This window comes from Dendrobates tinctorius, unplaced genomic scaffold (genome assembly GCF_039654945.1).
Source record: "Dendrobates tinctorius isolate UK_male_01 unplaced genomic scaffold, ASM3965494v1 ptg000103l, whole genome shotgun sequence".
In the NCBI taxonomy this organism is placed as follows: domain Eukaryota; kingdom Metazoa; phylum Chordata; class Amphibia; order Anura; family Dendrobatidae; genus Dendrobates; species Dendrobates tinctorius.
In genome coordinates this window covers 36,539,639-36,611,727 of record NW_027361771.1, presented here as the reverse complement: position 1 = coordinate 36,611,727, position 72,089 = coordinate 36,539,639, and the positions used below count along the sequence as shown (strand labels likewise).

Genomic DNA, 72,089 nt, shown 5'->3' with positions numbered 1-72,089 from the left:
TTTTCCCAAGGGTAACAGGAGAAATTGGACCCCAAAAGCTGTTGTCCAATTTGTCATGAGTACGCTGACGCCCCATATGTGGGAGAAAACTACTGTATGGACACACGTCGGGGCTCGGAAGGGAAGCAGTGACATTTTGGAATGCAGACTTTGATGGAATGGTCTGCGGGTGTCATGTGCGTTTGGAGAGCCCCTGATGTACCTAAACTATTGAAACTCCCCACAAGTGACCCCATTTTCGACACTAGGCCCCCCACGGAACTTATCTAGATGTGTGGTGAGCACTTTGAACCCCCAAGTGCTTCACAGAAGTTTATAACGCTCGGGCGTGAAAATAAAAGAATCATTTTTTTCCACAAAAATGATATTTTTGCCCCCAATTTTTTATTTTCCTAAGGGTAACAGGAGAAATTGGACCCCAAAAATTGTTTTGCAATTTGACCTGAGTAGGCTGATACCCTACATGTGGGGGTAAAACACTGTTTGGGCGCATGGCAGAGCTTGGAAGGGAAGGAGCACCATTTGACTTTTTCAACTCAGAATAGGCTGGAATTGAGATCAGACGCCATGTTGCATTTGGAGAGCCCCTGATGTGCCCAAACAGTGGAAACCCCCAATTCTAACTCCAACCCGAACCCCAACACACCCCTAACCCTAATCTCAGCCCTAACCCTAACCCTAGCCCTAACCCTAGCCCTAACCCTAGCCCTAACCCTAATGTAAAAATGGAAATAAATATATTTTTTTTATTTTATTATTTTTCCCTAACTAAGGGGGTGATAACAGGGGGGTTTGATTTACTATTTATGGCGGTTTTTATGTTTGGCGGCTGTCACACGCTAAAAGAAGCTTTTTATTGAAATAGTTTTTGCATCACCACATATTGAGAGCTCTAATTTTTCCGTATTTTGACCCACCAAGTCATGTGAGGTCTTATTTTTTGCGGAACGAGTTGACGTTTTTATTGGTACCATTTTCGGGCACGTGACATTTTTTGATCGCTTTTTATTCTGATTTTTGGGACGCAGAATGAACAAAAACCAGCGTTTCATGAATTTCTTTTGGGGGGGTGCGTTTACACCGTTCCGCGTGCGATAAAATTGATAAAGCGGTTTTATTCTTCGGGTCAGTACGCTTACAGAGATACCTTATTTAGGTTGTTTTTTATGTTTTGTCGGTTTTATGCAATGAAAACTATTTTATATAAAAAATAATTATTTTTGCATCGCTTTATTCTGCGAGCTATAACTTTTTTATTTTTTTGCGGATGATGCTGTGTGGCGGCTCGTTTTTTGCGGGACAAGATGACGTTTTCAGCGGTACCATGGATATTTATATGCGTCTTTTTGATCGCGCGTTATTACACTTTTTGTTTGGCGGTATGATAATAAATCATTATTTTTTGCTTCGTTTTTTATTTTATTTTTTAAGGGGTTCGCTAAAGGGGTTAACTAATGGGACAGTTTTATAGGGCGGGTTGTTACGGACGCGGCGATACCTAATATGTGTACTTTTATTGTTTTCGGTTTTTTTATTTCTAAAAAATGGGATTTATTTGGGGGAATATTTTTTTTTTTTTTCTAATTTATTTGGCGATTTTTTTAAATTTATTTTAACACTTTTTTTTATTTTTTTTTTTACTTTATTAAATAGTCCCAGGTGGGACATCACTGTCCTGTGACAGATCGCTGATCTGTCACATCACAGATCACTGTAACAGATCAGCAATCTGTCACAGGCACTGTAGAAGGCTTCTTCATGCCTGCGCTTTGCAGGCACTGAGGAAGCCAGCTTCCTGCAGGCCCCCGAAGGCCCCCGTCGCCATCTTGGATTCGGGGGCCTGCAGGAAAGGAGCCCCCGGCAGCAGCGCTGCACATTGCGCTGCCGTGGGGGGCTCAGGGAAGCACGGAGGGGGCCCCCTCCCTGCCGATGCTTCCCTTTACCCCCGGTACACCGCGATCATGTTTGATCGCGGTGTGCAAGGGGTTAACGTGTCGGGGGCGGTCCGTGAACGCCCCTGACACATTGTGCCGGGTGTCAGCTGTGATAATCAGCTGACACCCAGCCGCGATCAGCGGCGCTCACCACGTGGGCGCCGCTGATCGCGGTAGACGTACTATCCCATCCATGGGCATAGGGGCCCGGGTCCTATGGACGGGATAGTACGTCTCATGTCAGGAAGGGGTTAAACTTAGGAGGAATTGATTTAGTCTTTTGGTCAGGATCTTTGCATAAATTTTTACGTCTGTATTGATGAGGGATATAGGTCTATAATTAAAAATTTGGCTAGTGTCAGAATTTGGTTTTGGGATTACGATAATTGTCGCTTCCAGCATCTCTTTAGGAAATTGACCTGTTTGGAAAGCTGAGTTAAATACTTTGACAAGGTGGGGGGTTAATATATTACTAAAAGATTTGAAATAATCATTACTAAACCCATCTGGGCCAGGTGAGTTGAATGTTTTAAGTATGTTTATGGTATCTAGGACTTCTTGTTCATTGAAGGGAGAAGACAAAAATTATAAGTCTTCAGGGTTAAGCTTTGGACGGTTCATGCTGGAAAGAAATGATCCAATCTCTGAGGTAGATGGCTGCATATTGTGGTTGTCTTGGTTGATATTGTACAGATTTTTGTAATAATCGGCAAAAGTTCCTACAATATCTTTAGGGTGGACCAGGGATGTACCAATAGAGGAAGTTATACTGTCAATTCTATTCTGTTTCCGAATGAGGCTTGGTCGCCTCAAAAAGACCTTTTTGAATCAGGGTTACCATCCAAGAACAATTGAAAACCAAATTACAAGAGCCACCAGATTGTCAAGGAATCACCTACTACATTACAAAGCTAAAGAAGAAAATAACCGAGTGCCTCTAGTAGTCACCTACAACCCAAATCTGGAGGTGCTAAGGGGAGCTGCACGGAAATTACAACCTTTACTACAAAAAGATGCCCGATTAAAATCCATTTTTCCAGACCCCCCACTGCTGTGTTTTAGGCAGCCCCCAAATTTAAGAAGCATCATTGTCAGAAGCTCCCTGTCCTCTCCAACAGCTGCAGGAACCTTTCCTTGCAACCAGAAAAAATGTAAAACCTGTCCATTTATAATGACCACGGACAAGATAAAGATCCCCAACTCACATCAGGACTACAAGATCCCAGGTACTTTCACCTGCATTACATCTAATGTGGTATACTTAATTATTTGTACTAAATGTCCAACTGGGGGTCTGTATGTGGGGGAGACAGGGCAAAAGCTTAGAACAAGGATGAATGCTCATCGTCACACAATAAGAGAAAAAAGAATGGATCTACCTGTGGCAAAACATTTCTGTATCCCTGATCACAGCAGCATGGATATGAAATTACTGGTATTGAAAGGTAACTTCACATCTCAGAGAGAGAGACGAGTTTGGGAGTACAAATTTATGACGAACTTTGACACTCTCAGTGCTGGAATGAATGTGTCGCATGGATTTATGTCTTTTTACATCAATTAAGGAATTTCCTTTTAAAACCTTGCGGGGCAACACAGAACTAGACCCCAATCAGAGGACCATAAAACATCCAGACTCCTTATCTATGAACTGGTCCAATGTTTATATTTATGTTTCTCCCTCTCCCATATTGATAGTTCTGCTTCATGTCACTTGTCTTATCTATTGCATTTTTTCTAGGCTGTATTGTGCATAAATATGTGACTTCAGATTTTGTATTAGTCTAGCCTGATGAAGAGACCTGAGTAGTCTCGAAAGCTTGCAATGTATTACCATCTTTTCAGTTAGCCATTAAAAGGTATCAACTACTGAGGACTCTCAATCCTGAATATTTTTCTAACACGGTACAAAGATATACATCTTTCCTGTATCATTCTGTTTCCGTATATTCTTAATTCTGTTTGACATGTATTTTGAAGGGCGATTTATAGATAAGTAATGTTTGCATTTTGCTGATCTAATAGCTGAGTTGTAAAAATTGAATATGATTTTCCTTAACTGCAACCTGAGATCAGTAAGTTCTGATAATACAGCTTGTTTGTTAGAGGAAACAGAGGATCGACATAGTTCCTCTTCTTTAGATTTAATAGACTGTTGTAGGGTAAGGATTTTATACCTATTAATTTTTTTTTGTCTGGAGGAAATTTGAATCAAGACTCCATTCAACACCGCCTTGTGAGCATTCCAATAGGTAAACGGATTGAGGAGGTTTGATTCGTTTTCACTAAAATAATTTTGTAAGGCTGAGCTGATTTCAAATTTGATGGTGGGGTTATGAAGCAGAGAGGAGTTGAATTTCCATATGAATTGGGGATGAATTGGGGACCCTATTATCAGTTCTGCAGTTACCGGGGAATGATCTGAAATAGATTTATTAAGTACTAGAGGGTCAGCCATGTCTGCAGTAATCTATTCACTTACAACAGACACTACTTGTCACCTGACTGCAAGTCTGACTGCGCTGGGACCAGCAGGGCTGAATGCTAACGGATATATATATATTTATTACACACATACAGTATATATATCTCCATCTCTTTGAAAAAAATATAAATATACTGTATATATTTTTTTTTAGAGGTGTGGGGGGCAAATATATAACTTTTGCTATGTGGTCCTGTGATTGCTATATACACCCCTGCTTGCAGGACAGTAATAATGAAGGCGATCTGGCTTGTTTCTCGGAGCCCGAGGCTCCAGTGGTCGCATTGCCAGATTGTCCTTACCATAAGCAGCGTACCGGGCTGGAAAGGGGGGGCCCAGACCCATTTCTTGCACAGGGGCACCAAGCTGTCAGTTTTCACCCCTGAATGCCACAACTATACTTTGCTCACAATATTTGAATGAGGTACTGCAGTTGGTGCCTTCAAGGTTGTATGGATGACCCTACTTTTTTGAAATAACATAATCTACATGGCTTACCACCATTAGATAAGAAGCAATTCTAACTCGGGTAATAAAACAATAAATATTTTTTATTAGATATTAACATATCACAAACCATAACATAACATGCCACAAACCAGACTACCCTGGAAGGGGCGTGACTACGGCAGCTACCTCGGTCTTCACTGGAGCCTCTGATGGTGAGGTCAGGCTTGTGCGGCAGATAGCTGTTGGGTGCCACTCCAGGGTGGTGTCTGGCTGTGCCTGCTGATCCCACTCGGGGACAAGTCACTTGGATAGAAGCTACAGACAGGCAGGCAGGTAGACATGACAGGCACGGCTGAGACACTGGGCAAGCAGGCGTGGCTTGGAGACACGGGACAAGCGGGCGTGGCTTGGAGACACAGGGCAAGCGGGCACTGCTTGGAGACACAGGACAGGCGGGCACGGCTTGAGACACAGGACAGGCGGGCATGGCTTGAGACACAGGACAGGCAGGCACGGCTTGAGACACAGGACAGGCTGGCATATGAGAAGGAACAGGTAGGGGCCTGTTCACACAGCAGGTGCAGATATGGCTGTAGGCAGGAAGGAGTGGAGTATGTTGGAACAGGTTAGGAACTGTTCACACAGGAGGTGCAGGTAAGCATACAGGCAGGAGTATGGAGTAGGCGGAGCCGCAGGAGTGCAGAGTAGGTGGAGCCTGCAAGAGTGCAAGGTAGGCGGAGCTTGCAAGAGTGCAAGGTAGGCGGAGCTTGCAAGAGTGCAAGGTACAGAGAGGGAGGACACAGGGAAAGACAAAGCAGGGAAAGGAACCACAGACAAGGAGACTGACTGAGGAAAGATGGAGTTCAGAGACAAAGTACAAGACAAGGTACAGGGACCGAAGGATACAGGGACCAGGATATTCTGCCTCCTGGAGGGCGAGCAGAGAAGTACCAGGCAAGTACTCAGACAAGGCTAGGACAAGACAGGGACCAGGATATAAGCCTCCTTTTGGGCACCCAGAGTGTACAAGACAAAGCTAGGAGTAAGCCCCTCAGAGAAGGCAAGACATAGGACAGGGCCTGGCTTCCTCAGCAGCAAGGAGCTGAGTTTGAGACATTGCACAGGCAAGGGTTAGTGGGTGTGGCGGAACTAAATAGTCAAGGGCTCAAGGTGATTGGTCAGGGACAGATTACACAGGTGCACCTTGACTGCATAAGAACCAGAGAGTTCTGGTGTCGCCCCCTATATACACATAGCTTGGAAGCATACAGGAGAGCAGAGGCACAGAGCACGGAGCACAGGGCTGGCAACAGACAGAATTCACAGCATGGCTTGAAGCAGTAAGTTGGTGTGCGGGGGATGGGAGGCCATGCAGTGATGCCAGCAGGGTTGTTACAGTGTGTTGTCCAGACTGTAATGGCAGCAGAACCCCAGTAGGCAAAAAATGTAATGCTTCACATTGAAGTTGCAGTAAAATGCTAAGAAGATGCCATGCATTGGACAGTAAAACTGATATTAACATAGTAACATAGTTATTAAGGTTGAAGGAAGACTTTAAGTCCATCTAGTTCAACCCATATCCTATCCTAACTTACCCTAACATGTTGAATATGAAATCCCCATATATGGATCCTGGGAGTGCAAATATGTGTCAGTGCAGTCACAAAAGGTTCTGCACTAGTACCACACAGACTAGGAACCCCCCCGGGAGACTCTCCATCCCCTCATGAACCAACCATCCATAAAGTACAAAGAAACCTCATGTGAATATAATGTATTACCTAATGGAGAATAGTACAGGAACATTGAGACTGTGAGGCTGCGTTCCCCTCACACTTGACGAGCGCAGTTTCGCAGATTGCTTCTTCTGGGGGCGTGACAGGTCTGGGGTGCCAGTGCATGTTAAGTAGCATTGTTCCCATGACGCTTGCTGCATCAGACTTCTGGAATCGTGCTCAGTCACCTGTAAGAGCACTTCCATAGATCGGAGGGGAGACTGCCCGGCACATGTGCAGGAAATCAAGTGAAGGAAAGAAATCCGTGCTGGCCAGGACCTAGAGATTAACAGATGGTACATCAGAGTGAATGTGAAAAGAGGTGAACTGCTATAATAGTGACATTAGTATGGTTAGTTATAGCAAATTATAATTATCCTCCATCCCATAGTCCCGTGCCCATATACCCATCATACATATCCACGATCCCATAGGCCCGTGTCCATATACCCATCATACATATCCTCCATCCCATAGCCCCATGCCCATATACCCATCATACATCCTGCATCCCATAATCCAGTGCCCATATACCCATCATACATATTCTCCATCCCATAGTCCCATGCCCATATACCCATCATACATATTCTCCATCCCATAGTCCCATGCCCATATATCCATCATACATATTCGCCATCCCATAGTCGAGTGCCCATATACCCATCACACATCCTTCATCTCATAGCCCCATGCCCATATACCCATCATACATATCCTCCATCCCATAGTCCCGTGCTCATATACCCATCATACATATCCACCATCCCATAGTCCCATGCCCATATACCCATCACACATATCCTCCATCCCATAGTCCAGTGCCCATATACCCATCACACATCCTCCATCCCATAGTCCCGTGCCCATACATATATCCGCCATCCCATAGTACCGTGCCCATATACCCATCACACATCCTCCATCCCATAGTCCCGTGCCCATATACCCATCATACATATCCACCATCCCATAGGCCCGTGCCTATACCCATCCGCCATCCCATAGCTGAGTGCCCATATACCCATCACACATCCTTCATCTCATAGTCCCATGCCCATATACCCATCATACATATCCTCCATCCCATAGTCCTGTGCCCATATACCCATCATACATATCCGCCATCCCATAGTCCCGTGCCCATATACCCGTCATACATATCCTCCATCCCATAGTCCAGTGCCCATATACCCATCCTCCATCCCATAGGCCCGTGCCAATATACCCATCATACATATCCTCCATCCCATAGTCGAGTGCCCATATACCCATCACACATCCTCCATCCCATAGTCCCATGCCCATATACCCATCACACATCCTCCATCTCATAGTCCCATGTCCATATACCCATCATATTCGCCATCCCATAGTCGAGTGCCCATATACCCATCATACATATCCGCCATCCCATAGTCCCGTGCCCATATACCCGTCATACATATCCTCCATCCCATAGTCCAGTGCCCATATACCCATCACACATCCTCCATCCCAGTCAACCATTATGACATCATAATGAGCGGCAGCAGGGCTTGCAACCTATGACATCAGCGTCGCCATGGCAACCATTGTGACATCATAATGAGGGGTGGGGCTTGATACGCACACACTGTTTCCCCAGTATGCAAATAGGGGCATTATGACATCATAATGAGGGGCAGGGCTTGACGCGCGCACTTTTTCCCCAGTATGTAGATAGGGGCAAAATTGTTTGGTGAATTGGAACGTGTGGGGTTAAAATTTCGCCTCACAACATAGCTTAGGACACTCTCGGGGTCCAGACGTGTAACTGTGCCAAATTTTGTGGCTGTAGCTGCGACGGTGCAGATGCCTATCCCGGACATACACACATGCATACATAGACACTTTGATCTTTATATATTAGATGGAGCTGGAGGAGAACCTTGGCAAGGAGAAGACATCTGTGAGTATCAGATCTATTTTAGATGCCGACTGATGGCCATCAGAAAAATGAATAAATTCTCTAGATGTGGTGTTCAAACAGTGGAATGAGTCGACTAGCTCGTGATTATAAAGCCAGCTGTTCAAGGATTGCGTTTTTGTCTGCTGGGAGAGGTGGAGTCTAGTACACCATCTGGCACTATATTAAAGTCCCCTAACAAAAGTAGGGTTCCTGATCGTAAGGTGTCTAATTTTTTCATTAGCTTATTCAGGAAGCTAATTTGTCTGATGGTGGGAACATTAGTTAATACTTTTGTGAAGGTTTGGCCATTCAATTTGCACAGGAGAATATGATAATGTCCTTTTTCGTCTTTTACTTCAGAAAGCAATTCAAAGGAAATTGAGTTACGAATCAGGGTTAAAATCCCAGCTTTCTTTCGTGGGCCGCAAGATTCAAATACAAATGGGAAAATTTTGAGATTTATAGAAGGGTGGTTGTCTTTTTTGAACTTGGTTTCTTGAAGGCATACAACCTCAGGATGCATCCCGTTAATCTCCCTACCAATGGAAAATCTCTTCCAAGGGCTATTTAGCCCCCTGACATTGTATGATACGAATTTTGTTTTCATGTCACAAGAATGGCTGGGTTCGTATGAAGTGGGGTAGAGGAAATGCAGAAACCAGAGCGCACCTACCTTTGTAGAACTTAGTTGTCCAAAAACCTCAAACTATGTACCTATTTGAAACCAAAAACAAAAGAGAGACAAAAACAATAAGAACAAAACTGTCCTTCAGGAAGAGCCGATCTGGAAGGCTTTAATTCCTTAGTGGGGAAAGTTTGTGTATGGATCCCATTGGAGGCATCCCTTGACATAACACTATTCCCAGAAGGAAAATAATGTCATGTGATCTAGGAGTCCATAAAGTAGTGGAGAACTGAGAAAACCTGTGGAAAGAAGAATAATAAGCAGTACAGTACAATATATTGACCAAATAATCAAGAAGTGTAGAGAGGCCTTATAACAAGGCGAGTAAATATGTAGGCAGGGTCTTTCCGTTGGATCATCCTGTCTCTGAAGTGGGCCTGGGGTCTTGAGAGTTAGAGTTTCTATGGCGATCGGGTATCCTGCAGTAGGACAGGAAATCTCTTCCTTCCTTAGGCGAGAATAGGACAGTCGTCTTTCCTTTGTAGAATACCAAAAGTTTAAGTGGAAAGCCCCATTTATAGGGGATATTATTTTCCCTCAAGGTGTAGGTGACTGGCTTAAAAGACTTTCTTCCTTCAATCGTTTCCTTTGAAAGATCCATGAATAGCTGAAGGTGAGCATAGGGTTCTGGAAAACCTCCTAGATCTTTAACCGAATTTTGAATTTTTTCCTTGATCTTGAGTAAGTGGACCCTTAAGATGGTATCTCTAGGTAGATCTTTATCGATATTCTGTGGTTTGGAAAGTCTGTGAATCCTATCTATGATGAGATCCTGGTCTGTAAGTGCCGGTAGTAATTTTTTGAAAATTGTCTTGACGAAGTCTTCTAGTTTATCCGGTGAGATAGATTCTTGTATTCCTCTTATTTTCAAGTTGTTTCGTCTGTTCCTGTCTTCTATATCCGCAACTTTAATTTTAAGTCTGTGAAATTTAGATTTGAGGTCATGGGTGTCTTTTGATAAATCATCAGTGTGTTCTTCCACTACAGTTAGCCGTTTTCGTGGTTGTCTAACCTGCTGCTAAATTTATCCAAGGTGGACTGTAAAATTTTATTTTGGTTTTCAAATGATTGAGACATACTGGACGTGATTTTCTGGGCGAGAGTATCCATGTAAGAGTGTATGGATATAGCATCCAGATTTTGGGAAGGAGGATTGGTGTTATCCATCTCAAATTTTGACCTTTCCGGTGAAAAGTTTGGTGAATTATCTTCAGACTCAGGACTTGAAGCGTCGGCTGGCGATGTGAATTTTTCAGAACTTTTACCAGGATTTTTCCTTTTTGATGAGAGAGATGTATCCATGACCTCTTTATGAGATCTGGCCTTAAATGGGTTAACGATATCCACTTGATCTTTAAAGTGAGGATTGTAAGAATCCTGAAATTTTTGTGCTTTTTGAGGAGTCATATTAGACACTTTCGTTGATTTGGACACTGGAGTAACCTTGTGACTCATCTTGTGCCCTTTTTTGAATCCTGCCTTGCAGGGATTATATTAGAGAGAATTGATATTATTGGTGATGTTTATACTGAATAAACGTTAAAAATCTAGAAAATTCTTGTGTCTTCCTATGCCTTTTTATAAAAGGGACCGTGAGGAATGAGATACACCACAGAATCAGAAGGCACTTTTAATATTGTATGATGCATACAGTAAAATCCCTTATTAACTGAGCGCCGATATAGACTCGCTCCGTGACATTAAATGCAGCCGTGACAGGCGGCTAGTCTTCACACAGGGCTCAGTGACGTCAGTCCCCGCTCATAAAATATGCAACAGGGGAGCCGGCAGCTGATACACGGCACTGCTGAAGAAAGGCAGATCACCCCAGTGGAGCCGCACAGGAGCAGTGGGGAGCGGAGGTAACATAGAAATATGCACAAATCACAGACTATTTTGTGTCGTTCCGCCTCACAGATCTGTTATGACAGGAAAATGGCGAACTTGAGATAGGCCGTTGCGATGAAAGAGATCCCTCCGCAGCCGTTACAGCTCCCGCAGCCTCGCGCAAAGCAGGGGAACACAGCCAAACCAGGACACCCTGGGACTTCCAAAGGGTCCCAAACAGACAAGAGGAGATTCCCAAAAAAAGTCAATGTCTTTTAATTATGCAACGAGAGAAATCCTGTCAGATTAGGCACAGGGTAGGGACTATTTTGTATCCTTCCGCCAATCAGCTGGTATATGACAGGATTTTTGTAAAAAAATATCTCCAAAAGACAATAAAAATCTTTAAAATTTGGTAGACAAGCGTGGAGATACTTTTTCTGAGGACAAGGACAGCCGGTGGGTAATGGAGGGAGCAGGGAAAGGATTTTTTCACTCACGGTTCATGGTGTCACCTTGCAGTAAAATGGCGGGAAAAGGCCTCAGATTTCAAAAATGTCTTTTTTAATGTCCAAAGCTCAGACAAGGGGTATCAGAATGTACCTCTGAGTAACGAGAAAACAATCCTTCCGTGGGTTATTGAAGAGAGCGATTTTCTTTTGCTTTATTTGTCGCTTTAGGAGATGCCTCCTCAGAGATCCTGTAGAATGAGGGAGGAACTCTGCCTTTAGCTACTCCCTCTCCATAGAATCTCATCTGTAGAAACTACCATCTCCTGTATCAGTAATGGGAAAGTATGTCTTTACCAAATATGGATTTTGCTCATAAATTGAAGATTTTGAAAATTATTAATCAGTCCTAAAGGAGAAAGCAGATTTCTCTGATAAAATATATTACAAAATGGCTTATTTTGATGTATATTATTAATTTATTAAATAAAAATTAAGCGTTAATGTAGTCCGTTCAGCGTATAGCGATCGCGTTATGTGAGCCCGCTAGAGCAGATGCTTCATCTGCGCTAGCAGTGATGGACCCCCGGACACTGCAGCCCACGTCCGAGGGTCCGTCACAGAATGACGGCACATCGCTATCGCATGCCGATTTACGGCATGCGCTAGCAATGCGCTCCTAATGGGAGTGAATGGCAGCGTTAATGGATTGCATTACATCGCGTTATGCCGCGGTGTAACACAATCTGTTAAACGGACTGCATTAACGCAGTGTGACCCCAGCCTTAGGAAAATGGTGAAAATTCTAGATAGTATCAAATTAAGACAATAACTTCCTTGATTCGGAGCTGACCTGATAAGGAAGAATTGGAACAGGTTAAACTAGAACTGTTTTTTTTAAAGGAGGTCATCTGTTGTGAATTCGCTTTCTGGCCTCCCTCTGGTTATTACTGAAGGTAGTGGAGCTGGTTAGATCGACAGAGGGGTTGCGAGTTCGCTTTCTGGGCTCCCTCTGGTGGTTATCGGAGGTAATGGAGCTAATCTGATTGACAGAGGCTTGCCACCTGATAATGATGATTGGAGATCTGGGGTTTCAGATTGGGATTTAAGACAGCTGACTCCCTCTATCCCTGCTGGTTTTTGCTTCCTGTGCCTCCTGAGGTCTGATTTCTCCAGCTCTGTCCCTGCATGTTCAGCTAAGTGGTTTATTTGCTATTCTGTTTGCATTCCATCTGGTTTTGTCTATCTCTTCTTGGTGCGGGTCAGCCTGCTCCGGCTGGGGCTGTGCTGAATCACTGCCCATATGTTACTACTTGTGCCAGTATGTTTTATCCCGTTAGATTGGTCTCTATTTGCTCTGATTTCAGAATTTACCAGAGTGCTGATATAGTGGGGGGCGAAGTCGTGTGACTTGTGTTTTTTGCATCAGACGTGTTGGACTTTTTGAGTGATTGCAGACAGTGTCTTTCCTTTCCTGTCAGTGTGGGCCCCATCGTTTGCTCAGTCTATTTTCCTGCCTGTGTTTGTGTTTTCATCTTGTCTCACCGACAATATGTTTGGGGGCTATCTATTCCTTTGGGGTCTGCTCTGTGGCAGTTTAGATTTCCCCTTTCTTGCTTTAGGCTGTTAGCTCTCCGGCTGTGCCGAGGCATCTAGGATCATCGTAGGTACGCTCCACGGCTACTGCTAGTAGTGTGGATAGGATCAGGGGTCTGCAATCTGCTTATGTACCAACCTCTCTGGTTTTCTGTGGCTTAGCCTGGACCTGCTCTCCTCGGTGACCCATTCATAACATCTATAATAATAATAATAAATTTTTTTCTATAGCGCCGACATATTCCGCAGCACTTTACATTTCAGAGGGGACTTGTACAGACAATAGACATTACAGCATAACAATAATCACATAGATTATAATAAATACCAAGAGGAATGAGGGCCCTGCTCGCAAGCTTACAATCTATGAGGAAAAAAGGCACGAAAGGTGGGTGGTAACAGTTGCCCTGATTGTATGGACCAGCCATAATGGTGTGTAACAGTACAGACACAGAGGGCTAATGGATACATAAAGCATGTGGGAACATGATGCGGGGAACCTGGTTATGGTAAAACTTTTGGCTGTGCCACACAGGGATAGATTAATGTGTTGAGGTGATAGGCCAGTCTGAATAAATGCGTTTTCAGGGCACGCTTACAATTGTAAATCTATATTTAAATACTTTCCTTATATGTATGTTTGGTTATCTTCTTGGGTTTAATTTAGATATTCTGTATTTGTTAAACCAATTAATCAATGACTATAGTATTTAGGAACAGGTACGAAAACTTAGAATGGTAATGGAAACAGAAGTCAAGTGATACAAGGAATCCGAGTCGGGTTCCGAGTGGGGAAACAGACCCAATAACTACACCTTGTCAAAATTATTTTAAAGGGGTTCTCTGAGAAATTGAATAAAATAAAAAAATGCACTACTAAATAACTTTATTCAGGAAAAATTAAGCAAAAAGATAATATGTATATAGTGCAGTTAGATTTTTAACCCCTTCATGATGAGGTATTTTTGGTTGTGCGTTTTTTTCTTCCCTTCTTCCCAGAGCCATAACTTTTTTATTTTTCCGTTAATATGGCCATGTGAGGGCTTGTTTTTTCGCGGGACGAGTTGTACTTTTGAACAACACCATTGTGTGTCCTGGAAAATAGGAAAAAATTCAAAGTGTGGTGAAATTGCAAAAAAAAGTGCAATCCCACAGTTGTTGTTTTGCTTTTTTACTAGGTTCACTAAATGTTCATACAAATAACAGAAAACTGATGGCACATCAACAACTAGTCTGAACAGGTGCATTCCAAAAAAACAGCTTACATATCAAAGTGAGGAAATGGTTGCACTCAATTGCATTAAGGCATATCAATGTGAAATACATGAAGTATGACTAGTGTAATGGCTTTTGAAATTTAGGAAAAACACATGAGATGCTTAGCACAAAATTTGGCCAAAAAATGTGAGGCTTGACCAAGTTATTAGCCAGAGGTAAGTGTTCACACTAGGCAGTTAGGTTAGGGACCCATTCGATCATGAGATTACCTTGACGTTGGTGAATGGGCTCACATTTTTTTCTGTACATGACAGTACACATGCGTCTTGAGTAATGACTACTGTTGACTAAACTGAGGAAGGGACGAGCAACCTAATACAGAGCCCAACTACGGGAGGGACATAGGGACAATCTTCACACAATCTAATTCTACCTAGCAACAACAGGGAATTTTGCTGATTGGAGGAAAAACTAACACAGAGAAATATATATTACAGGTTGTTCCCATTCGTTGGACACAACAAGGTTGGATGGTGAACTTTGGTGGACAGCCATTTTCAGGTCTCTCCAGAGCTGCTCAATTGGGTTTAGGTCAGGGCTCTGGCTGGGCCAGTCAAGAATGGTCACAGAGTTGTTCTGAAGCCACTCCTTTGTTATTTCAGCTGTGTGCTTAGGGTCATTGTCTTGTTGGAAGGAGAACCCTCGGCCAAGTCTGAGGTCCAGAGCACTCTGGAAGATTTTCATCCAGGATATCTCTGTACTTGGCCGCATTCAGGCTTCCTTCAATTGCAACCAGTCATCCTGTTCCTGTAGCTGAAAAACACGCCCATAGGATGATGCTGCCACCACCATGTTTCACTGTTGAGATTGTATTAGGCAGGTGATGAGCAGTGCCTGGTTTTCTCCACCCATACCACTTAAAATTATCACCAAAAAGTTCTATCTTCATCTCATCAGACCAGAGAATCTTATTTCTCATAGTCTGGGAGTCCTTCATGTGTTTTTTTTAGCAAACTCTATGAGGGCTTTCATATGTCTTGCACTGAGGAGAGGCTTCCGTTTTGCCACTCTGCCATAAAAGCCTGACTGATGGAGGGCTGCAGCGATAGTTGACTTGGTGGAACTTTCTCCTATCTCCCTACTGGAGCTCAGCCACAGTGATCTTGGGGTTCTTCTTTACCTCTCTCACCAAGGCTCTTCTGCCATGATTGCTCAGTTTGGCTGGACGGCCAGGTCTAGGAAGACTTCTGGTGGTCCAAAACTTCTTCCATTTAAGAATTATGGAGGCCACTGTGCTCTTAGGAACCTTGAGTACTGCACAAATTCTTTTATAACCTCTGTGCCTTACCACAATTCTGTCTCAAAGCTCCATGGCCAGTTCCTTTGACCTCATGATTCTCATTTGGTCTGACATGCAGTGAGGTCTTATATAGACAAGTGTGTGCCTTTACAAATCAAGTCATATCAGTTTAATTAAACACAGCTGGACTCCAATGAAGGAGTAGAACCATCTCAAGGAGGATCACAATGAAATGGACAGCATGTGACAAATATGAGTGTCTGAGCAAAGGGTCTGAATACTTATGACCTTGTGATATTTCACTTTTTCTTTAATAAATTTGCAAAAATTTCTACATTTCTCTTTTTTTCAGATAAGATGGGGTGCAGAGTGTACTTTAATGAGAAAAAAATGAACTTTTTTGCATTTACCAAATGGCTGCAATAAAACAAAGTGAAAATTGTAAAGGGGTCTGAATACTTTCCGTACCCACTGTATACGCCGACACCTGTATGTTACACTGTATATGCCGACACGTATATGTTATTCTGTATATCCTCGCTGTCATAATAATACCAATCATATCTTTGTGGTATTTTCCTGAAGAAGTCACATAGACTTTGAAACGCGTAGAATTAACCACCTGAGTTTTCTCCAACTATATTTGTATTTGTATTAATTATGGCAGCGCGGATATAATCCACATATCTCTACTATAACGTCTTTGATAAGGTCGCTTGCCGACTTGTGGATCTGCAGCAACTGATACGTACATGCATTCATTCTATACCATCAGGTGAGCAGTTCTTTGAAATTAATTGAAAAATCCGGGGGATTAGACCCTATTTGCGCGTTTTCTGTTTCCCAAATCTTACTAGTATTCTGTATATCCCGGCACCTGTATGAGTGAAAGCTCGTGAGGAGCTGAAAAGTTCATACACGTTCCAAGTAAAAGAATCAAGATTCACGTTATATGTGAATTCTGGAGTTCTTCACCAATTTATGATCATAGACTAGGAAGAACAACTGGACTTATGCTTTCAGTCTTAGTGCCGCAAATGTCCATCTTATTACTACAACTAAGACATAGATTGTTTACCAGTTCAAACGCTGACTAGTTTATTTTATGACTCCAGAGGAATGACTGTGCTTACAATGGTTATATTTAATTTACTGCAGTATGTACATCCAAAGTAGAAGGTACAGACTGGGAACCTGTTTTATTCATTAGCTTCCTGCAGGACTGCAAATTAGTTCCATCCTTAACTAAAAAACAGACAACCGATATCATCTGAAATTTATCCTTCACCAAACTCAGCAGCACCTGTTTTCAAGCGGAAAAAGGTTGAAGCAACACACACAAAAATCATGTTGTGAGGCAGTAGTAAAAAAAAATAAATTTTTTAAGAAAGCCATATTACCTAAAATTAATGCATATCAACCAAGGGTCACTTACAAAGAGCCAAAGGCCACATCAAGCCAAGCCATGAGGCTGCCGGTCAAAACACAAGGATGCAGGTCAGACATTAGACCTGAAGTCACAGGCTACATCAACCATGCGACTGAAGGCCCAACACCAGCCATGCCGCTGCAGGCTCATCAACCATAAGGCCACAGGCTCCACATAAACCATGAAGCTGTAGTTCAAACATTAAACATGAAGCAGCAGACTACAGGAGGCATGACATTTAGACTTCCCCAGGCTATTGTTATATTCCAGTGCCCATCTGGGCCAATGTACTCACTGTAATTCTTCCTAGAGGTTGCTATAAAACACCAAGATGGGTGCTTCATGATTCATGCCTGCGTCAGCATTGTGCTCAAGGTTCTTCTGTCTAAAGGACAGGAAACCACATTGAAGGAAAAAGTGAGATTTGCCTTGCCAAGTGTCTCAGAGAGAACACGAGATCCGATCAGTAGAACCTTGATCTGACCTTGACACTCCCAACATGGAAATAAAAATACATCCAGGATACGCTTGTGTGAACTGACAGCTTATTTGTATTTGTTTTCCTATTTTGACTTACACTTAAATAAGATTGTCCACTACAATATAATAATGCACCCATTGATTTAAACCCTATAAATAAGTATTTTTCCATATTTGCCTGTGAGCGGCGCTATCGCTGATCACTCTGTACTTATCACATGACCCCGGCTGCAGCAGACGCTGACATCTGCTGATGTTACATCAACTTCCGAACTCCCTTGCATCACCAATGAGTGACCCAGTCGCACGCACTCCGCCCAATTGACTGTGCTGTTGGCGGTGTTTCACTGCACGTCACGGCCCAGTATCCAGCGTACTTTTTCCTTCTCTCCTCTGCTTTCATTGGTCGCAAGGGTGTGCTGGATACTGGGCTGTGACACGCGGTGAAAAACTACCAACAGAACAATCAGGGGCAGTGCGTGCGACTGGTTTACGCCTCGGTGATGCAAGGAAGTCTGGGAGTTGATGTGACATCATCGGATGTCAGTGGCGGCTGCAGCCGGGGTCAAGTGATCACTACTAAGCGAGCAGCAACGGCGCCGCTCGCAGGCAAGAATGGCAAGAAGAGGTACGGTATTTACAAAAATACTTGCATAAAAGGTTTAAATCGATGGGCACATTATACATTGTAGTGAACAACCTCTTTAAGAGCCTACATTAAAAAAAGTGGATTCTTTATACAAAATTAAAAAAAAAATCAACAAAATAAAATTTATTACAAACATAGGAAAAACATAATAAATAACATTTCAGGCTTTTTATTACATAATAAAAAACCCACCCATCCCTCTCCCCTAACCCTATGGCCCTTGAACACCCAAACTAGCTCTCCCACTCGCCCTATAAAACTATTTTTTAAACTATATGCAGTATAAAAAAAAAAATGTACAGCTATTTACAAAAGCAGTCTTCAATCTCCACCCAGACCTAAAGCTGGTATCTTAATAAATTAAAAACTGGTGTACGGTGGGTTGGAATAGTCTGGTGAGGTGGAGGAACTAGTAGGCTGGCTTTCAGTGGGCCCACTGCTGGTGTAGGGAGTAGGGGGGCACTGATAAAATGTACTTAATAACTGAGAACCTGAAGTGGTCTGGGCAGGAGGGGGCTGAAGGGCAGAAAAATTAACAGGATCAGTCTGGATGGAGATAGACTTGACTCGGGGCTTTGGAAGGGAACGAGGAGGCAGTTCCCGCAGACCAGAGGCCCACCGGAGTGTATTTATTAGATCTCCAAGGTCTGGCAGGGATTCAGCAGTGTCAAAGAGTCCCGCGGCAGCATGCACAAATGACATGAAGTCATCTTGGTGCTCGGGTCGCATCTGTCGGCAATGAGATGCTAACCCGAATCCAAAAAAATCAAATCTGTCATTGCCTTCCACCCTCCGGTTAAAAGACATGGACTCAATTTCCCCTTCTAAATGCCTGTCTGTTACCCGGAGGGCTCTTCGACTCCGTCCACGGATGGAAGCTGTACGGGTTGGGAGCATGGGCCGTGTGACAGGGATGACTACTGGAATAGGTGAAACAGTAGAAATTGTGACAGCAGCTATTTTTGGGGTTGATGTCGATATCTCCTCTACCGGGGATGGTGGCGTGGCCACCCACGACGATTCCACCTGGTCTTCCAGATCCACCTCTACTCCCTGGATGGGCGCAGCAGATGTAGAAGGAGTGGGCTCGCTCTCCATCTGCTGCTGTTCATCATGTGGGGAAGGCGACTCAGCTAAGCTCTCTGTCTCCTGATAACTGCCTTGAGATCTGTTGGAAAAAACTTAAATTAAAATCAAATCTAAAGTGCACCAAACAGTGAAAATCATAACAGATGTATAAAATACTAACGTCCGAGGTTCACAGTTGGGCATGATGAACAATAGCTCATCGTAAAATGGCATCTTGCGGCGCTTTGAGGGAGAGATCCCACTTCGGATTGCCTGGCGTCTCTCCTTCAGGAAGCGGTCCCGCACCGACTTCCACCTCTGACGAACATCATCCTCTAGAATGAAAATCATGATGTAAAAATGCTTAAAAGGGACTGTCTGCACAGAATGACTGTTCCAACCAAGCACAGGCGCATGGTGCATCACGGCACAGCCAATCATAAATATACACCTTCACACCTGTTTGTTGTCCCTTTATCTCCACCCTCCCTGTGTTGACATAGTCCCTTTAAATAGCATCAAAGGTATGTATCGCTCGTCACTGCTGTGCACTATGGTGATGTCAGCTGAACCCCACGGTGTTCCATATTGAGTTTATTGATTCCATCTGCAATGTCGTGCATTAACCTCACCGATAACCCCCTGCTGTGGATGCGAGTATCCACCCCAGTCTGGGTATAGTATCTGGCATATCTCAATCCAGGCCCTGTCTCGGCGGTGGCGGTCAGTGTACCCAAAAGAGCCTTTGTCCCAAAGCAAAGGACGGGCCTGTACCTGCAAAAGATAATAAAGAAGGCCTCTTTATATATAGTTAAGTGCTTTTTAACAAACATTTTATAACAAAACATTTTATTTTAAACATACCCTAACATATTCATCAACATTTAAACACCACCATGATTCACCCCTTTTCCTAATGCACAGAATTGAAAAAAATGTCCCATTTGTAATACAGTATCCCAGAACTGAGAATAGAAAGTATGTGCCTAATGAACATTTATAAATGGTCTATAACATTGATGTGAAACATTTTGCTGGATGTGCAGTGCAGATGTTAATTTATTTTTTATATTAAGCATTGCTTATTTAGCGCTATCTTATTCCGCAACGCTTTACATACATTATCACTTCCTCAGATGGGGCTCACAATCTAAATCCCCTATGTATGTCTTTGGAATGTGGGAGGAAACCGGAGAACCCGGAGGAAACCCACAAACACGGGGAGAACATACAAACTCCTTGCAGATGTTGTCCTTGGTGGGATTTGAACCCAGGACCCCAGTGCTGCAAGGCTGTAGTGCTAACCACTGAGCCACCATGCTGACCTGTGGATAATTTGCCTGTTTTGATTTATTAGCTGGTGCTATTTTGCTGGAGAGAAAAAAAATAGGCTCCATCAAGATGACGGCCGCCTACACAGCAGCATCTATCGGAACACGGCTGGCGCCATTTTGATTAAGATAATTTTTTTTGATGACGAAATAAAAAATAAATGGTCATATTATCCAAAGTATAATGCTACAGTGCAGGCACCACTGTCGGCGCCTGCCTGATGAATGTAATTTTTTTTTTAAACAATATTATATGCAGTATGTAAAAAAGGGGACTTGTCACTGAGGGATCAGTGACCTGTCAGAAGCCATCCCTATGAAGTATGAATAGCTAATCAGAGCGCCACATGAAGACCCCCACAGACCACCCTGGAGCACAAGCAGATCATTAACACAAAACTGAAAATAAAGATTACACAACAACCACAAGACGGATTTAACCCCTTAGCGACAAAGCCAGTTTGCAGCTTAATGACCAGGCCAATTTTTACAATTCTGACCACTGTCTCTTTATGAGGTTATAACTCTGGAACGCTTTAATGGATCCCGCTGATTCTGAGATTGTTTTTTTGTGACATATTGTACTTCATGTTAGTGGTAAAATTTCTTCGATAAGTCTTGTGTTTATTTATGAAAAAAACGGAAATATGGCGAAAATTTTGCAATTTTAAAACTTTAAATTTTTATGCCTTTAAATCAGAGAGATGTGTCACACAAATTTCTTAATAAATAACATTTCCCACATGTCTACTTTATATCAGCACAATTTTGGAAGCAAAATGTTTTTTGTTAGGAAGTTATAAGGGTTAAAAGTTGACCAGCGATTTCTCATTTTTACAACAAAATTTACAAAACCATTTTTTTTTAGGGACCACATCATATTTAAAGTCATTTTGAAGGGTGTACATGACAGAAAATACCCCAAAGTGGCACCATTCTAAAAACTAGACCCCTCAAGGTGCTCAAAACCACATTCAAGAAGTTTATTAACCCTTTAAGTGCTTCACAGGAACTAAAGCAATGTGGAAGGAAAAAATTAACTTTTAACTTTTTTTTGCAAAAAACACCAAGGTTACTTACCGGTAGCCGGTTTTTCCGGAGCCCATGACGGCACACATGAGAGAGGGGATCGGCCCAGTCAGGACAGGAACCCTACTGAAGAAAAAAGGGGCGGTACCTCACCCTAGCTTCAGTTGGTTTACAGAGCATGAGAGGCCCCCCGGGTTAGTACACATGGTAAAACTATCACCACATTATATCTAACTAAAAAAAAAGCACCCAAACTATATTGCACACCAAAGGAGTGAAAAAGGGGGGGGAATATACAGGTGCCGTCATGGGCTCCGGAAAAACCGGCTACCGGTAAGTAACCTTGGTGTTTTCCCGTCTCCCATGATGGCACACATGAGAGACTTTTGTAGAATAAGACACCTTAGGAAGGGACCACCGCTTGAAGCACCCTTCTACCAAAGGTTAGGTCAGTAGAGGAAGGTAGATCAAGTCGGTAGTGCTTAAAAAAGGTTGAAGGTGAGGACCAAGTAGCGGCTTTACAAATCTGCTCAATCGATACCTCAGCCTTCTCTGCCCAGGAGGTAGCCACGGCTCTGGTGGAGTGAGCCTTGATGCCTTCTGGAACCGGAGCGCCACTTGCAGAGTAGGATAACATAATGGCCTCCCTGATCCATCTGGCAATGGTACTCTTAGCTACCCCGTGCCCTTTTCTACTACCCTGAAAGGCTACAAAAAGGGACTAATCTTCCCTCCACTGACTAGTTACTGACATATATTGTACTATGGCTCTTCTTACATCTAATGTATGGAACTTTTGCTCCCCAGGGTTTCTAGGATTGTTACAGAAAGACGGCAAGGAGATCTCCTGAGTCCTATGAAACTTTTGGACTACCTTGGGGAGATAGGCCGGGTCTGGTCTTAGAACCACTCGGTCATCCAAGATCTGTGTATATGGAGGACACATAGATAGAGCTTGTAGGTCGCTCACTCTTCGGGCTGATGTTAAGGTTACCAGTAAGACAGTTTTAAGTGTAAGTAGCTTTGGTGACAGCTCTAGTAGTGGTTCAAAGGGATCTTTGGTTAAGGCCTCTAAGACTAGGTTGAGGTCCCAGGGTGGTGTCTTTGGGATAATGACCGGCCTTGACCTGCCACAGGACTTTATGAATCGGGACACCCACCTATTGGCTGCTAAGTTGCAGTTATATAGGGCCCCCAAAGCTGAGACTTGGACTTTGAGTGTGTTAGTGGCTAACCCCAGTTGCAGCCCCGACTGTAAGAATTCTAGGATAGGTCCCACTGGCGCTCCATCCCCCAAGGGTTCCCCCAGGAAGTCTAGGAACTTTTTCCACGTTCTACCGTAGATTTGGGATGTTATAGGTTTCCTACTTTTCAACAGGGTGGAGACTAACCCTGGAGAGAATCTCTGGCGACTAAGTAGCGCCCTCTCAAATTCCAGGTTGCTAGATGGAAGCCTTTCACCTGAGAGTGGACCACTGGTCCCTGGGAAAGCAGGTCTGGAATCTCCGGTAATATCCATGGATCTGTCACCGACATGAGTCTCAGAAGGGAGAACCAAGGCCTCCTTGGCCAAAACGGAGCTATAAGAATTATTCTCGCTCGATCCTCCCCGATTTTCCTGACCACTACTGGGATCATTGTTATCGGGGGAAATGCATAGGCCAGGATGAACTTCCAGGGTATTTGTAGGGCATCTACTGCGAAGGGGTTTTCCCTTGGATTTAGTGACCAGAACTTCCTGACCTTCCGGTTGTGTGCGGTAGCGAACAGGTCTATTTCTGGTTTGCCCCAGGCCTGAACTATTTGTTGGAAGACTTGGGGGTTTAGGGACCATTCCCCTTGTCTTAGGTGCCTGCGACTCAGGAAGTCTGCCTGTATATTTTCTACCCCCTTTATGAGCAGTGCTGTGATGGACAACAGATGTTTTTCTGCTAGCTGGAAGAGTAGATCCAATATTTGCATGAGGCCCCGAGATCTCGTTCCCCCCTGGTGATTGATGTAGGCTACTACTGCCTGATTGTCCGTCATGACTCGGGTGTGGCGGCCCCGAAGTAAAGGAAGGAAATGTTTCACGGCTTTTTCCACTGCCCATAGTTCTTTTACATTTGAACCGTGATCCTTTTCTAGCGAGGACCAGGTCCCCTGTATTGAGTGGGATCTCAGGTGTGCGCCCCATCCTGTGGCACTCGCGTCTGTTGTAATGATGTCCTCGACTGGTTTTTGCCACGGGACACCAGCTGTTAGATTCTTTTCTACAGTCCACCAGAGCAGGGAATCTCTTACAGCCACTGAGAGACATAGTTTGCCTTCTAAATGTCCTTTTAATTGTTTCTGTGCTGACAGAACTTCCCACTGTACTTGCCTTAAGTGGTACTGCGCCCATGCTACTGCGGGTGTGCATGATGTCAACGAGCCTAAAAGGGACATTGCGTTCCTCAGTGTCATATTTGGTCTTTGTATTGCTGTGCGAGCTAGGCCTCTTATCTTGGTCACTTTGCTCTCTGGTAGGAGGCAGCGTTGTTGCTCGGAGTCCAATATCAACCCTAGGAAGGATTGCTCTTTTACTGGGGTTATCCTTGACTTGGGGATGTTTACTATCCATCCTAGTCCTACTAGAATTGCTATCACTTCCTTCACTTGATGTGCGCAGTGGGACTCCGACCTCCCAATTACAAGAAAGTCGTCTAGGTCTGGGACGATCACTATGTCCCAGGAACGAAGAAAAGACATTACTTCGGCCATCACTTTGGTGAATACTCTGGGGGCTGTAGACAGGCCAAACGGAAGGGCTGCGTATTGGTAGTGTTTCACCTGCCCCTGGACATAGAGCGCTACTCTCAAATATTTTTGATACTCCCGATGAATTGGGATGTGATAGTAGGCATCTTTTAAGTCTATCACTGCCATGAGGCAATGCTGGAACAGGATCTTTGTGGCCATGTTGATTGACTCCATTTTGAAGGAGCAATTGTCTACCCACTGATTGAGTCTCCTCAGGTTGACAATGGTTCTCCAAGAGCGGTCTGGTTTTTGTATTAAGAAGAGGTGGGGGGAGTAGAACCCCCTTCCTTCTTCTTGCACAGGGACTTCCTGTAGGACTTGTTTTTTCACTAGTCCCAAGACTTCCGTCTCCAGGGTCAGCTGTTGCTCTTGGGCTTTCCTTCTGGGTGTCATTATGAAGGTATGCCTGAGTGGATGGATGAATTTTATTTTTAAACCGTCCTTTATTATGTTTAGGACCCATGTACTGGAGGAGATATTTGCCCAGGCGGAAAGGAAGAGAGAAAGCCTTCCCCCTACCTCCGGCCCGATGTCATTGGGGAGATGTTTTGGAGGAAGTGGAGGGCCCTTTAAACATATAGCCCGATCCTCTTCTTTCTTTAAAGTCCCAGCTTTTTCTATCTCCCGGGGGACGACCCCTGTTAAATCTCCTCCTCCGAAAGGGCTGCTTTTTAGGTTCTCCCGGAAATCGGGGAAAAGCTTTTCTTCCTATCCCCCGCATATTCCAAAATCTCTTCTAGTTTTTTTCCGAAGAGGAATTGGCCATCGCATGGAATGGAACATAACCTATGTTTTGATGGTAAGTCTCCAGGACACCCTTTAAGTCATAGGGCTCGTCTTGCTGCATTTGACAGGCTTGCTGCTCTAGCTGTCAATCTTGCGGAATCTGCAGAGGAATCCGCTAGGAAAGCCGCTGCTCCGTGTACCAGTGTCAGATTAGACAGAATTTCGTCCCTAGGAACTCTATCCCTGATCTGGTCTTCTATTTGTTGTAGCCAGACCATGAGGGCACGAGCAGTACAGGTACCAGTTATCGCTGGCTTTAATCCACCTGCCGAAGCTTCCGATATATGTTTTAGGAAACCATCTGATTTTTATCAAGCGGGTCTTTCAACATGACCGAGTCCTCTAATGGTAGAGATACCTTTTTTGAGGATTTGGCTGTGGCCCCATCAATTCTTGGGACTTTTTCCCAGGTCTCTGAATCCTTTTGTTCAAAAGGGTACCTTCTTTTTGATGTAGAAGGCAAGCAAGCCCCCTGACCTCTCAGGTTTTTTCCATTCCCTGTCAATTAGGGCCTTTATTTTATCATTTACAGGGAAGGTGCGTTTTTTCCTTTCCTCCAATCCTCCAAACATCATATCCTCCAATGATTTAGGAGTCTTTTCCTCCTTAAGGCCCATTGTAGCCCTAATAGCTTTAACCAGCTTTTCCACATCCTCTGTTGGGAAACATGGACGGCCGCCTATATCGCTGTCCGAGGAGGATTCTGAGGACTGAGTAGAGGAAGAGGAGGTGGAGGGGGACAAGGATCTTTCCCGCCCCTTCTGCCCTGGCGAGGCCTCTGAATCAGAATCCCTTCTATGACCTCTTTTATCCTTCTTTTTAAGGGCTGCCTTTAGGGAACCTTTCACCTCATGCTGTATTAACGCCTTAAGGCTGGTTACCAAATCAGGGGTTTCCTCCTGTATAGTTTTATTTATACAGTCAGCTCAGAGGTCTTTCTGCCACGGATCTGCCAGTGGGTGTTTGCATAGGGCGCATTGTCTATTTTTGGTTTTGCTGCTGGCCTTCCTTGACCCCTAGTGATCAAACAGAGAAAAAAGGAACTCCGTTACCATAAGGGTGACATTCACGTAGATCACTCACCACCGCTGTCAATCAGGGGTAACGATCTCGGAGGCTCCTCAGATGCACTTGTGACGTTTCTTCTGGACGTCTCAGAGTCATGTCGGTCGCGTTTACGACTGCCGTTCCCACCACTCGAGCGGCTGCTCCTGGTATGCTGGCGGCCCGGCCTGGCATCTGGCGAGAGATCTTGCTGCTGTTGCTGCTGCTGTCGCTGCTGCTGATCTTGCCCCACTTCCATCATGAAGCCTTGGGCATGAGTGCATCTTCTGTGGTCATCCCCCTTATGTAAGGGAGATCCACTGCACTCTCCGCCTCCTCCGGTTACCCCCACAGCCCCTCCCCCCGCCATGCCGCCGGGATCTTATCTTGCCGGCCGGCGTTTTTCCCTATGGGAGCCGCCATCTTGGATCCTGGCGCCGCCTCCCGACGTCACGCGGGCACGCCCCTTCCCAGCGTGCCCTGCGTGTGACATCAGAGGGGCGCGACCCGGAAGCGGCCGCTCCTGACGCTGCTTTCTCCGTGCTCCAGGATGCGGCAGAGGGGGAGAGGGCGGCGCAGCAGCCACGGCAGAGCCCCAGGACGTGCTGCTTCTGCGCCCGCTAGGACACCGAGCCCCCGGGGGACCCGCGGACGGCGCTTCCCTCTGCCAACGCACAAACCTGCTCTCGTGCTGGCGTGGAGCAGGTTTGTGATCTTCAGTACACGGGTCCCTGTCAGGACAGGAAACCCAACTGAAGCGAGGGAGAGGTACCGCCCCTTTTATCTTCAGTAGGGTTCCTGTCCTGACTGGGCGGATTCCCTCTCTCATGTGTGCCGTCATGGGAGACGGGAAAATTTAATTCAGAACCAATTTTTTTTATTTTCACAAGGGTTAAAAGAGAAAATCAACCACAAAATTTGTTGTACAATTTCTCCTGAATACGCCGATACCCCATATGTGGGGGTAAACCACTTTTTCAGCACACGGCAAAGCTCGCAAGGGATGGAGCGCCGTTTGACTTTTTCAACGCAGAATTGGCTGGAATTGAGATCGGATGCCATGTTGCGTTCGGAGAGCCCTTAATATGCCTAAACAGTGGAAAACTCCAACAAGTGACCCCATTTTGGAAACTAGACCCATTAAGGAACTTATCTAGATGTGTGGTGAGCACTTTGAACCTTCAAGTGCTTCACAGAAGTTTATAACGTAGAGCCGTGAAAATAAGAAATCCATTTTTTTTCCAAAAAAATGATCTTTTCGCCCCCAAATTTTTATTTTTACAAGGGTAACAGGAGAAATTATACCGCCACAGTTATTGTGCGATTTGTCCCGAGTACGCTGGTACCCCATATGGGGGGGGGAACCACTGTTTGGGTGCATGGGAGAGCTTGGAAGGGAAGGAGTGCCATTTTGGAATGCAGACTTTGATAGAATGGTCTGCGGGCATCATGTTGCATTTGCAGAGCCCCTGATGGGCCTAAACAGTGGAAACCCCCCACAAGTGACCCCATTTTGGAAATTAACACCCTAAGGAACTTATCTAGATGTGTGGTGAGCACTTTGAACACCCAAGCGCTTCACAGAAGTTTATAAACTCAGAGCCGTGAAAATAAAGTCTTTTTTATTTCCACAAAAGTGATTTTTTTAGACCCCAATTTTTAGACCCCCAAAGTTGGTAAATAGTGGAAACCCCTCAATTCTTGCTCCAACCCTAACCCCAACAAACCCTTAACCCTAATCCTAACCCTAATTCGTCCTAACCCTAATTCTAACCCTAGCCCAACCCTAACCCTAGCCCAACCCTAACCCTAACCCTAGCCCAACCCTAACCCTAGCTCATCCCTAACCCTAGCCCTAACCCTAATGGAAAACTGAAAAAAAAAATTTCTTTATTTCATTATGTTTGCCTATATAAGGGGGTGATAAACGGGGGGGTTATGTACTATTTTTTTTATTTTGATCACTATGATCGTTTATCATAGTGATCAAAATAATGAATGGAATCTGCCAGCCGGAGCCGGCAGATTCCCGGCGGGTGCACTGCGCATGCGCCCGCCATTTTCAAGATGGCGGCGCCCATCGGAGGACGCCGGCGGGACGCGGGACCACCGGGAGGGGACAGAGGACCACGGAGAGGTACCGGGGGGGATCGGGGACCCTATTTCTCGCTCCTCTGATGTGCGATCACATCAGAGGAAAGAGAAATTTAATGCATAATCGCGGCTTTTTTTTTTTTGCGGCCACCATTATAGGGTTAATAATGGCGATCGCAAAAGAGGGGTCGGTAAAATCCGACCGATTCATGTTCTCTGGGGTCTCGGCTACCCCTGGCAGCCGAGACCCCGGAGAAAATCCGACACTGGGGGGCGCTATGTACTTCTCCACAGCGCCGTGAGTTAACGGCGCTGTGGTTTTAGTACACTCTATTACCGCCGTTAAAAGGCGTATCGGCGGTCGCTAAGGTGTTAATCTTCCAAGGTATCATTTTAATCAGTATAACGACGACAACCTGACACTGTGTGTAGGTTACTGTGCACCATCCTGCCGACAGGTTCCCTTTAAACAGAATCGGTCAGGACCCCTGACTATTCTTATAAGGCCACATTCACACACTCAGTATTTTACATCAGTATCTGTAAGCCAAAAGCAGGAGTGGGCGATAAATACAGAAGTGGTGACGTGTTTCTATGATACTTTTCCTCTAATTGTTCCACTCCTGGTTTTGGCTTTCAGATACTGATGTCAAATACTGACCAAACACTGAATGTGTGAACGTGGCCTAAGATGTAAATCTAAACCACGCTGCAGTCTTGATACAACAGTTCTGCAGGCTGTCAGTCACACACAGAGAGATATGATTAGAAGATCCAAGACACAACTAGTCCAGGGAAAGGGATGCTTCCTGCCAGATTAGTCCTGTCTTACAAATATATGCAATGCTGCAGGATCAAACTACACTCTTAACCCCTAAACGACCAAGCCATTTTGTAGGTTAAAGACCAGGCCTAAATTTTGAAATCAGATCACTGTCACTTTATTTATATGCTTATAACTCTGGAACGCTTCACCGGATCCTGTTGATTCTGAGAATGTTTTTTCGTGACATATTGTACTTCATGTTAGTGGTAAAAAAAAATTTGATATGACTTGCGTTTATTTATTGAAAATTTTTTTGCAATTTTCAAACTTTTAATTTTTATGCCCTTAAATCAGAGAGATATGTCACAAAAAATAGTTAATAAATAACATTTCCCACATGTCTACTTTACATCAGCACAATTTTGGAACCAAAATTTTTTTTATGTTAAGAAGTTATAAGGGTTAAAAGTTGACCAGCGATTTCTCATTTTTACAACAAAATTTACAAAACCATTTTTTTAGGGACCCCCTGACATTTGAAGTCACTTGGAGGGGTCAATATGACAGAAAATACCCAAAAGTGACACCATACGAAAAACTGCACCCCTCAAGGTGTTCAAAACCACATTCAAGAAGTTTATTAACCCTTTAGGTACTTCACTTTAAGCAATGTGGAAGGAAAAAATGAACATTTAACTTTTTTTCCCCAAAATTTATCTTTGGACACAATTTTTTTTTATTTTGTCAAGGGTTTCAGGAGAAAATGAAACAGAATATTTGTTGTGCAATTTCTCCTGAGTACACTGATACCCCATGTGTGAAAGAAGACCAATCTTTAGGCGCACGGCAGTGCTCAGAAGGGAAGGAGCATCATTTGAGATTTTGAATGTCAAATTGGCTGGAATCGAGAGTGGACGCCATGTCGCGTTTAGAGAGCCCCTGATGTACCTAAACAGTGGAACCCCACATAAGTGACACCATTTTGGAAAATAGAACTTATCTAAATGTGTGGTGAGCACTTTGAACTCCCTCAGTGCTTCACAGAAGGTTATAACGTAGAGCTGTAAAATTAAAAAATCATTTTTTTTCCACAAAAATGATCTTTTCCAACCCAATTTTTATTTTCCCAAGGGTAGCAGGACCCCAAAAGTTAGTTATTGTGCAATTTGTCCTGAGTACGCCGATATGTGGGGGTAAGCCACTTTTTGGGCACATGGCAGAGCTCAGAAGGGAATCAGCGCCATTTGACTTTTTTGGCTGGAATTGAGATTGGATGCCATGTCGCATTTGGAGAGCCCCTGATGTGCCTAAACAGTGGAAACCCCCCACAAGTGACCACATTTCGGAAACTAGACCCCCCAAGGAACTTATCTAGATGTGTGGTGAGAGCTCTGAATCCTCAAGGGCTTCACAGAAGTTTATAACGTAGAGCTGTGAAAATAAAATAATCATATTTTTTCCACAAAAATGATCTTCTCATCCCCAATTTTTATTTTCCCAAGGGTAAAAGGACCCCAAAAGTTGTGCAATTTGTCCTGAGTACGCAGATACCCCATATGTGGGGGTAAACTACTGTGTGGGTGCATGGCAGAGCTCAGAAGGGAAGGAACGCCGTTTTGGAATCCACACTTTGATGGAATGGTCTGTGGGCGTCATGTTGCGTTTGCAGAGCCCCTGATGTGCCTAAACTGTGGAAACTCCCCACAAGTGACACCATTTTGGAAACTAGACCCCCCCCAAGGAGCTTATCTAGATGTGTGGTGAACACTTTGAACCCCCAAGTGCTTCACAGAAGTTTATAATGTAGAGCCGTGAAAATAAAAAAATCATATTTATTTTCCACAAAAATGATCTTTTTGCCCCTAAATGTTTATTTTCACAAGGGTAACAGGAGAAATTAGACCCCCAAAGTTGTTATGCAATTTGTCCTGAGTATGCTGATACCCCATATGTGGGGTAAACCACTGTGATTGCTTTACTGCGATCCTTGGGAGGCAGAATGCACAAATCCACAGCAGGTGAAGAATTGGTTTTATTTTTTACGCCGTTCCTCGTGTGGCATTAGTGATTAGGCGACTTTATTCTTCGGGTCGGTGCGATTGCAGCGATATCAGATTTATATCCTTTTTTCATGTTTAGCTTCCGTCACACACTAAAAGACGCTTTTTTTGTAAGAATTTTTTGTAAGAAATTTTTGCATTGCCGCATTTTGAGAGCTATAATTTTTCCATATTCCGGCCGACAGGGTCATGTGCGGGCTTGTTTTTTGCGGGACGAGCTGACGTTTTTATTGGTCCCATTATCGGGCACATAACATAATTTGATCGCTTTCTATTCCGATTTTTTGTGGAGGCAGAATGAACAAAAGCTAGCAATTCAGGGTTTGCTTTTTTTTCATCGTTCTGCGTGTGGTAAAATTAGTATGGCAGCTTTATTCTTCGGGTCACTACGATTACAGCGATACCTCATTTATATTTGGTGTTTTTTACACAATATAAAAACTTTTATAGAAAAAATAATTATTTTTGCATCACTTTATTTTGCGAGCTATAACTTTTTTATTTTTCCGCTGATGACGCTGTATGGCGGCTCTTTTTTTGCGGGACAAGATGACGTTTTCAGCGGTACCATGTTTATTTATATCCGTCTTTTTGATCGCATGTTATTGCAACAAGCACTTCTCACCTACTGTGTCCCCCCATTTCCTTGTAGATTGTAAGCTTGCGAGCAGGGACCTCACTCCTAATGTCACTGTTTGAATTGTCTTAACTTGTATTGAATTTATTGTCTGTACATGTCCCCGCTTAATTGTAAAGTGCTGCGGAATATGTTGGCGCTATATAAATAAAAAAATTATTATTATTATTATTATTGCACTTTTTCCAAAGGTATAATTTGCTACTTTTTTTTACGGTGTTCACTGAAGGGGTTAACTAGGGTAGCGCTTTTATAGATGGTTTTATTACGGACACGGCGATACGAAACATGTGTATTTTTTTGTTTATTTTTCTTTCTTTTACATAAAAATGTGTATTTTTAGGGGAATTTTTAGGGGATTTCTTTAATTATTTTTCATTTTTTTTAAAAATATTTATTTTTTTTTACCTTGTCCCTTTATGGGACTTTCACTTTAGGTATAAAACGTTACAATGCTCCAGCATTGTAATGTATTATGCCTATGCTGAAAGCTGCTGTCACCATGCTGTGAGCATGGTCTAAGCAGCTTTCTGTAGGTAAATGACCCAGAGGTTGTCATGACACCTCCGGGTCATCATGGCACAGGTTGGGCCCAACGATTACATCGCGGGAACGCCGGTGTGAGGCAGAGGGAGCCCCCTACCCTCTGCCTCCCCCTCTGAACGTGGCGATTGCGCTCGATCGCAGCAGTGAGGGGGTTAACAGCAAGGGGTGGCGGGGGCGCCGCTCCTAGCTGTCAGTGCAGAAGATCAGCCACTGCAGCGCTGAGCTCCTGCACTGAGATCGGGCAGGGGAGGCTGAAATTTCAGCCTCTCCTGCCCAATCGCTGCTGTGCTTGGTCAGTCAGATTGACTGACCAATCACAGCGCTTGAGGTGCAGGGACCGACTGCAAGGGTCCCTGCACTCCTTGCCGTGCCTGTCAGCTGTCATAGACAGCTGTCGGCACTGAACTGTCCCTGCGTGTTTACATGCAGTGGCAGTTCAAAGCCATGACGTGCACAGTCCGTCCTGGTGCGGTAACTTACAACCGCCCATGACGGACTGTGCACGTCTGTGGACATTAAGGGGTTAACTGACTGAATCATTAATAAGTTACATTAAACACTTTATTGTTATAAAGAAGTAGGTGTGTAGTAGCAGTTGGAAACTGTCAGGTTCTGTAACTGTTTCCATCTAATGGGAACCTGTCACTTTTTTTTTTTTTCCAAAGATTTTATTCTTTTAAACAATGGGGAGAGGGGAAGAAGGGGGGGGAAGGGAATGGGAAGAGAAGGAAAGATAAGGGGAAGTAGGGAAATTACAAGTTGACATCATGTACAGAAAATGCAAAACATGCATTAATGATGTCATTTTACAAACGTATCTTGCCAACGCCTAAATATGTAGAATACAAGATTGTACAATAGAATAATAGCAATAAAGAACATAAAAACACACAAATGAGTATAATGAGTGTCATTACAGATCTAACCCTATGTCAAATAGTAGATACAAGATCAGTTATGTCAGAGGCAAAACTAAAACAGCTTTTCTTATATCGAGATTACTAAGTGTTAAAGGATTCATTCAAGTAATAGGAGTAGGGAAAGTTTGGTCCCATTTAGACCATTTCCTGTAGAAGTTACTGAATTGGTCATTAGCCAATGCGAAATGCAACTCATGGGATCTATGTTGTGCAATCAACTGTAAGATATCATCAACTTTGGGAAGGAAACGGTTCTTCCAATGGAATGCAATGGAATTTTTTACCACAAGACAAACATGGATGACTATATCTTTTAAGGCAGGGTCCAATTCCTCTAGATTAAGGGAAAGTAGGGCCGAGTCAGGTGTGAGGGTTGTGGTTTTGCCTGTAAGTTTGCTAATGATGCGGGAGGAGATCTGCGACCACAAGATATTAACCGTTGGGCAACTCCAGAAAACATGTAGGATGTCTCCCTTCTGACCGCAGTCCCTCCAGCATAGAGGCGAGTTCGTAGTCCCAATATGGGCAAGTCTATTGGGGGTATAGTACCAACGTGATACAACCTTAAAATGGGTCTCCTGCAATGACATGGAGAGTACGGAGTGATATGATAAAGAGAGAGAGTCCTCCCAGTCTTCTACACTGAAGGAAGAGTTTAAGTCTTTCTCCCAACTCAGCATTGAAGGGCTTTTTGTCAAGGCCGTATCTTGGTTGTAGTTATCATAAACAAAGCCATGACTCCAGAAAATACGATGACCACAATTATTTAGTATTTTTATGGATGACTCAGTGAAGTTTAGTTTCTTGTCGAGAAATATTTTTAGATTATCCTTAAGAGTAAGGTATTCGAGAAACAGGGACGAGGAGATATTATATGTAGTTTTTAGTGTTTGAAAGGATAAAAATTCCGTCCCGTTAAAAATGTCTTCTAAGTTTGATATTTTTAAATCTGCCCAGATGGGGGATAATGAATGGTTAGTCATAGAGTGGGAACCTGTCACTTTTAAAAACACTAATTACCTACAGATACAGGGTTAGTCTGCAGGTAAAATAGCATTACAGTGCTGTCTGGGTGACATAAAGTGGTATTCCCATCTCCAAGATCCTATCCCTATATGTAGTAGGTGTAATAATAATATTAGGAAATACCCACAATTAGAATTGTAGTATAGTTCTTCTGATTCGCTATGTCTCTTTCCTCATGTGCAGGCATTGCAGGACCTTAGGTATCCATGGTTACGATCACTGATATAGTGACAGCTAGTTGCTAGTGGTTGTAACCATGGATAGCTAAGGTCCTGCAATGCCTGCACATGAGAAAAGACATAGCGAATCAGAAAAACTATACTACATTTCTAATTGGAGGTATGTCCTAATATTATTACACCTACTACATATTGGAATATGATCTTGGAGATGGGAATACCCCTCTAATGAAAGTGCAGCTACTGGGTGAAAATTAACACTTACTTCAGAGATCAGTGTGCCAACATCCATATCCATCCTCCGGTAGACTTTCCTGTGTGTTGCAATCCTGCCTCTCCTTTTCCCACCATATGACTTCCGGGATGCTGCAGAGAAAGTTTCGACCTCTTTATAAAGTTGGGTTTATTTTTCTTTCTGCTTTAAAATCCCAAACTGCATGCACATTCATGCCAAAAAAGCAACCACGTGCATTTGCAGAAAATAGTTCACCTCCCATTTATTTTAATGGGAGAATTCCGAGCAGAATCCATAAGAATTCACTATCAACAATCAACTTGATACTGGTTCTCCATGCAGAACGAATTTCAAATTTAAGTGCAGAAAAATTTGCCATGTATGAACTGCGGCACAGATTCACAGTGAAAACAATGACAGAATTCAAGTGGATTTTACATGGACTGTAACAAGGAAATCCCATCAGAATCTATTTTATCTGTGTAAACATGCCCTTAGGATCATTTTAAAGAAGCATTTTATCCAAATTTGCATCCTCTTAATATATTGCATTCATCATATTATATGGCACTTTGTATTTACAATTGCTCATTTTACCTTTCTACCCAGGTAATTACTCTGTTTTCCATCAGTTCTATGGTATCACATGATTAAAACATGGATTTTTGTGATAACTCACTGTAAAATCCTTTTCTCCGAGACGCTCATTGGTGGACACAGGTACTGTGGGTGTATGCTACTGCCGCCTGAGGCTGACACTAAGTGAAAAACAGAGGTTAGCTTCTCCTCCGCTGTATACACCCTCGCCCCGATTGCGGGCGGAACCAGTTTGGTGCAAAAGCAGTAGGAGCTCAAACAAAAATCAGACAACATCAGCCTTAATGCAGGTAACAACATGTCTTGAAAAAACACCACCCTAATATCAATCAAAAAAGCATATTAATTAACCAAACAGAAGCCAACTTGGCTATCAGGGTGGGTGCTGTGTCCCCCAATGAGCGTCTCGGAGAAAAGGATTTTACGGTGAGTTATCACAAAAATCTATGTTTCTCCTTCGCCTCATCCCACAGGTACTGTGGGACGTCCCAAAGCAGTCCCTGGGTGGGATCCAAGCTACATGCACCTCCTGTCTAAAGGTGGGCCACTGCTGCTTGGAGAATCCTTCTACCCAGGCTCGCATCCGCTGAAGCCTGAGCATGGATATTGTAATGTTTGGCAAATGTGTGCAGGCTGGACCAGGTTGCTGCCTTGCAAACCTGTTCTGCCGATGCCTGGTGCCAAAGAGCCCAAGAGGCGCCCACCACCCGAGTAGAGTGTGCTCTGATCCCTGCTGGAACTGGTGCGCCTCTGATGCGGTAAGATTCTTGAATAGTCAACCGAATCCACCTGGCTAAGGTCGATTTTGAGGCAGCGAGTCCCATCCTGTGACCTTCAGGGAGCACAAACAGCACATCTGACTTACGAAAGGGTGCCGTCCGTGACACCTACCTCCTGAGTGCTCTCACCAGGTCCAACATATGAAGGGCCTTTTCCACACGGTGGACCGATGCTGGACAAAAAGAGGGCAAAACAATATCCTCATTGATGTGGAACGAGGAAACGACTTTTGGCAAAAAAGGAGGAGCTGGTCTGAGAACCACCTTATCTTTGTGGAAAGTCAGAAACGGGGCTCGACAAGATAGAGCTGCCAGCTCAGAGACCCTCCTAATCGATGTTATAGCTACGAAGAACACTACCTTCCAGGAAAGGTATGACAAAGACATCCTGTAGCGATTCAAATGGAGCTTCCTGCAGGTTAAGGTCCCAGGCGTCCATAGGCGCCTTATAGGGAGGTACCAAGCGGGAGACCCCCTGGATGAAAGTCTTTACCTGCAAATTGGTAGCAATCCTGCGCTGAAAAAGTACGGATAAAGCCAATATCTGTCTCCTGAGAGAACTGGGGACCAAGCCTGAGTCTAAGCCAGATTGGAGAAAGGCTAAGATGATAGGGATAGAGAATCTCAGAGGAGAACAACCGCAGTTCGACACCATGAAAAGAAAACCTTCCAGGTGTGGTAGTAAACTCGTGCCGAGGTAGGCTTCCGGGCGCTAATCATTGTAGCAACCACTTTGCGCCCAAACCCTGCATGAGTCAGAATCCAAGATTCAACGGCCAAGCCATCAAACACAGGGCCCGAGTTCAGGTGGCAGATCGACCCCTGCGAAAGTAGATCTGGGCGCTCAGGCAGTCGCCATGGCAAGTCGGCAAGCAGCTGCACTAGATCTAAGTACCACGCCCGACGGGGCCAGCAGAATCACTGGAACCCCTTCCGCCTTGATCTTCTTGATGACCCTCGGGAGTAGTGGCAGCGGGGGAAATTAGTACGGGAGGCAAAACTGGTTCATGGCAGAACCAGCACATCCACGGCGATTGCCTGTGGGTCCCGGGGACCGAGCGACAAACGTGGGCACCTTGGCGTTCACCCTGGAGGCTATCAGATCCACATCCGGTGTTCCCCACCGTTGGCAAATCTGCTGAAAGACCTCGGGGTGTAGTGACCATTCCCCGGACGCAAGCCCCTGCCGGCTGAGGAAGTCTGCCGCCCAGTTCTCTACACCCGGGATGTGGACCGCCGATATCACCGTGCGGTTCCTCTCGGCCCAACGAAGCACGTGCCCTACCTCGCACATGGTTGCCCTGTTGCAGGTGCCCCCTTGGAGATTTATGTAAGCCACCGCTGTAGCGTTGTCCGACTGAATCCAGACGGGGTAGCCTGCTAGGTGTGGAAGATGTTGCAGCGTCAGCCGGATTGCCCATATCTCCAACAAGTTGATTGGAAGGCGTGCCTCCTGCGGCGACCACCATCCCTGGGTCGTGTGGTGGCAAAAAACCGCTCCCCATCCGAGGAGGCTGGCGTTGGTTGTGACCACCAGCCAATGGTCTGGGGGAAAAAGTTTCCCCTGAAGCAGGGAGGAACTGACTTCCACCACTCGAGTGACTGTCCCAGGCTGCAGGGGGCGAACAGGATCGCTTCCATTGCCGCCGCCATTTTTCCTAGAATCCTCATGTCGAAACAGATGGTGTGAGGAAGTGGTTGGCGAAGTATCCGAACTCCCTGCCGGAGAGCTAGGACCTTGTCTCACCCGTTTGTTTCAATCCGCCAACGGATCAGTTTTCCGCCATTTTGGCGGGTTTCGACTAAGCTATAAAACAGATATGTGAAACAGGCCTAAGTATGGCAATATGACTGTGCCCCGGGAGTGCAGGATGGCCACGGGGACTGCCATGACCTTTGTGAACACTCTGGGGGCGGTGGCTACCCTGAAGGGCAGCGCTGCGAACTGGAAATGTAGACCGCTGATGGCGAAGCATAGAAATCTTTGATGCGGAGGGAAAATGGGGATATGTAGATAGGCGTCCTGGATATTGATAGAGGCCAAGTATTCTCCTTGCCCCATTGCCGAAATGACTGAACAGAGAGACTCCATCCAGAAATGATCCTGACAAATTTGTTCAGGAGCTTTAGGTCCAAAACGGGCCTGACCGTCCCATCCTTTTTGGGGACTGCAAACAGGTTGGAATAGAAACCCTGAGTCTTCTCGTTTTCCGGTAGGGGAATAATAACTCCGTTGTGCCGGAGTAAATCGATGGATCCTAGTAGAACCCTTGCCCGGGTATCCCCTTGGGAAACCGGGAATGAAAAAATCGTTTTGGGTGGTACCTGACAAATTCTATCTTGTACCCTGAGGACACCAGCTCTCTCACCCATGCGTCGTGTGCGACATTGAGCCAGACGTGGCGAAACCAGAGTAAGCGGCCGCCTACCTTGCTTGTGTCGCCTGGCAAATGCCTCGAGTCATTTGGCTGAAGATCTTTGGGACCTGGATCCACTCGACCTGGGCTGGTTAGTACGCACTCTCCCCAATGGGTTGGCTCTATACGAGACCTGTCGGACCCTATCCTGGTTGGGGCAACCTGATGCGGCGGAATTGGCCGCTGTGGTCCACCCGGGGTTGCGAAAGGCCCGAAAACGTGCCTGAAACTGGTGACGAAACGGCAGTTTGACCCTTTGTTTAGGGCGAAAACCGCTCTTCCCTCCTGTGGAATCGGAGATGAGCTGATCTAACTTCTCTCCGAATAGGCGGCTGCACTGGTATGGTAGCGATGTCAAGGACATTTTTGAAACTGAATCGGCCCGCCATGTCCTCAACTATAGAGCTCTCCTAATGGAGACTGCATTTGCGGCCGCAAGTGCCGTGCAGTTGGCCGCATCTAAAGATGCATTGATCAAGTAGTCCCCCGCCATAGCTATCTGATTTGCGATCTCTGATACTTCAACTGGTAGATCTATGTCTTGCAAGGCTCTGTTCAATGATTCTGACCAAGAAATCATGGCCTTGGCTACCCACGTTGCTGCGAACAAAGTAGAGAGTGCTGATCCTGATGCCTCAAACACTGAGCGAGCCAAGTTCTCTATGAGGCGATCAGTGGGATCCTTAATAGAAGAACCACTAGGTACGGATAGTAGTGTTCTCATAGCCAAGCATGACACAGGTGGATCCACAGTTGGGGATTCTGTCCATTTTTTACAACAATCCGGGGCAAAGGGATACCTCGCCTCGAGTGCCTTCTGGCCCGAGAAACACCTGTCTGGCCGTTCTCTGTGTTGTTGCACTATGTCCTCAAACTCAGGGTGAGTGCAAAATACTCTATGGGGGCGCTTGACTCGCTTAAATGACACCTTATGGCCCCGAAGCGAGGGTGGACTCATCCTCAATCCCCAGAGTCTGGTTGACGGCTTCTACTGTATGAGACTGTCAACCATTTCCTGACAACCTGGCGTATCTAGGTCCAAGGATACATACATACCTGGCAGGTGAGTCCATGATTCCTCTTCACAGATGAGGATCACATCAGAAGCCCTCTGGAGTGAGAGGGTCACTGGCATCAGGGATCCGGGATCCTCTTTCCCGCATCGTCTCCAGGCTGTACAGAAGATGGCATCAACCCCTTATGAGACGGGGGGAGGCCACCGGTGGTGACCACCGTCTTCCTCTCAACCCTCTCCGAGGAGAGGTGTGAGGAGGGGAAAAGGCAAGGACTGGCCACCGGGAATTGCCCTGAAATACCCGTAAGGGTGACAGGGAAAAAATTCCTGCCTGCGGGTCCGAGAGTGGGCGATGAGCGTGACACGACACTGCTCTCTCGGTTGCATCCATACGGGAAAACAGGGTGAGAAATTAGACCATATTACCCTAGAAAGATGAATCTGAAAAACAAAGGGGAAAAGATTAACACAAACAAGAAACTTGCAAGGGAAAATGCAGATCTGGGATCAGATCCACATCGGCCTCCTACAGACACTAAGCTTAAACTGAGGTACTTGGTGCCTGTCGGTGGGTGTATACTGCTGAGGAGGGGCTAATTTTCCTTTTTTTGCATACTGTCAGCCTCCCAGCGACAGCAGCATACACCCATGGTTACCAGAATCCCCCAATGAAGCGATAAAGAAATGAGCAATTGTAAGTACACAGTACTATACAATATGATGATTGCAATATATGAAGAGGATAAAAACTTTGATTGGACGAGTGCTTCTTTAATACCTGAAGCAAATTATGGTAAAAAGAAAAACATTTTCTTCCCGACTGACCCAAGATAATTAATAAAATGTAAGTATGAAGCTAGTGTAAAATGGTGTTGCGCACATAAAGGCAACAAATTACACATGGTGGTCATGAAGAGGTTTTGCTTTCTTAAACTAAGCTAGCCCTAGGAAAAAAATAATTGAATATCTGAAATAGTAGAAAAAAAATAAAAAAATGAAGACAACAGAAAAAGATGGATTTTTGGTTCTTACCGTAAAATCTCTTTCTTGGAGCCTTCATTGGGGGACACAGAATACCATGGGTGTATGCTGCTGCTGCTAGGAGGCTGACACTATGCAAAAACAAGAAAATGAGCTCCTCCCCGGCAGTATACACCCACCGACAGGCACCAAGCACCTCAGTTGGTGAAAAAGCAGTAGGAGAAGCAACGAGAAAAACTCGAACCATATGTACCAACCCAACAAGGGACTCTAAGACCCAACACGGTACAACTTAAACAGGGAGGGTGCTGTGTCCCCCAATGAAGGCTCCAAGGAAGAGATTTTACGGTAAGAACCAAAAATCCATCTTTCTTTATCGCCTTATTGGGGGACACAGAATACCATGGGACGTCCCAAAGCAGTCCCAAGGGTGGGAACAGCAATAAGGAACGAAAGTAACCGAAAGGCTTAGGTCGGCCAGTGAGCCACCGCCGCCTGCAGAACCTTCCTACCAACCACAGCATCAGACGAGGCCTGGGTATGAACCCTGTAGAACCTCGTGAAGGTGTGCAAAGATGACCAGGTTGCAGCCTTGCAAATTTGCATGGCCGAGGCCTGGTGACGAGCAGCCCACGAAGCCGCCACAGCCCGGGTGGAATGAGCTCTTACTCCCGGAGGGGGCCGCTTTTCCTGAAGACGATACGCTTCCAGAATGGTAGAACGAATCCAGCGAGCGATCGTGGATTTGGAAGCCGGAAGGCCCTTCTGGCGACCTTCAGAGATGATCAGCAAGGAATCGGACAGACGAAAGGAAGAAGTCCTGGCGAGATAGACACGCAGGGCTCTAACTACGTCCAGTTTGTGGAGAGACTTCTCAAGAGGATGAGATGGAGCCGGACAAAAAGAAGGAAGGACGATATCCTCATTGATATGGAAAGCGGAAACCACCTTTGGAAGAAAAGAAGGAACGGGCCTGAGGACGGCTTTGTCCTGATGGAGAATGAGGTAAGGGGAACGACATGACAAGGCCGCCAATTCAGAAACCCTTCTGATGGATGAAATGGCGATCAAAAAGGTGACCTTCCAAGAGAGAAGGGACAAAGGAATGTCCTGGAGAGGCTCGAACGGCGCCTTCTGGAGAGCGCTAAGGACGAGGTTGAGATCCCACGGGTCTATTGGCGAATGATGAGGAGGAGCCACGTGGGAAACCCCTTGCAGAAAGGTTTTGACCTGTGGTAGAGAAGCTAGCTCTCTTTGAAAGAGGATAGAGAGAGCGGAAACCTGGCCCTTGAGCGTACTGAGGGACAGACCCGCGTCTAACCCAGACTGAAGAAACCCCAGGATAGATGGGATAGAAAAAGACATTGGGAAGACTCTTTTATCATCGCACCAACGGAAAAAAGCCTTCCAGTACCTATAGTAAATGCAGGAAGAGGCTGGTTTCCTGGCTCTGATCATAGTTTGAATAACCTGACTGGACAGACCTGATTCCTTCAGAATTGCGGTCTCAACGGCCATGCCGTCAAACTCAGAGACTGAGAATTCTCGTGGTAAAGAGGGCCTTGTGAGAGAAGGTGTGGACGTTCCCTGGAAGCCTCCAGGGAACGTCCGCGAGCATGTTGACCAGTTCCGCGTACCAAGGCCGTCTTGGCCAATCTGGAGCGACTAGAATCACTGGTACGCCTTCCGATTTTATCTTTTTGACCACTCGAGGGATCAATGCCAGAGGCGGGAACAGATACGGAAGTTGAAATTGGGACCACGGAGTCACCAGTGCGTCGCACGCGACGGCTAGAGGGTCCCTGGACCTGGCTACGAACTGCGGCACCTTGTGGTTCATCCGAGATGCCATGAGATCGACATCCGGGGTGCCCCAACGGTAGCATATCTGAGAGAAAACCGCGGGGTGCAGGGACCATTCGCCGGACGCTAGGCCCTGGCGACTCAGAAAGTCGGCTGCCCAATTTCCCACCCCTGGAATATGGACGGCGGAGATTGTCGGAACGTAACGTTCTGCCCAGCGTAATATCTTGGCCACTTCTGACATTACTTGTTTGCTGCGCATGCCCCCCTGATAGTTTATGTACGCCACGGCCGTGGCGTTGTCCGACTGAATACGGACCGGCTTGCCGGAGAGGAGGGGCTGCCAATGAAGAAGGGCCAGGAAAATTGCTCTGATCTCCAAAAGATTGATTGGGAGGAGAGACTCCTGTGGCTTCCAGCGGCCTTGGGCCGCTTTCTGATGGAACACGGCTCCCCATCCTAGAAGGCTCGCATCGGTGGTGATGACTTGCCACTGAGGCGGAAGGAAGGACCTCCCTTGGAGAACTGACGCCGGCCGTAGCCACCAAGTGAGAGACTGCCTCACACTGAGAGGAAGCCGAATAGGACGGTCCAAGGACATGGTGGTCTTGTCCCAGGCTGAAAGCAGAGACAGCTGGAGGGGGCGAAGATGAAACTGCGCAAAGGGTACAGCTTCCATGGAGGCCACCATCTTCCCCAGGACCTTCATGCAGAACCGAATGGGAATGGGAGCAGGCCTCTTGAGAGTTCTGATGCCCTTGGACAGAGTTGTAAATTTTTCCTTTGGAAGAAAAACACGGGCTAGCTTCGTGTCGAATTCCATACCCAGAAAGGTCAGACGCTGGGTGGGGATCAGAATGGACTTCTCCTTGTTGACCAGCCAACCTAGGCGGCTGAGAGTGTCCAGGGTTATCTGAAGGCTCCGGAGACAGTCCTGGCGAGACGAACCCTTGATCAAAAGATCGTCCAGATAAGGGATGATGAGGATCCCTCTGGAGCGAAGGATGGCCATGACGGTCGCCATCACCTTCGTGAAAACACGGGGCGCTGAAGCTAGGCCGAAAGGAAGAGCTGTGAACTGAAAGTGGTCTCCCTGAAACGCAAATCGAAGATACTTCTGATGTTGCACACAAATTGGAATGTGCAGATAGGCATCCCGAATGTCCACCGAGCAGAGAAATTCCCCGGGCTCCATGGAAGCAATCACCGACCGAAGAGACTCCATCCTGAAATGAAGAATCTTCACGTGGCGATTGAGCAATTTGAGGTCCAGAATAGGACGAAGAGAGCCGTCTTTCTTCGGGACTACAAAGAGATTGGAGTAGAACCCGGAAAACCGTTCGTCTGAGGGAACGGGAACAATGACTCCGGCGGAAAGAAGGGAGGAAATGGCCTGCAGAAAACCCGGAATCTGGGTCCGCTGTCGCGGAGGCCGAGACCGGAAAAACCGTCTGTTCGGGAGTGAAGCAAATTCGATCTTGTATCCGGATGCGACGAGTTCTCTGACCCAAGCGTCATCGACAACGGACAGCCAAGCATCCGCGAAAAAGGAAAGTCTGCCTCCCACCCTGGAAGAAATTCCAGGTGGGGGTGACCCGTCATTTAGACGAAAATCTGCCGGAATTGGCTCCTGCAGATCTGGAATATTGTCCTCTAGATCTCCAGCGAGGAGCGGGCTTGTAGGAAGGTTTCCTCTGATCCCGCTCCCTGGTGGCGGGCGGCCGATCCTGTTGAGTGGCTCTCTCCGTGGCAGAGAAGGGACGAAAGGGCCTGAATGGTCGAAAACCCCTTCTGTTGAAAGGACGTTTTGGACGAGATTGGGGAAGCGAAGTACTTTTACCTCCAGTGGCATCGGAAATTATCTGATCCAGCTTTGCTCCAAAGAGCCTAGAGCCATGGAATGGCAGATTGGTAAGCGACTTTTTCGAAGTAGTGTCCGCATTCCATGACTTTAGCCAAAGGACTCGGCGTACAGCTACTATGTTGCTGTTAGCCCTTGCTACGCAGCCGGCCGCGTCCAAGGAGGCGGCCAAAAGGTATTTTCCCGCCTGGTTTATCTGATCTGCAAGATCTGCCAACTCGTCTTGAGGAGCTGACGCTAAGATGCCTCTGCGAAGAATTTTTGCCCAAGCGTAAATGACCTTCGCCACCCAGGCGGATGCGAAAATAGGGCAGAGAGAGGCGCCAGATGCCTCAAAGATAGACTTAGCCAGAGATTCAATCTGCCTGTCAGTAGGATCTTTGAGCGATGCCCCGTCTGGCAGAGAGAGCACCGTTTTTGAGGCTATCCGGGAAACTGGAGGATCTACCTCGGGAGCCTTGGACCACTTTGAGAGCAGTTCTGCGTCAAAGGGGTACAGAACGTCCAAGTACTTGCGGCCTGAGAAACGTTGCTCAGGGCGCTCCCAGTGTTTGGATAAGGTAGTATCGAAATCGTTGTGATTGGGAAAGGTTCGAGACGGAGGTCTGGCTCGTTTAAGGAGAACCGAGCTTTCCTGAGGTGGAGCCTCATCCTGTTTAAGTTTTAGTGTTTGGAAGATAGCTGCAATAAGACTATCGACCATGTCCCGCGTTTTAGAAACGCTGTTCCCCTCTGAGCTAGCTTCCGAATGAGAATCATCGCCTGACTGAAGGTTGTCATCCGAGGAAGGAGAAGGAGGCCTGGGAGCGGAAGGGCCCTGCGAGCTCGAAGATGAAGTGGACAGAGCCCGCTTCCTAGAAGTCCTTCCCTGTCTGTCTCTCTGAAGGTCGCGGTCAGGTGCGGACAACTCGCCCCGAGAGGCGGTCGGGGCAGAGGTGGCTGAGGATAGCTGAGGTAATCGTTCTAAGACCTGGACCAGCGACTGTGATACTTTTGTCAAGTCAGAAACAGACTGTGACATTGTAACGGCCCACTCCGGGGGGAGAGAGAAGGGAAGAGCGCCCTCCGCCCGGGACTCTGTGCGTTCCTGAGATGCTGACATATTTGAAGGACTGCAGGGGGGGCAGAATGGGGACGACTGACCCGATGCCCACTTCTTTTTACAGCGCGCACAGGCGTAATAGGTAGCAGTGGGCCTGAAGCAGAGATCCCCTGAAGGGTTGGGCATAAGTAAACTGCACTGAATGGCCGCAGAAATTAGGGAATAACTGCCGAGGAGAGCTAATCCTTGCCTCAGAGCCGAGCCTACCGAGATTCTGTGCGAGCAGCAGAAGAAACGCCGAAGTGTCCCCCAATCAGCGCAGGAAGGAGTGATTCAGGCATCAGGAAAACCTTGTGCTGGGAGATGGGGTCGGAGCTTAGCGGCCGCGCTGTGACTGGTTAATAGCGACGGAGAGGGCATGGCAGAAGAGGGGGGCTGGCCTTCAAGGGAGAAAGAAGCCCTGTGATGGGCTAGAAAGGGCGCGCTGAAAAGAGCGCGCTCAGGAAGGGAGGAGGGAGAGCAGAGGAGTTCCCCGCGCTGAGGGGAAAGTGAAAGTGAAAGTTCCTCCCACCCTGACGGCGCCGCAGCCCCATGCCCGACATACCGCGCTAAGGATGCAATCCAGGTCCTGCTGCTTGTGACGCTGCGGTGAGTGAGGAGATCCCCATAGACTCCCTGACTAGAGCAGGGAGAGTGTAGGAACGCAAGCGGCTGAGCGCGCGGCAGGAGAAAAGGGCGGGAGATTCAAATCTGTGGACCTGAAACCAACAAGGTCCCTTCTTCTCCCATGTCACTGAAGCTTATGCGGGGCCAGAGGGAACGTACAGGCACTTACCTGACGTCCCTGAAGAGGATGAACACAGGGGCCCACGGGGAAACGGCAGGCCGCTGGGAGGGGAAGGAGTCCTCTGTACCCGCATCCTGCAGAAGACGGCTTTCTTGGAACACCTACGATCGCCGTCTTCCTCTCAGCCCTGTCCCGAGAAAGGGGTGAGGAGGGGGATTCGGCAAGGACCAGCCACCTGTCCGCAACCCTTATCACCGGAAGGTGATAGGGAAAAGTCCTGCCTGCAGTACTGAGAGTTGCGATGTGGGTGACACCACACTGCTCACTCAGCCGCATGATATAGGAAATCAGGGTGATAACTTATACCCTGTTTCCCAATGGAAAAAACCTAAAAGACAAAAGAGGGAGAAAATTAAAAAGTTCAAACTAAGCCTGAAAGGAAAATTGGATTAAAACTTCGGATCTGGGGAGATCCCGGTCCGCCTCCTACAGACACTAAGCACAAACTGAGGTGCTTGGTGCCTGTCGGTGGGTGTATACTGCCGGGGAGGAGCTAATTTTCTTGTTTTTGCATAGTGTCAGCCTCCTAGCAGCAGCAGCATACACCCATGGTATTCTGTGTCCCCCAATAAGGCGATAAAGAAAAATATCTTTCTACAAAGGATTTGCTGTACATAGGCATTCAATGTGGCTCCAAGGTGGATCTTCACTCAACTTACAGGTTTTTTTCCCACTTTTGGTCAAAGTTTTGGGGGTTTCCGCCTCTCTGCTTTGCTGGTTACCCATCACATAAGACTCATCCTCATCTTCTGATTTTATCTCCACTTTAATATTGGCCAGATCATCATCATCCTAATTTGACATAGGTAACAGTTTAGTGCAATACAAGAGACAGAGAAGTGCAAGCGATCAGCATAAGAACTCATCAAACATCCAGAACTGTGTGACCACCAAGAACCAAACAACCCATATACAGGTTTGATAGATTGCTCAGTTTTGTCTACCGGATCATACTGTAGTATATTATGATTATCCTCTGGACAATGCTGGGAATAATGCGGACTGGAACATCTCTCTGACTCCTCGTCTTCATCTTTCATATTAGTGTCAAGCTGATCATCACCCTGAAAAGCCAGGGTAAAAATAATTTAACAGTAACTTGAGTCTAATAAGTTAATGTTAAAGTGAATCTATCAGCAGATTTAATCTGAAAGCAGCATGATGCAGAGACACCGATTCCAGTAATGTATCTATCACTCATTAGGATGTGTGCTGTAGTTTCAATAAAATCAGCATTTTATCAGCAGGTGATTATCACCACAGGACTAGCTGTCTTGTGCCACACAGTCCTCCTGCTCTGTGTAACCCTGCTCCCACCACTGAGTGGCTGCTTTCTGTCATTATACAGATTACACAGAATGCTGGTAATCAGAAGTGTGTCTGGAGTCATTCATGGCTCAGCATTGTGAGCACTGCTGGATCTGCAGCAGAGACAACAGTAATTTTATTAAAATGACAGCATACAAACCAGCAAGTGAAACATTGCTGGAATCAGGGTCTCAGCCCCTACATCTCGCTGCTCTCAGACAACATAGAAAAAACATGGTGACAGATTCCCTTTAATGAGATATGTTTTCAGACATTGGTTCCATCTACCTGATACTCTTGTGTAACACTGTCCTCTTCATCTGAATACTGAGCATACACTGGACTGGGGAATCTCTTTGGTCTTGTTCTCTTACCGGATCCATCTGTAAGAGAACCATACACAATAACTTTATACATCGCTATACGTGATGATTAGATGATTGAGGTATTTAGGTGGCACCCAAAATTCCTTACACTGCAGATCAGTCTTCATGTACATCCCGTTCTCTTCTTTGACTTTAGCTTCAATTTTAATGGCTAGCACATCCTCACCCTGAACGGACAGAGAAAAAACTATCAATAAACAATGACACTGGTCAAATAAATTGACGTTAAAATATTCAATTGGGATTTATAACAATTTACCTGAAGATTTTGAGGGGAATTGTGATTTTCTTTTAGGCAGTCATGAGAATCCAGCCGGCTGGAATTCAGCTCACAGGGTTCATCTGTAGGAAACAGAAACAACAACTACAGTAAATAAATTGTAGATTTATAAAAACGAGTGGAGCAGCCAATTGGACTCCAGATGTCATTTTTACAAGCATCTCCTTATAAGTAAGAGATGAAAATTATAGTTTGTTTAAATCAGAACTGTATATTAAAGAAGATTTGTCACTTGATAAATGAGTTAAACACCTTGTAAAAAACCCTGAGCCTTCTTGATTCTACCGCTGTTTTCCCGTTTTGCGCTGCCTCTCTCCATCGTTGAGATATTCACATTTGTTTCTTCTGTAAGATTCTATGTGAAATCTCTGCTTTGCAGTCCAACTGGGCATTTCTACACAGTCTTCTATGGGGCCCTGTGCTTTCATCCTTCCCAGATGCCAATGACAGCTCAGCAGCTGATCTAATAGTCTAAGGCCGGTTTCACAAGTCCTGATATTTCCGGTACTGGTAAAACCAGTACCAGAGATATTAGTGTCTGTGTTCATCACAGTTCAGCTCAGTGAATTGACCATCTGTGGTGAACTCACTGAGCTGAACTGCAGTTAACTCAGTGACTTTCTTTCATGGTGCTGAGGTCACCACAGTTCAGCCCAGCTGATAACGCAGCCTCAGTGACCAGCAGTAATCTCGATGAGGTCACCGCTGCTCACTGATGCTGCGCTTGCAGCAGCTCATTCATCAGTGGTTCTCAGCCTGGATGGTCGCATTTGGCACTGTTCAAGTTGAAAACTATTTATCCCCAGACATGGATTACTGCGTGGGACAGAACTTTGGAAATGTGAGGGATATTGTTGCTTTTTTATTTTTGTTTTATTTCAAGAGACAAGGGCTTCAATGGAATGGTTGTTAGGTGAGTATATCTGTATAGTTATGTTTTATTTCTAATAAAGGATGTTATACTTGCCGTGTCTTTATTTACAATATAACTAAAAAATTGGTAATGGAGAAATGTCTATAAGACACAATTACTAACCCATGTAAGTGGGAAGAGCCGGGCAAAGCACCAGAATTGGAGCATCTAATAGATGTGTCTTTTCTAAGCAGCTGCGGGGGGGTCAATATTCATGGCCCCTTACCATCCTGAGACAACCAGCCCCCAGCTCTCTGCTTTAGCAAGGCTTATTGTCAAAAAAAGGGGGGGAACCCACGCTGTTTTTTTAAATTATTATTTAAATAATTTAAAAATAGGGATTTTCGTGGTACTCACTGTAAAATCCTTTTCTTCGAGACGCCCATTGGGGTACACAGGACTGTAGGTGTATGCTACTGCCGCCAGGAGGCTGACACTAAGTGAACAGAAAAACATTTAGCCCCTCCTCCGCAGTATACACTCTCACGCTGGCTCTAAGTGAACCAATTCAGTGCAAAAGCAGTAGGAGAACAAAAAAATCAACTTTAACACAGGTAAAACATGTCAAGAAAAACCCACCTATCAAAAAGGAAAGTAAAAAAGAAACAGCAGTCTAACAGGGTGGGTGCTGTGTCCCCCAATGAGCATCTCGGAGAAAAGGATTTTACAGTGAGCACCACAAAAATCCCTATTTCTCCTTCACCTCATTGGGGGACACAGGACCGTGGGACGTCCTAAAGCAGTCAGGGTGGGAAACTGACCCAACGGTTTAAGCCATAAGTACCAACTATCTGTAGGTGTGCTTCCGCTGCCTAGAGAATCCTTCTGCCCATACTTGCGTCCACTGAAGCATGGATATGGATATTGTAGTGCTATGAAAATGTATGTAGACTAGACCAGGTTGCAGCCTTGCAAACCTGTTCTGCTGATGCCTGGTGCCGAAGGGCCCAAGAGTTGCCCACCGCACGAGTGGAGTGTGCCCTGATCCCTGCTGGAACAGGTGCGCCCCTGACGCGGTATGATTTTTGAATAGCCAAACAAATCCACCTGGCTATAGTCGACTTTGAAGCAGCGAGTCCCTTCCTACGAACCTCTGGGAGCACGAACAAGGTGTCTGTCTGACGAAAGGATGCCATCTGTGACACATACTTCCTGAGAGCTCTTACTAGATCCAACGTATGAATGGCCTTTTCCACCTGGTGTAATGGTGCTGGGCAAAACGAGGGCAAGACAATGTCCTCATTAACGTGAAAAGAGGAAACGACCTTTGGTAGAAAGGAGGGGCCGGCCTGAGAACCACCTTATCCTGGTGAAAGATCAGATATGGGGCTCGAAAGGATAGAGCAGCTAACTCTGAGACCCGCCTGACTGATGTTATAGCAACGAGAAAAAACACTTTCCATGAGAGGTATGTCAATGAGACATCCTGCAGTGGTTCAAACGGAGATTCCTGCAGAGCACTTAGGACCAGGTTAAGGTCCCAGGCTTCCAGGGGGGCCCTATAAGGGGGTACAACTGGCTACGTCGATGGTGCCGTCAGCAACGATTTGGATTTCTGGATCACGGAGTGAACTACTTATACGATGGACTACTTGCTAGAGATGGGGTGCACCTTACGAAGACTGGTAAGCATGTATTTGGAAGTCGCCTTGCTACACTTGTAAGGAGAGCTTTAAACTAGAACAACATGGGAAGGGAAGCAAAAGACCAGAAAAAGCCATACACCTGACAAATGCTATTGAGAACTCTGCTATTAGAAGTGGAAAGGAAGAACAAAGACGAAATAATCTAATTAATAAAAATATTGGAGAAAGAGAAACCAATCACAAACTAAAATGTTTCTATACTAATGCACAAAGCATGGGCAACAAACAAGGAGAATTGGAACTACTAACACAGGAAAAGAAATATGATGTCATTGGAATCACTGAAACTTGGTGGGACAATACACATGATTGGAATACAAGACTAGAAGGATACAACTTATTTGCAAGAAACAGACTTGATAAACGAGGAGGAGGTGTCGCATTGTATGTTAGAAACGCGTATATCTGCACAGAGATTGAAGCTTCAGAGACTGGGAGTTCTGTGGAAACTGTTTGGGTAAGAATACAAGGACAGAACAATGGAAAGGACACCATTGTAGGCATTTACTACAGGCCGCCTGTGCAAGCTGAAGCTATGGATGAACTCTTTATGCATCAAATGGCCAAGTTCTCCAAAAAATATGACATAGTTGTCATGGGAGATTTCAACTATCCAGACATTTGTTGGGAATCTCTCTCAGGCAAAACTAACAGGTCAAGGAAATTCTTATCCTCTCTTGCTGACAACTTTATCTTCCAAAAGGTAAGGGAGAAAACAAGGGGAACTGCTACCTTGGATCTAATCCTTATAAACAGGGAGGAAATGGTTGAGGAGGTAAAAGTGGCTGGGACCCTAGGAGGTAGCGACCATGCTATTTTAGAATTTTGGATAACTAGAGGCGGAAGACCTGTGAAGACTCAGACGTCAAGGTTAGATTTCAGAAAGGCAGATTTTAAGGGATTCAGAAAGAGAATTGGAGGGATCCAATGGCTGGATATCCTTAAAGACAAAAATGTCCAGGAAGGATGGGAAATCTTGAAAAATGAAATTCTCAAAGCACAGTTGTTAACAATTCCGAAAAGAGGGAAGAATAGGAAGCAGTTAATGAAACCAGGATGGATGAACACAGAACTTAAGCACATGCTAAAAAGGAAGAAAAAAATGTTTATAAAATGGAAAGAGGGAGGCATATCTAAAGAAGAATATAATCCTGTCTGCAGAACCTGCAGGGCACAAATCAGATTAGCTAAAGCTGAAAATGAATTGAGGCTTGCAAGAGATGTCAAAAGCAATAATAAAGGATTTTGGGGATATGTCAAAAGTAAAAGAAAAGTCAAAGATGCTATAGGATTTTTACAGGATGAAAATGATGCAATGGTAAGACAGGATGTTGAGAAGGCTGAACTTTTAAATTCCTATTTTGCATCTGTTTTCTCTCAGAAAGGAAATGTAACATCAACTGTTATTCACTGTCCTATTAAGGGAATAGAAGAATCCAGGATATCTATAAACAGAAAGATAGTGAGGAAACACTTAGCTAGCCTAAATGAATTCAAGTCTCCAGGTCCAGATGAATTACACCCCAGAGTACTGAAGGAGATAGCAGAAGAAATTTTTGAACCCCTCTCTATAATCTTTGAAAATTCTTGGAGAACAGGAGAAGTGCCAGAAGACTGGAGAAGAGCAAATGTTGTTCCTATCTTCAAAAAGGGGAAGAAGGTGGACCCAGGTAACTATAGGCCGGTGAGTCTGACTTCTATACCAGGAAAGATCTTTGAACAAATTATTAAACAACATGTATGTCAATACCTGGATAAGAATGAAGTGATTAAACAGAGTCAGCATGGGTTTGTAACTAATAAGTCATGTCAGACTAACTTAATTTCCTTCTATGACGGTATCACTGATTGGGTGGATCAAGGAAATGCTGTAGATATAGTATATCTTGACTTCAGCAAAGCATTTGACAAAGTCTCTCATACAATCCTTATTGAAAAAATGATTAAGTATGGAATGGACAAGGCAACTGTTAGGTGGATTCATAACTGGCTTAGTGATCGGACCCAAAGAGTGGTCGTAAATGGCTGCACATCCAGTTGGAAGAATGTCTCAAGTGGGGTACCACAGGGCTCTGTCCTGGGCCCTGTATTGTTCAACATCTTTATCAATGATTTAGATGAAGGCATTGAGGGTAAACTGATTAAATTTGCTGATGACACAAAGCTAGGAGGGATAGCTAATACTAGAGAAGAGAGAGAGAGGATTCAAAAAGATTTAAATAAACTGGAGAAGTGGGCAGCAACAAACAGAATGGTTTTTAACAGGGAGAAATGCAAAGTACTACATCTGGGCAATAAAAATGGAAAAAGCATATATAGAATGGGAGGAATAGGGCTAAGTGACAGCACATGTGAAAAAGACTTGGGTATACTAATAGATCACAGACTGAATATGAGTCAACAGTGTGATGCAGCAGCAAAAAAGGCAAATGCAATTCTAGGATGTATTAACAGAAGCATACAGTCTAGATCACGTGAAGTCATTATTTCCCTCTACTCCTCTTTGGTCAGACCTCATCTGGAATATTGTGTCCAGTTTTGGGCACCACATTTTAAAAAAGACATCAACAAACTGGAGCAAGTTCAGAAAAGAGCGACCAGAATGGTGACCGGTCTGCAAACCCTGTCTTATGAGGAAAGGTTGCAGGATTTGGGAATGTTTAGTTTGCAAAAGAGAAGACTGAGAGGAGACTTAATAGCTGTCTACAAATATCTAAAGGGCTGTCACATTGTAGAAGGATCAACTTTATTCTCATTTGCACAAGGAAAGACTAGAAGCAATGGGATGAAGCTGAATGGGAGGAGACACAGATTAGATATTAGAAAAAACTTTTTGACAGTTAGAGTGATCAATGAGTGGAACAGGCTGCCACGAGAAGTGGTGAGTTCTCCTTCAATGGAAGTCTTCAAACAGAGGCTGGACAGACATCTGACTGGGATGATTTAGCGAATCCTGCTTTGAGCAGGGGGTTGGACCAGATGGCCCAGGAGGTCCCTTCCAACTCTACTATTCTATGATTCTAACATCGGAGACCCCCTGAATGAAAGTTTTTACCTGCAGGTTAGAAGCAATCCTGTGCTGAAATAGGACAGATAAGGCTGAGATCTGTCACTTGAGGGAGCTCAATGCTAGACCTGAGTCCAGGCCAGTTTGGAGAAACGCTAAAATGTTGGGAATGGAAAAAGTGAGCGGAGAACGACCGTAGTCTCTGCACCATGTGAAAAAGCCTTTCCAGGTGCGGTGATAGATACGTGCCGAGGCCGGCTTCCGAGCGCTGATCATTTTAGCGACAACATCCTGGGAGAACCCGGCTTGGGTCAGGATCCAGGATTCAATGGCCAAGCCGTTAGACACAGGGCCCCTGAGTTCTGGTGGTAGACCGGACCTTAGGAAAGTAGGTCCAGACGATCTGGTAGCCACCAGGGGACCTCGGCAAGTAGTTGCACTAGCTCCGCATACCACCCTCGACGAGGCCTTCCCGATGACTTTCGGAAGCAGTGGTAGCGGAGGGAACACGTACGGGAGGTGAAATTGGTTCCACGGCAGAACCAAGGCGTCCACGGTGATGGCCTGTGGATCCCGGGACCGAGCAACAAACTCTGTCACCTTGGCCTTTAACCTGGAGGCAATCAAATCCACTTCTGGGGTTCCTCAACTTCGACAAATTTGTCGGAAAACCTCGGGATGGAGAGACCACTCCCTGAACGCAAGACCCTGCCGGGTGAGAAAGTCTGCTGCCCAGTTTTTACACCCGGAATGTGGACTGCCGAGATCACAGAGTGATTTTTCTCGGCCCAGCGGAGGATATGTTTCACTTCGTGCAGGCCGTCCTGCTGCGGGTGCCCCCGATTGATGCAAGCCACAGCTGCAGCATTGTCCGATTGAATCCGGACTGTGCGACCCGCCAGAAGATGATGAAAATGCCGCAAAGCCAGCCGGATCGCCCGCATTTCTAGAAGGTTGATCGGGAGGCATGATTCCCGAGGTGACCAACGTCCTTGGGCCTTGTGGTGAAGAAAAACAGCTCCCCCAGCTGAGGAGACTGGCGTCGGTAGTGACCACCAGCCAATGGTCCTGGGGAAAGGACTTCCGCTAAAGAAGGGAAGAACTCAGCGTTCACCACTTCAGTGCCTGCCTAACCTGAGCGGACAGCCGGCATGGGTGGTCAAGAGAAAACGGGCTCTTGGCTCGCGTTGCCAAGAGGGCGTGCTGCAGGGGACGAAGATGAAGCTGGGCAAACGGAATTGCTTCCATCGCTGCCACCATTTTCCCCTAGACCCTCATTCCGAAACGGACGGTACAAGACACTGGCTGGTAAAGTGCCTGGACCCCCTGCCGGAGGGCTAGGGCCTTGTCCCGAGGGAAATTACCAATCCTCGGGAGGTGTCGAAGATCATTCCTAAGAAGGAAATCTTCTGAGCTGAAACAAGAGAAGTCTTTTTCCGGTTTAGCAGCCACCCTAACGTGATGTTGACGCATTCTTCACAAGCTCGAAAAGAAGGACCCTTCACCAGGAGGTCTCCAAGTATGGCAAGACAACTATGCCCCGAGAATGCAAGATGGACATGATGGCGGCCATAACCTTTGTGAATACCCTGGGGGCGGTGGCTAGCCCGAAGGGCAGGGCTGTGAACTGGTAATGTAGGTCGTGGACAGCAAAGAGTAGGAATCTTTGATGCAAGGGAAAAATGGGGATATGAAGGTAGGCGTCTTGGATGTTGAGAGGCCAAAAATTCTCCCTTTTCTATTGATGAAATGACGTAGCGAAGGGACTCCATCCGGAAATGCCTGATTTTGACAAATCAGTTTAGGAGCTTTAGCTCCAGAATGGGCCTTACTGTTCCGTCCTTTTTCGGGACCACGAACAGGTTCAAATAGAACCCCTGAAATTTTTTATTTTCCGGTACGGGAATGATAACTCCGTCGTGATGGAGTGACTCGATGGCTTTGAAAAAGGCCCAAGCGTGTACTTCCGCTCTGGGAGGATGAGAAAGAAAAAAACGTTTTAGAGGGTGGTTGACAAATTCTATTTTGCACCCAGAGGACAACAGCTCTCTGACCCAAGCATCATGCACGACGGCGAGCCAAACATGGCGAAACCGGAGCAGGCGACCGCCTACTCTGCTGGTGTCGACCGGAAAATGCCTCAAGTCATTTGGATGAAAATCTGTGGAACCTAGATCCCTTAGATTTGGACTGGTGGGAACGGATTTTCCCCAATGGATTGGACCTGTATGAGATTTGACGATCTCTGTCCTGAATGGGTCGACCTGAAACGGCTGGGTTGCGAAAGGACCGAAAACGTGCCTGCAGTTGGTGACGAAATGGTCGCTTAACCCTTTGCTGGGGAAGAAAGTTACTCTTCCCCACCGTGGTGTCTGAGATGAACTGATCTAGCCTCTCACCGAATAATCGGCCACTCTGGTAAGGCAGAGAAGTTAGGGATTTCATTGATGTTGAGTCTGCTCGCCATGTCCTTAATCACACAGCTATTCCAATGGAAATAGAATTCGCGGCAAGTGCCGCGCAGTTAGCGTCCAGGGATGCATTAATCAAGTAATCTCCTGCCAAAGCGATCTGATTCGCAATCTCAACTACCTCTGATGGCAGGTCCGTATCCTGCAGGGCTCTATTTAAAGACTCTGGCCAGGATACCATGGCCTTAGCCACCCCTGTTGCCGCGAAGGAAGGAGAGCTGACCCTGAAGCTTCAAAAACTGAACGAGCCAGGCTCTCTATGAGACGGTCAGTGGGATCTTTGATAGAGGATCCGTTAGGTAAAGATAGCAGGGTTTTAGAAGCCAAGCGCAACACGGGTGGATCTACTGGCGGGGATTCTACCAATTTTTTGCAGAGATCAGGAGCAAACCGGTATCTTGCTTCAAGTGCCTTCTGTTCTGAGAAACGTTTGTCTGGCCATTCTCTGTGTCGTTGCACTATGTCCTCAAACTCTGGGTGAGTGCTGAATACTCTATCAGGCTGTTTGAATGACACGTTGTGGCCTGTGGTCAAGGTGGATTCATCGACAATATCTAGGGTTTGATTGACAGCCTCAATGAGGCTGTCAACTGTCTCCTGGTAACCAGGCGCATCCAAATTGAGGGACCCATCCGAATCAATCAAAGTTCTGCTCGCTATCATACACTGGTGAGGGTGAGCGAGAGACGGAGTTTATGGATGCCGAGGCACCGGGAAACGCCGTATGGATTCGCCACCCCCACGTCTGTCTAAAGTGAGAGCCGCCCTGCAGGCCGAAGGCTCCTGTGAGGTGGAGGATCCTTCCAAGACAGGCGAGCCACTGTCCCTACCCGTATTTGGGGCTTGAAGGGACTAGATTGCTCTCGTTAGAGATGCCATAGACAGCGACAGAGACAAAGCCCATTCAGGGGGACTAGGTACACTGGGCTCGGTCGCAGGGGAGGGCTACTGGGCGTGTTCGGATTCACAGGCTTCGCATAATTGCTTGCTCTGCGCCTGCAGAAAAGCGGACCGACAGGAGGTTCATGAGGCAAATAACACCGTATGTGTCTTGGTCCTTCTACTGTAGACATGATGTACCTCTTTAGCTGATATGGCCTGCAGATGCCAAGGCGGTGTATAAGCAGAGTGTAGTTTTAAAGAGAATAGTGCAGCTTCTGAAAATGGTGCTGCAAAAGGGGGGTGCAGCACTTACCCCGGTCTTGTGCCCCTGAGTATCCTAGAAGACTGCAGAAAATCTTGAGGCTTGTTACTGATTTCAAAAACGGCGCCTCTGTATGGAGCGACAGCGTATGTGCGGACCCGCTGGAAATAGACGCACCTCGGGGCGGGACATCCGGCCACAGCCTAAATACAGGCCGAAGCTGGGGACTAAAGTTGGCTGGCCGGGGATGCGGGTGTCGCGCGCCGGAAGTGGCGCCAGCGCTTGCAGGCGGAGGTTGTCCCCCCACCGATGAGGAGGACGCTGGCTGTGCCAGGCCCTCGTGCAGGCCGGAGGAAACTGCCGCCAAGGGGAATGCCGCTGCAGGAGCCCTCCCTCCTTCCCATGCTCCCTGCATGGAGCGCTTCCGAGGCCAGGTTAGAAGGGAGGGGGGCTGCTTAAAGGACAGGACCCTTAATCCGTCTTCCCCTATGGGGATGAGGAGAGGGACCGTCCGCCTCCTTCCATCACCGCAGTCTTAGCATTGGTGATGCAGTGGGGCTGCACGGACTACTCTTATGCTTCTGTACAGCCTAGGGTTTCTGTACCTTAGGGTGGTCAGGGCTGTGTCCGGCATAATGTCCCACGTCGAAGGAGAGGATACGTGGAGGCGACACTCCACGTGCTCGCCTGTTGCTGGTTTGGGGTCAATAGGGTCCGTCGCCCCTATCTTGTCTTCATAGTAAAAGAGGGAAGAAAAATAAAAAAGAAGGGTCTGAAAAAAAACAGACATGTGTGCCTCCTACAGACACCAAGCATGAACTGGTTCGCTTAGAGTGAGCGTGAGGGTGTATACTGCGGAGGAGATAACTTTTTTTTTCTCTTCACTTAGTGTCAGCCTTCTGGCAGCAGTAGCATACAGCCATGGTCCTGTGTTCCCCAATGAGGCGTAGGAGAAAAACTACTAGGAGACCTTTTTATTCTTGATAACGCTGAAAGCTGAGGATCGCGACATGAAGAGATGACCGGACATGAGAGAACTGGACACGTCTAGCAAAATATGCATATCACACACATGGAGTCAAGTACCGAATGCTCACAACAGGAATACCGGGGAATTCTAACAGCATGCCCACCGTGTACCATCACACATAGTGAGACAATTATCTCCTAATTTGAGACAACCTCTTGACTCCCTTAAATGACATACCATAAAAGTCTAGTTATTGTGTTCTTCTATTCCAGTCCCTGCTAAATGATGGAGTGCAAAATGGGTGAACAAACCTAGCCAAAAGAGAAAGGGACCCCGGGAAATAACTCCTAACTAATGACAGGTATTTTGGGTGGAAAGGAAAAGATAGCGGAAAAATGACTGGGCTCTAAAATGGAGAATGTGAAAACGTTCCAGACCTAAACACAGTTTGCAAGAGTCTTATCCTATCAGTATTTGAAGGTGTGACCTTTAGGGATTATGAGAACTCATCTCAGCCCCTACATGAAGATAAAGTGCCTTGAGTAAGAGGTACTACAGTAGGTTGCCTCTCTATAAAGTACAGGAAGTCACTGGAGGTATTTGCAGAGGTCCTACCTTTTATATAATCAGGCTTCCTGCTCCTGGGAAGGTGAACCAGAATCTCTCACATATGGAGCAGTCACACAGGAGTGGAGAAAATAATATTTGTGGGCTACAATGTTTCTGTACTTGGCACTCTCATTTTATAAGCTGAGCGTGCACACGATGATGTTCCGGTATGACGGCTTTACTCCAAACATCAGTAAGCAGGCACTTACACAGGAGCTGACCGAAAGCAGCTTGTGTAATGGCTCTTTTGTCCTGAGATGACCGCACAGATGCTAATGATGGCAACTAGGTCAAGTAGCAGGCATGGAACGGATAGCTCATACTCCCAAGGATCTCTAAAAAGAAAACACCTCCTCTTACCCTGTATTGTGAGGGGCTTGTGGTTCTCCATCATGACGTCCTTGTGTCCTTCTATGTACTCCCTCTCCTCCATAAAGAGAAAGACAACACCAACCGGACACCTTACAGGAGCCTGACACACAATGATACAGTCATCATTCAGACACATCATCCCTTGTTTTAATGTATGAGCATTTTATCTTATAATCAGAGTAGGAGCTTATCCCACGGTCATTATAATAGGTTAAAAGTAAAAAAGTTGAAAATCTAATAATATGATGTTTCTTCCCACATTATATAAAGAGACATACATATCTAAGCACCGAGCAGTTGTCAGAACAATGTGCACAGGACCGTAGGCACTCTGTATGGCATCTCCCCATGGGACCGTAATAGAAAAATATTCTCCACTACTAGCAATTCTATAGGAAAATAGCATTGGATTGAGTATGTCATGGCAGAACAAACCTAAATAATTATTACAGGACTATAGAGATACAGTAGCATCCTAATGATTTTGATAGATACCATATTACAGGCTGGAGACCTCGGAGGTTGAACAGGCACGCAATGTACGGTATTCATGTGAAGAATTCTTTCAGTCTAATGCAATGGCACCCTGATGATTCACCCTAAACTAAAATTAATAGGACAAACCCACGCCTGGCCGATACGGCCGATTATCACATTCATGGGGTGCTTCAATTGTCAAATCAGCCTCATTGGGAGCAACATAACCAATACATGACATATTTAGCTACATTCCATCTAAATAGAGGTTTTCCACCACTGTTATTTACATATATGCTATAAAAATCTATTATAAAATAGCAGATACTCACCTATCAATCCCCTGTTCTGCTGGCTAGGCCCCTAGCCGGTATCTTTTCATTACAGCACTATTGGCAAGAGACAGTAGCAGCTAATCAGTGGCATGCAACACTCACAATCCGTCAATGCCAAAAGAAGAGTAGAGGGGACCGAAAATGACCTGGACAGCAGTACAAAGGGAGATCATTAGGTAAGTATGTGCTATTTATTATTATAACTTACTTGGGCCATAAGTAAAATAAAAAAAAACTTTAAATTCATCCTATTAAAATTAAAGGGGTATATAGAGCCAAGAACAATATCACCTATTCTCAGCTGAGACTCCCACCAATCAACAAACTGTGCTCCCCTTTCTTCTTGGAACACGTGACTGCATCCAGGAGTTGAATGGAGTGACATGTTGCGAAAGCACCCCCGCCATTTTGTTCAGTCTATGGCACTGAAAATACAAAGAATCACAAGTGCTGTGCTATCAATCTTCATCAGTACCATAGGTTGGAATGGAGTCAAAGGCACATGCGCAACCTGTCTCTCCACTCAACAACTCCTGGCTGCAGTATTACGGCCAGAGAAGAGTGGAAGGTACAAGATCCCTGACCTGATGATTAGTAAGGGACCCAGCAGCTGGATCTAGACAGATCTAACATCTATCCAGTGGATAGGTGATACCTAACTTTGACCGGAACAAGATAATTTTGGGTACTCACTGTAAAATTTATTTCTCAGAGCCTTCATTGGGGGACACAGGCAACCATGGATGTGTGCTGCTAGGATGCTGCACTATGCAAAAGCAAAGATTGCCTCCTTCTCAGCAGTATACACCCACCAACTGGCACAAAAGCTAGTCAGAAGCAGTAGGAGAAGCAAGATGTAAAGTGTAAAACTCACAAGAACAGAAAGGGATGATGCTGTGTCCCCCCCATCGAAGGCTCAGAGAAATAGATTTTAGGGTAAGTATCCAAAATCAATCCTCTCTTTTCTATCGCTTCATTGGGGAACAAAGGTAACCATGGGATGTCCAAAAGCAGTCCTACGGGTGGGAAAAAGAAGGTAAAGAGATCAGACAGGAAAAAACAACTACTTATTTCCTTCAGGTCGGAGGCCAAACAACTGCAGCTTGTAAGATTCTCCTACCAAGGCTGGCGTCTGCTGACGTGTAGGAACAAACTTTGTAGAGCATGTAAACTTAAGACCAGGTAGCCGCCTTGCAGAACTGCAAAACAGAGACATTGTGACAAACGGCTCAGGAGGATCCCACTGCCCAGCTAGAGTTTGCCGTGACCCCGGCAGGAGGTGTTATTCTTTGTCAGGTACACTTCCATTATAGGATCCAACGAGCGATAGTAGCTTTAGTGGCTGGAAGGCTCATAAGAGCGCCCTCGGGGATGATGAAAAGAGAATCGGCAAGCTGGAATGGTGCTGTCTAGGAGACATAGACGCAAATCACTCAGATGAGGTTCAGCTTGTTCACGGACCATTTAACCCAGATGGAGGGCACAGAACAGAAAGAGTGAATGATGATTTCCTCATTTGGATGTGAGGGAGGGAAGGAGGAAGGAAGGAAGGAAGGAAGGAAGGAAGGAAGGAAGGAAGGAAAAAGAAAGAAGGAAAAGGAAGGAAGGAAAAGGAAGGAAGGAAAAGGAAGGAAGGAAGGAAGGAAGGAAGGAAAAGGGAGGAGGGAATGAAGGAAAAGGGAGGAGGGAAGGAAGGAAGAGGAAGGAAGGCACTGGGCACAACACGACCTTATCTTGGTAAAGAATGAGGAATGGAGATCAACAAGAGAGGGCTGCAGTTCTGAAACTCGTCTGATGGACCTTTCAGGATAGAAGTAGCAGAAAGACAGAGGCTCAAAGGGGTAATACCGGAGGACGTCCAGAACCATATTAAGGTCCCATGGGTAACCTGGGGACAGTATAGAGGGTTTGAGTGGGCTGCGCCCTGGAGGAAGGTCTTAATTTGAGGAAAGGAAGCCAGATTATTCTGAAAATGGAAGGGCAGAGTAAAAACCTGACCCTTGAGAGAGCTGAGAGCTAGACCAGACTCTAGGCCCAACTGCAAAAATGCCAGGATGGAGGGAAGAGAGAAGGACATGGGAAATCAAGTCTGGATGGTCTGATAGTCTCCATGGGACATCTGCAAGCAGATTGACTACTTCAGCCTACCAGTATCTTCTGGGCCATTCCGGAGCCTTGAGAATGACAGGTATACCTTATACTCAGGGCTGTGGAGTCAGTAAGCCGAACCTCCTACTCCTCAATTTCCATGACTCTGGCTCCACCTCCACAGCCCTGGCAGGGCTGTGCAGTCGGTAAGCCAAACCTCCGACTCAGACTCCTCAATTTCCATGACACTGACTCAGACTCCACAGCCCTGCTTATACTTTGATCTTCTTGGCTTTGATCTTGAGAATATTGATGGGGAGGGAAGACTCCTGTGCACTCCATCAACCCTGGCTCATGAGGTTGAAAAAGACAGCTCCAAACTGGCGTGTTGCTACAACCTGCCAATGGACCCGGAGGAAGGACCAACCGCGGTAGACAAGGAAGGATAACAGCCACCAGATCAGGGATTACTTGACTCAAGGAGAAAGGAGGGCAGGCCGATCCAGGGAGGGAATAGCTTTGTCCCACTGGGACCGAAAAGCTAAGGCCGGAGTCACAATACTGCGGAGTGTATTGCGATAAAACATTGCATAGCCCTCGGCCCAGTGATACTCTATGGGGCAGGTCACATCTGTGATTATTTTCTCATGCTGAATCGGTATGCGAGAGCAATCGCAGCATGCTGCGATTGGCACCGAGACTTGGCCGAGTCTCAGCTCACTCGCACCCATAGAAGACTATGGGTGCGAGTGACACAATACACATCACTCGGATAGCATTCATCCAAGTGATGTGCGATATACACCGATGCCGGCAGCGGAGGAGATGGAGAAATTAATTTTGCATTCGCTCCTTAAAACATCCTCGTTCCCTGCGCTTTTGCATGGCTGTAATAGGCAGGATAGTGGCTGCTGCAGAGGCAATCCCCTTCGCACAGTTTCATACCACACTTTTACAGATAGGCTGGAGTCACACTAGCGTATGGCATCTGATGCAAGAGCATCGGATGCGATATGCTGATTACCCTCTGCTGCGAGCAGGAGTGAGTGTCATGCTACTGTGCTCCGATCCTCTTGCACAGAGAGGCTCAAAGAAGGCGGAGAAATTAATTTCTCCATCTCCTCTGCAGCCAGCATCGGCGTATATCGCACATTACTTGGATGAATGAATCTTCAGATCACTCTCGGCACTCTGTCGCCTGGGATGGATTGTGAACAATCCAAAGTCATCTCTAGTCCCGTTTCAGCGACTAGTCTTCCTGGGTATGCTCTTTGAAATGAGGCGAGCAAACGTTTTTCTTCCCAAAGAGAAGACGTCTAGCACCTTGACATTCCTGAAGATGACTCTGGCTCAGCTTGAGAATGAAGAAGGTTGAAGATGTCCATCTAGAACCTATGTTGGGGACTTCTGTCTTCTCTCCAAACACAGTCTAGCTTTGGGGGCGAGTGGACCGGGGAGGGGGGGGGTTGGCGGTGAGGGCTAGGACCATCCTCCTAGTCACCTGAACGCTCTCCATGCGTTAGGGTCCTGGTGGATAGACTGGAGAGGATACAGTGTGACATACTCCACGCTGTGCTCTCCATATCTGTGTGGGGTGACAGAGTGACATATTTCGCTGTGTTTCATTTCCAGTAGAATCTAAAAGAAAAAAACAGAACATTAAAAGAAAACAACAAAACCAAAAAGGTAGAGATGGGTCTGGGAAAGACCCATGTCTGCCTTGTACTGATTAGCATTTGTGCCAGTCGGTGGGGTGTATACTGCTGAGGAGGAGACAATCTTTAATTTTGCATAGTGTCAACCTCCTAGTAGTAGCAGCACACACCCATGGTTACCTGTGCCCCCAATGAAATGATTGAGAAATCCCTATTAATTCATAAATAATGACAATGATGCTTTCATTACATCACATCTCACATAGGTTGCCTTACGCAAGCTCTAATTCCCTCATTGCCACACGGATACTGCACAATCTGTTGCTTCAAATATTCACTTGTATGAGTGCACCCAGAAATTGTCACACACACTATTCTCCAATTCTCAGAGCAATCTAGGTCTGAAAAGCTGTTTCTTGAAGCAAAATTGACCATATGCAAAAGATGGAAAGTGCTATGGGGGAGGACACTATAGCTGTCACCTCAACTGAGGGCTGTCACTGCTATAGCGAGGTCACTGCAGCCATTACTGTTAAGTGGGTATAGTGTCAGCCACCGTTATGCTGAGAGCTGGCACTGTCAATGTTTTGGGAGAACTGTGCTATGCCTAGTGTAGGGTGACAGAAGGCGCTGACACCATTTTTTTCTTGGTGTTCTTTGACTTACCAAGCCTTGTATTATGCATAGCTCATGGAAAAAGTTTTAGGTCACGTGCACACAGAATATTTGTACGCCAAAACTAGGAGTGGGTGATAAATACAGACGTGGTGACGTGTTTCTATTACACGTTTCCTCTGATTGTTCCACTCCTGGTTTTGGCTTACAGATACTGAGGTAAAAAACTCCATAAATACACGTGTGCACGTGGTCTTAGGCTAAGTTCACACTTGCGTATGGCTGGTCTGCGTATGGCTACGTACGTCCTCCCTTAAGCTCCGCCTCCGCTCCACCTACTTCTGCATGCGTCCTGCGTACCTATCTTTAACATTGGGTATTCAGGGACATGCGTAGTATACATCATAACACACTGCGGGGTGGGATCTGGGGTCCCGGCAACACGCAGGCGCAATAGCCTGATGTCGGTTCTCGGACAGCGCGAACTGCGCATGCCCGAGAACTCTTGTCAAAGCGGAGGCACCGGCATTCAAAACAGGAGGAGGCAGAGACGTACAGGGGCATCATGATGGACGGATGGTGGGCGGTGCACAGACACAAGACAAAGGTCATGATGGACGGATGGTAGGCGGCTGATACAGGGGGACACAACATACCTATGGGGCACATTACAGGTATGAGGAGCTATTTATAAAATTCGATATTTCAGCATTACTGGGGGTCAGAAAAAGAAGAGCCACCTTCACAGAATGCAGCCTTAGTGCTGCTGAAGGTGGCTCTTTAACTTAAAAACGCCCTGGGGGGGTGACAGGTTCCCTTTAACCCTTGTGCAGCAGGGGGTATTTATCTATGGAGCATCTTTTTGGACCACCATCAACCCTTGTGCAGCATTTTATGGGGGGGTGTTTATCTATGGAGCATCTTTTTGGACCACCGATAACCCTTTTGCAGAACCACACTTGGCTTATACTCGAGTCAATAAGTTTTCACAGTTTTTTGTGGCAAAATTAGGGGTCACGGCTTATACTCGAGTATAAACGGGGTATGTGTGTGTATATCTAATACATAAAGCTCAATGTGGGTGTGTATGTATGTGTGTATGTCCGGGATTGGCATCCGCACCGTCGCAGCTACAGCCACAAAATTTTGCACAGTCACACGTCTGGACCCCAAGAGCGTCACAGGCTATGTTGTGAGGTGAAATTTTAACCCCGCGCATTCCAATTCACCAAACAATTTTGCCCCTATCTACGTAATGGGGAAAAAGTGAAAGGAAAAGTGTTGGAGGCAAATTGACAGCTGCCAGATGTGAACAAGGGGGACTGAAAGAAAGAGAGCGATGGCGCCAAAGAGTATATACCGCACAGTTGCTAAGGTGGGGCCCTGACATGGGATACTCACCACACACAGGGATATGAACACACACACAAAATGCGCCACACACTACCACGTGCTTCAACACATATACCACCCTCAGCACACATTTCACCACACATACACCAACCTTGCCACATAAAAGTCGAAACACAAAACTCGCCACGCTGTCCCAGAGCTGTTTAAAAGATGAAAAATGAGCTGTGATTGGTTGCTATCAGCAACAGTTTCTTTGTAGACAGTTGTGGTAACTGAGGCCTATTATTCTTATCATTTCTATGGTGTTAACGTCCTTCTGTAAAGCTGGAAATAACACAATTTATTACCGTGCCAACACAGACCACCCTCTGACACAGACTGCAGCGGGAGCCCAGTATCACACAGGATAGGATTAGATACACAGCTCAGCAGTCAGTATCACACAGGAGAGGATTAGACACATGGCTCAGCAGTCAGTATCACACAGGATAGTATTAGATACACGGCTCAGCAGACAGTATCACACAGAATAGGATTAGATACAAGGCTCAGCAGTCAGTATCACGCAGGATAGGATTAGATACACGGTGTTTATGTGCAATATAATCATTATAATCTGTTATAACTAACCACAGTTGGTTACTATGCCCAGGCAACGCCGGGCTCATCAGCTAGTATATATATATATATATATATACACACACATATACACATACAGCTCTGGCAAAAATAAAGAGACCATCTTCAAATGTTCAGTTTGTCTGATTTTTCTCTTTGTATGTATATTTTTGAGCAGAATGTAAATTGTTCTTTTAGTCTAAGGTCTAACGGGTAAGACCTCAGTCCAGAACACTGATGAGGGCCAATAGCCCAAAACACCGTGTCTGCAAATTGAGATTCTGATTTGGCTTTTATCCTAAGTCATATTACAAGACTCGTTAAACGGAATCTGTCACCCTATTTTTCGCCTAGCAGCTGCGGCCACCACCACCAGGGGCTTATCTACACCATTCTGTAATGCTGCAGATAAGCCCCCGATGTACCCTGAAAGAGAAGAAAATGGTGTTAGATTATCCTCACCCAGGGGCGTTCCGGGTTCGGAGGGAGTCGCGGTCCGGTCCGGCACCTCCCAACTTGCAGCGATGACGTCCTCTTCATTCCTGCCCATCGCGGCTCCGGCGCATTGCTCTGCCTTGTTGAGGGCAGAGCAGATTACTGCAGTGCACAGGCGCCGGAAGAGGTCCAGCGCCTGCGCACTGCAGTACTCTGCCCTCAACAAGGCAGATGGGAGGCGCCGGACCGGACTGTGACTCCCTCTGGAAAGTCCCTGGGTGAGTAAAATCTAACTCCTTTTTCTTCTCTTTCAGGGTACATCAGGGGCTTACCTACAGCATTACAGAATGCTGTAGATAAGCCCCTGATTGCGGTGGCCGCAGCTGATAGGCGAAAAATGGGGTGACAGATTCCCTTTAAAGAGTTGATTGTGACTTGTAGGATTGCTACTACCAACAGGTGGCGAAATAGAGTTCAAGTCCTCTTCCTTTTGAAGAAGAAATTTGCATCTTTTAGTCTATAAACTTCTGACATGTCTCCGAATTTCCAAGCAATAAATTTTGTATTTTTTTCCTGACAAAGAAAAATGGTCAAAATTAAAAAAAACAAAGCTTTCAGACCTCAAATAATAATGCTATGAAAACAAGTTCATAATCATTTAGTAATAACTAATGTTTTAACTCAGGAAGAGTTCAGAAATCACTATTTTGTGGAATAACCATGATTTTTATTCACAGCTTTCATGCATCTTGGCATGCTTTCCACCAGTCTTTCACACTGATCCTGGCGCAAAAATTAAGCAGTTCTTTGTTTGACGGATTGTGACTATCCATCATCCTCTTGATTACTTTCCAGAGGTTTTCAATGGGGTTCATGTCTGAAGAATGGGCTGCTCATTGCAGGGGTTTGATGTGAACAAAAGGGTTAAACCGCACCTCTCAAATGTCAAAATCTTATAGACAAAGCTCCTGAGGCGCATGTCAAATACAAGGGAGTCCAACCTGGAAAAATTCCAAGACAATAAAAAAGAAGACAGCGCCCCAGACCATGGTGAAGAAATACGTCTTACATTTATTTTGCCTCCTGGACGCAGAATAAATATAAGACGTATTTCTTCACCATGGTCTGGGGCGCTGTCTTCTTTTTTATTGTCAAGAGTTTTGTTGTGGTCTATTAATTTTTGCCAGAGATAGATATATATATATATATATAGTAAAAGGGTGAATGGCAGCAGTCCCTCCCCACAGCTTCTATCACCATGATCAAATGAATCATCATCTGGATTGATGCTTATGGATGAACAAATGCTTTGCATTCCTGAGAGCTAGGCTAAATTAAAGGACCTGTCCCAAGCTTTCAACCAGGAAAAAGAATTCCCCAGGCTCCTGGCATCCTGCTTGCTGGTGCGCTCCTTAATAATTAACAAAACGGTTGTTCTGTTGGCCCAAAGTGTGTCCTCCTCGACGCATTGTAGGGGCGCAGAGGAACTCAAGCTTTATGGATCCAGAGGTCCGGTCAACTTCATAATAGTGCATGCAGGCGCTGCGCTCCTCGTTCAGGTAGACAGCAGAGGTGGCCTATAACCTATGCAGCAAACTATAAGCAAAAAATCCCTACATTCTAGAGGGCACACAGGACGTTTTATAAGAAATACATTAAAAAGTTGCTCGTTTTTTATAATAATCACCATTTATCATCAGGAGCCACCTCCTTTACATGATGAGGACCCTCTACCTGATCCCCTCCTACCATTGCCGCATTTGGGAAAGGTGGGCACACAGGAAAGGGGACAATTAAACGGATGTATATGGCGATTAGCCAACTTCTAAACAGGGCTGTGGAGTCGGTAAGCCAAACCTGCGACTCCGACTCCGACTCCTCAATTTCCCTTACACCGACTCCGACTCCAACTCCGACTCCACGACTCCGACTCCCACATATATTGCTTATATTTAAGTGAAAAATTTATTGTAGTACAATGTGAACCTCAGACATTTAATCATTTTTATGATCCAATAATCAAGATATTTAGATAGAACAGAATATATATTGGTGTACTACCCGGTTTTCATTCTTTTTGGTACAGATACGATATGGATAGACAGATATGGATAAATGGATAGATAGAGCAGATTTCTAATCTGCTTTTGCTATTGAAAACATTATCTATGAGCTCAAAAACCTTTCAGGTGATGCGGTTTTTTAAAAAGATGATCGGCTTTTGCAGCTGAAAAACGTAGACTCAAAAAACACAGGAAAAACGCTGTGTGTGAATGTAGCCTTAGATCAGGAATATAACAGCCATTTATAGGACATTTCATAACTTTCCCAAACTCCGATGAAAAAATATTCAGCACATCCTGCATTGAATTACTGTACCCAATTTATTATATATTTTAGGAGTCGGAGTCGGTCCATTTTATACCGACTCCACCAAAATGAGCACCGACTCCGACTCCACGACTCCGACTCCGACTCCACAGCCCTGCTTCTAAATATACATAATAAACTAGGATCTATTTCTTTCCCCGGGGCTGACATGCTGGCAGTGCTCCCAGTCTTCGTTTACAAGCAGCCACTGATTGGCTGCAGCGGTCACATGCTGGCAGCAGGTAAACACCAGGAGCACAGCAGGATCTGCAGGACCAGGCAGCGGGGTTTATTATCTTATCATATCTGCGTTTTATGTATAGTGTCTGAAGTTGGAGTCACAAAACTCTAGAGACTCCCTGAACTTGACAAGATCCCGACCGGCCATTAGAGGATGTAGGTGGGGTAGGCCCCAGGAATGCGCCCTCCACTAATCCGGCCCTGCCTATGTGCTCTGCATTGTCCATGAGGGTCGCCAATGAGTCCGAGATCTTACTGAGCACCGAAGTACTGCGGCGAAATATGGCGCCGGATAATTCCGCAATAATCAGAGCACGGATCATACGTACCGCGACCAGGACCCTGATCTGCAGCGGATTAACCACAGGCTGCAGACCCTGTGATCGGTCACATGACGGGGCGGAGCCTAGCAGCACGGGGAGCGCTAACCAGCGGCTGCAGGACCTGGGATGCTGTGCCGATCATGTGATCTGTTACGTGTGGGAGGGGTCGGTGCGAGGGCATTCAGGGAAGGAAAGCAGAGTTCTGGCTCCTCTGCTTTCCCATAATGACAGGTCCTTAGATTGCTTGTATTGTCCTCTGCTATCCCATAATGACAACCCCTTATATTCCGTGTAATGTCCTCTGCTATCCCATAATAACAGGTCCTTATATTCCGTGTAATGTCCTCTGATATCCCATAATAACAGGTCCTTATATTCCGTGTAATGTCCTCTGCTATCCCATAATGACAACCCCTTATATTCCGTGTAATGTCCTCTGCTATCCCATAATAACAGGTCCTTAGATTGCTTGTATTGTCCTCTGCTATCCCATAATGACAACCCCTTATATTCCGTGTAATGTCCTCTGCTATCCCATAATAACAGGTCCTTATATTCCGTGTAATGTCCTCTGATATCCCATAATAACAGGTCCTTATATTCCGTGTAATGTCCTCTGCTATCCCATAATAACAGGTCCTTATATTCCGTGTAATGTCCTCTGCTATCCCATAATAACAGGTCCTTATATTCCGTGTAATGTCCTCTGCTATCCCATAATAACAGGTCCTTATATTCCGTGTAATGTCCTCTGATATCCCATAATAACAGGTCCTTATATTCCGTGTAATGTCCTCTGCTATCCCATAATGACAGGTCCTTATATTCCGTGTAATGTCCTCTGCTATCCCATAATGACAACCCCTTATATTCCGTGTAATGTCCTCTGCTATCCCATAATAACAGGTCCTTATATTCCGTGTAATGTCCTCTGATATCCCATAATAACAGGTCCTTATATTCCGTGTAATGTCCTCTGCTATCCCATAATGACAACCCCTTATATTCCGTGTAATGTCCTCTGCTATCCCATAATAACAGGTCCTTAGATTGCTTGTATTGTCCTCTGCTATCCCATAATGACAACCCCTTATATTCCGTGTAATGTCCTCTGCTATCCCATAATAACAGGTCCTTATATTCCGTGTAATGTCCTCTGATATCCCATAATAACAGGTCCTTATATTCCGTGTAATGTCCTCTGCTATCCCATAATAACAGGTCCTTATATTCCGTGTAATGTCCTCTGCTATCCCATAATAACAGGTCCTTATATTCCGTGTAATGTCCTCTGCTATCCCATAATAACAGGTCCTTATATTCCGTGTAATGTCCTCTGATATCCCATAATAACAGGTCCTTATATTCCGTGTAATGTCCTCTGCTATCCCATAATGACAGGTCCTTATATTCCGTGTAATGTCCTCTGATATCCCATAATAACAGGCTCTTATATTCCATGTAATGTCCTCTGATATCCCATAATAACAGGTCCTTATATTCCATGTAATGTCCTCTGCTATCCCATAATAACAGGTCCTTATATTCCGTGTAATGTCCTCTGCTATCCCATAATAACAGGTCCTTATATTCCGTGTAATGTCCTCTGATATCCCATAATAACAGGTCCTTATATTCCGTGTAATGTCCTCTGCTATCCCATAATGACAGGTCCTTATATTCCGTGTAATGTCCTCTGATATCCCATAATAACAGGCTCTTATATTCCATGTAATGTCCTCTGATATCCCATAATAACAGGTCCTTATATTCCATGTAATGTCCTCTGCTATCCCATAATAACAGGTCCTTATATTCCGTGTAATGTCCTCTGCTATCCCATAATAACAGGTCCTTATATTCCGTGTAATGTCCTCTGCTATCCCATAATGACAGGTCCTTATATTCCGTGTAATGTCCTCTGATATCCCATAATAACAGGTCCTTATATTCCATGTAATGTCCTCTGCTATCCCATAATAACAGGTCCTTATATTCCGTGTAATGTCCTCTGCTATCCCATAATGACAGGTCCTTATATTCCGTGTAATGTCCTCTGCTATCCCATAATAACAGGCTCTTATATTCCGTGTAATGTCCTCTGATATCCCATAATGACAGGTCCTTATATTCCTTGTATTGTCCTCTGCTATCCCATAATGACAACCCCTTATATTCCGTGTAATGTCCTCTGATATCCCATAATGACAGGTCCTTATATTCCTTGTATTGTCCTCTGCTATCCCATAATGAAAACCCCTTATATTCCGTGTAATGTCCTCTGCTATCCCATAATAACAGGTCCTTATATTCCGTGTAATGTCCTCTGCTATCCCATTATAACAGGTCCTTATATTCCGTGTAATTTCCTATGCTATCCCATAATGACAGGTCCTTAGATTGCTTGTATTGTCCTCTGCTAT

The 72,089-nt window shown here is 45.6% G+C and overlaps 1 protein-coding gene across 1 annotated transcript; it reads right to left on the bottom strand.

The window, feature by feature from the left end:
- Positions 1-18,315: 18,315 nt before the first annotated feature.
- Positions 18,316-69,797, bottom strand: LOC141100197 (uncharacterized). The gene is made up of 11 exons (XM_073588521.1): positions 69,673-69,797; positions 59,146-59,257; positions 48,005-48,087; positions 47,834-47,912; positions 47,648-47,742; positions 46,996-47,115; positions 46,711-46,843; positions 34,740-34,840; positions 19,908-20,049; positions 19,457-19,610; positions 18,316-19,375 (listed from the first exon to the last, which is right to left on the bottom strand). Exons 2-11 carry the CDS (start codon positions 59,216-59,218, stop codon positions 18,568-18,570), a joined length of 1,788 nt encoding a protein of 595 aa, XP_073444622.1. The 5' UTR covers positions 59,219-59,257; positions 69,673-69,797; the 3' UTR covers positions 18,316-18,567.
- Positions 69,798-72,089: the final 2,292 nt, after the last annotated feature.

Excerpts from the sequence above, each read along its gene's own strand:
- LOC141100197 (XM_073588521.1), bottom strand. The coding sequence starts at position 59,218 with ATGGAGGAGAGGGAGTACATAGAAGGACACAAGGACGTCATGATGGAG. Across the intron at positions 47,116-47,647 it reads GTGTTACACAAGAGTATCAG|GGTGATGATCAGCTTGACAC; the intron begins GTAGATGGAACC and ends CTGGCTTTTCAG. Across the intron at positions 34,841-46,710 it reads CAAAAGTGGGAAAAAAACCT|CATCCCGGAAGTCATATGGT; the intron begins GTAAGTTGAGTG and ends CTTTCTCTGCAG.